Source organism: Nerophis ophidion, linkage group LG17, assembly GCF_033978795.1.
Source record: "Nerophis ophidion isolate RoL-2023_Sa linkage group LG17, RoL_Noph_v1.0, whole genome shotgun sequence".
Lineage (NCBI taxonomy): Eukaryota > Metazoa > Chordata > Actinopteri > Syngnathiformes > Syngnathidae > Nerophis > Nerophis ophidion.
Genome location: NC_084627.1, coordinates 5,506,101 through 5,578,189, shown reverse-complemented (window position 1 = coordinate 5,578,189; position 72,089 = coordinate 5,506,101). Strand labels below are relative to the sequence as shown.

Here is a 72,089-nt window from a genome sequence, read left to right as displayed (position 1 = left end):
ATGGATGTCGAGCGGGTCTAACATGACACAGTGAAAGTTCAATCCACAATGGATACAACACAGTCGCGAGAGTCCAGTCCAAAGAGGATCCAAGACACAGCAGCGAGAGTCCCGTTCACAGCGGAGCCAGCAGGAAACCATCCCAAGCGGAGGCGGACCAGCAGCGCAGAGATGTCCCCAGCCGATACACAGGCGAGCAGTACATGGCCACCGGATCGGACCGGACCCCCTCCACACGGGAGAGTGGGACATAGAAGAAAAAGAAAAGAAACGGCAGATCAACTGGTCTAAAAAGGGAGTCTATTTAAAGGCTAGAGTATACAAATGAGTTTTAAGGTGAGACTTAAATGCTTCTACATCCTGAAGAGAAGGTCAGAAAGCGGCTTAAAAATGGTCTGTAAATCAATCTATGCAAAAATAAATAAAAAAATAACACCACACATGTTAGAGACCGGTGTTTTTATACATTTTTTGAGGCACTTTTTGCGTTGAAAAAATACAGAGGCCCACCACCAGCCAGAAATCATTAAAGAACAAAACTCAGTTGAGAGTAAAGAGTTGTTGTCGCAATTGTTGGATATGACTTAAAAGCAGGGGCGCTCACACTTTTTCTGCAGGCGAGCTACTTTTCAATTGACCAAGTCGAGGAGATCTACCTCATTCCTATTTATAATTTATATTTATTTATTTATGAAAGGGACATTTTTGTTAACAAGTTAATGGTGTTTAATGATAATACAAGCATGTTTAACACACATAGATTCCTTTCTTTCATGAAGACAAGAATATAAGTTGGTGTATTACCTGATTCTGATGACTTGCATTGATTGGAATTAGACAGTGGTGCTGATAACGTCCGCATTTTCAAATGGAGGAAAAAAAAAAGTCCTCCTTTCTGTCCAATACCACATGAAAGTGGTTGGATTTGGCATCTCATTTGTCCAACTTGCATACTGGTTTTTAAACACTTTGTTATGAGAGTAGCATGAATTGATTAACGTGGATCCCGACTTAAACAAGTTGAAAAACTTATTGGGGTGTTACCATTTAGTGGTCAATTGTACGGAATATGTACTGTACTGTGCAATCTACTAATAAAAGTATCAATCAATCAATCAATCAATGTGTGGCCCTTTAATGTCTGGCAGCAGGTGAGTGACGTCAGTGAGTGTGCGGGTGGGCAAGCAAGTGAGAAAGCGGTCGCTGAGGGCGGGGGAGAAATACATTGGCATCAAACTCCGTAGCTTGCTAGCTTGTGCCCGCTAGCTTTCTGAGACTCTTATTTTGTTAGCACAGGCAGGATGAAACAGGTCTTTTATGGTGAAGACAGGAACTGTGCAGTCGGTCTTTAGAGTTTTGACAGTAGGTACGGAGTCTCTAGAAATAAAATGTGTTTCTCTGCGTCCGCCCTGTTAGTGATTTTTTTCTTAAATATGAGCTTGCAGCATCTCACAAGATCCTCGGGTGCCGAGAATGTCAAACAACTGACGAAAGTGAAGTCTTGGTATGATTGATGATTGCTCATTTTTATGTCTATTTTTTAATGCCTGGCTTGAGATCGACTGACACACCCTCCGAGATCGACCAGTCGATCGCGATCGACGTAATGGGCACCCCTGCTTTAAAGCATAACCAAGCATGCATCACTATAGCTCTTGTCTCAAAGTCGGTGTACTGTCACCATCTGTCACATCACACCCTGACTTTTTTGAGGGGTTTTTTTTGCTGTTTTTATGTGTGTAGTGTTTGAGTTCTTGTCTTGTGCTCCTATTTTGGTGGCTTTTCCTCTTTTTGTTGGTATTTTCCTGTAGCATGTCTTCCTTTGAGCGATATTTCCCGCATCTACTTTGTTTTTAGCAATCAAGAATAATTCAGTTGTTTTTATCCTTCTTTGTGGGGACTTTGTTGATTGTCGTGTCATGTTTCGAATGTACTTTGTGGACGCCGTCTTTGCTCCGCAGTAAGTCTTTGCTGTCGTCCAGCATTCTGTTTTTGCTTACTTCGTATCCAGTTCATTTTTGTTTTTTCCATTTTATTTTTATTGACATCCAGCATCAGATACATCTATCCATTGAATCATATTCACATACATCATATAGCTGTTGTCTGCCCTAAATGTCAAAAGTATTTTTTTGTGTATATACGGTATAGCTCGGTTGGTAGAGCGGCCGTGCCAGCAACTTGAGGGTGGCCGGTTCAATTCCCGCTTCCGCCATCCTAGTCACTGCCGTTGTGTCCTTGGGCAAGACACTTTACCCACCTGCTCCCAGTGCCACCCACACTGGTTTAAATGTAGCTCAGATATTGGGTTTCACTATGTAAAGCGCTTTGAGTCACTAGAGAAAAGCGCTATATAAAATATAATTCACGATACCCATCATACCACCCCGACCCCTAAAAAAAAAGAAACATAGAAAAAAAAAACAAGTAGTATCTACAAATACATCAATTATATAAGCAAAAAATAAATACATTGATAATAATAATGAACAGAAATAAAAATAAAATAAATATAAACAGATACATATATGTATATATACACATACACACATATAGGCAGTCATCTTTTTTTTTTTTTAACAGTACACTAATTCAAGAGATTTAAGTCAGGCTTATGGGGCGTGACATAGTTGACACAGTTTTCCCAGTATTAAGTAAATTTCTCCAATTTATAATTAATAAAAGCAGTTATCTTCTCCATTTTATAACAGAATGACCTCGGACTACGTTAAGGTAACGTGTGGAGTCCCCCAGGGTTCGGTCCTTGGCCCTGCACTCTTCAGCATCTACATGCTGCCGCTAGGTGACATCATACGCAAATACGGTGTTAGCTTTCACTGCTATGCTGATGACACCCAACTCTACATGCCCCTAAAGCTGACCAACACGCCGGATTGTAGTCAGCTGGAGGCGTGTCTTAATGAAATTAAACAATGGATGTCCGCTAATTTTTTGCAACACAACACCAAAAAAAACGGAAATGTTGATTATCGGTCCTGCTAGACACCGACCTCTATTTAATAATACAACTTTAACATTTGACAACCAAATAATAAAACAAGGTGACTCGGTAAAAAATCTGGGTATTATCTTCGACCCAACTCTCTCCTTTGAGCCACACATTAAAAGCGTTACTAAAACGGCCTTCTTTCATCTCCGTAATATCGCTAAAATTCGCTCCATTTTGTCCACTAAAGACGCCGAGATCATTATCCATGCGTTTGTTGCGTCTCGTCTCGATTACTGTAACGTATTATTTTCGGGTTTCCCCATGTCTAGCATTAAAAGATTACAGTTGGTACAAAATGCGGCTGCTAGACTTTTGACAAGAACAAGAAAATTTGATCACATTACGCCTGTACTGGCTCACCTGCACTGGCTTCCTGTGCACTTAAGATGTGACTTTAAGGTTTTACTACTTACGTATAAAATACTACACGGTCTAGCTCCATCCTATCTTGCCGATTGTATTGTACCGTATGTCCCGGCAAGAAATCTGCGTTCAAAGGACTCCGGCTTATTAGTGATTCCTAGAGCCCAAAAAAAGTCTGCGGGCTATAGAGCGTTTTCCGTTCGGGCTCCAGTACTCTGGAATGCCCTCCCGGTAACAGTTTGAGATGCTACCTCAGTAGAAGCATTTAAGTCTCACCTTAAAACTCATCTGTATACTCTAGCCTTTAAATAGACCTCCTTTTTAGACCAGTTGATCTGCCGCTTCTTTTCTTTTTTCTCCTATGTCCCCCCCTCCCTTGTGGAGGGGGTCCGGTCCGATGACCATGGATGAAATACTGGCTGTCCAGAGTCGAGACCCGGGATGGACCGCTCGCCTGTGTATCGGTTGGGGACAACTCTACGCTGCTGATCCACCCCCGCTTGAGATGGTTTCCTGTGGACGGGACTCTCGCTGCTGTCTTGGATCCGCTTGAACTGAACTCTCGCGGCTGTGTTGGAGCCACTATGGATTGAACTTTCACAGTATCATGTTAGACCCGCTCGACATCCATTGCTTTCGGCCCCCTAGAGGGGGGGGCGGGGGGGGGGGGGGGGGTGCCCACATCTGAGGTCCTCTCCAAGGTTTCTCATAGTCAGCATTGTCACTGGCGTCCCACTGGATGTGAATTCTCCCTGCCCACTGGGTGTGAGTTTTCCTTGCCCCTTTTGTTGGTTCTTCCGAGGATGTTGTAGTCGTAATGATTTGTGCAGTCCTTTGAGACATTTGTGATTTGGGGCTATATAAATAAACATTGATTGATTGATTGATTGATGTCCATTGTGGTTTCTATCCATTGCTTCAAAGTTGGGCTCTCCAACGTTGAAGTTGTGATGGTCTTTTTACAAGCCACCAGTTCAGTTTTAGTTTCGTTGTGATTAGCCTTCCCTAAGCTTCAATGCTTTTTCTTAGGGGCACTCACCTTTTTTTTATTTTTGGTTTAAGCATTAGATACCTTTTTTACCTGCACCCTGCCTCCCGCTGTTACCGACATCTACAAAGCAATTAGCTACCTGCTGCCACCTACAGATATGGAAGAGTATTACACGGTTACAATATCCATATGAATACCCCATCGGACCCACCGTGCGTAGCGCTCCAGACTATAATTGATAGCTGTGGTCTCACACAAATAATAAATGAACCCACGCATCGCAACGGTAATACGATAGACCTAGTGCTTGTCAGGGGTATCACCGCTTCCAAAGTTACGATACTCCCGTATACTAAAGTATTGTCCGATCATTACCTTATAAAATTCGAGGTTCAGACGCATGTTCGTCAAACTAATAATAATAATAACTGCTATAGCAGCCGCAACATTAATACGGCCACAACGACAGCTCTTGCTGACCTACTGCCCTCGGTAATGGCACCATTCCCAAAGTATGTGGGCTCTATTGATAACCTCACTAACAACTTTAACGATGCCCTGCGCGAAACCATTGATAACATAGCACCGCTAAAGTTAAAAAAGGCTCCAAAAAAGCGCACCCCGTGGTTTACAGAAGAAACTAGAGCTCAGAAATTATTATGCAGAAAGCTGGAACGCAAATGGCGCACGACTAAACTTGAGGTGCACCATCAAGCTTTTAGTGATGGTTTAATAACTTATAAACGCATGCTTACCTTAGCTAAAGCTAATTATTACTCAAATCTCATCCACCGCAATAAAAACGATCCTAAATTTTTGTTTAGTACGGTAGCATCGCTAACCCAACAAGGGACTCCTTCCAGTAGCTCCACCCACTCAGCTGATGACTTTATGCAATTCTTTAGTAAGAAAATTGAAGTCATTAGAAAGGAGATTAAAGACAATGCGTCCCAGCTACAACGGGGTTCTATTAACACTGACACGATTGTATATACGGCGGATACTGCCCTCCAAAATAGTTTCTCTCGTTTTGAGGAAATAACATTAGAGGAATTGTTACAACGTGTAAATGGAATAAAACAAACAACATGTTTACTTGACCCTCTTCCAGGGAAACTGATCAAGGAGCTCTTTGTATTATTAGGTCCATCAGTGCTAAATATTATAAACTTATCACTTTCCTCGGGCACTGTTCCCCTAGCATTCAAAAAAGCGGTTATTCATCCTCTTCTTAAAAGACCTAACCTCGATCCTGACCTCATGGTAAACTACCGACCGGTGTCTCACCTTCCCTTTATTTCAAAAATCCTCGAAAAAATTGTTGCGGAGCAGTTAAATGAACACTTAGCGTCTAACAATCTATGTGAAACCTTTCAATCCGGTTTCAGGGCAAATCACTCCACGGAGACAGCCCTCGCAAAAATGACTAATGATCTATTGCTAACGATGGATTCTGATGCGTCATCTATGTTGCTGCTCCTCGATCTTAGCGCTGCTTTCGATACCGTCGATCATAATATTTTATTAGAACGTATCAAAACACGAATTGGTATGTCAGACTTAGCCCTGTCTTGGTTTAACTCTTATCTTACTGATAGGATGCAGTGTGTCTCCCATAACAATGTGACCTCGGACTACGTTAAGGTAACGTGTGGAGTTCCCCAGGGTTCGGTCCTTGGCCCTGCACTCTTCAGCATCTACATGCTGCCGCTAGGTGACATCATACGCAAATACGGTGTTAGCTTTCACTGTTATGCTGATGACACCCAACTCTACATGCCCCTAAAGCTGACCAACACGCCGGATTGTAGTCAGCTGGAGGCGTGTCTTAATGAAATTAAACAATGGATGTCCGCCAACTTTTTGCAACTCAACGCCAAAAAAACGGAAATGCTGATTATCGGTCCTGCTAGACACCGAACTCTATTTAATAATACAACTCTAACATTTGACAACCAAACAATTAAACAAGGCGACACGGTAAAGAATCTGGGTATTATCTTCGACCCAACTCTCTCCTTTGAGGCACACATTAAAAGCGTTACTAAAACGGCCTTCTTTCATCTCCGTAATATCGCTAAAATTCGCTCCATTCTGTCCACTAAAGACGCTGAGATCATTATCCATGCGTTTGTTACGTCTCGCCTCGACTACTGTAACGTATTATTTTCGGGTCTCCCCATGTCTAGCATTAAAAGATTACAGTTGGTACAAAATGCGGCTGCTAGACTTTTGACAAGAACAAGAAAGTTTGATCATATTACGCCTGTACTGGCTCACCTGCACTGGCTTCCTGTGCACTTAAGATGTGACTTTAAGGTTTTACTACTTACGTATAAAATACTACACGGTCTAGCTCCATCCTATCTTGCCGATTGTATTGTACCATATGTCCCGGCAAGAAATCTGCGTTCAAAGGACTCCGGCTTGTTAGTGATTCCCAAAGCCCAAAAAAAGTCTGCGGGCTATAGAGCGTTTTCCGTTCGGGCTCCAGTACTCTGGAATGCCCTCCCGGTAACAGTTCGAGATGCCGCCTCAGTAGAAGCATTTAAGTCTCACCTTAAAACTCATTTGTATACTGTAGCCTTTAAATAGACTCCCTTTTTAGACCAGTTGATCTGCTGTTTCTTTTCTTTTTCTTCTATGTCCCACTCTCCCCTGTGGAGGGGGTCCGGTCCGATCCGGTGGCCATGTACTGCTTGCCTGTGTATCGGCTGGGGACATCTCTGCGCTGCTGATCCGCCTCGACATCTCTGCGCTGCTGATCCGCCTCCGCTTGGGATGGTTTCCTGCTGGCTCCGCTGTGAACGGGACTCTCGCTGCTGAGTTGGACCCGCTTTGGACTGGACTCTCGCGACTATGTTGGATCCATTGTGGATTGAACTTTCACAGTATCATGTTAGACCCGCTCGACATCCATTGCTTTCCTCCTCTCTAAGGTTCTCATAATCATTATTGTCACAGACGTCCCACTGGATCATTATTGTCACCGATGTCCCACTGGGTGTGAGTTTTCCTTGCCCTTATGTGGGCCTACCGAGGATGTCGTGGTGGTTTGTGCAGCCCTTTGAGACACTAGTGATTTAGGGCTATATAAGTAAACATTGATTGATTGATTGATACTCTGCCGATCTCTAGACCGCACCGACACTCAACAACAACACATCATTTGCAGACTATAATTACTGGTTTGCCCCCCAAATTTTTTTAACCCAAATAGGTGAATTAAATCTCCCACGGCACACCAGACTGTGGTTGAAAAACACTGATCTAGACCACAAGGAAGTGTTTTGTGAATAAAAAAATATGATGAATATAAAAAATGTGGTAGGCCACATAAAATGACGTTTTGGGGGACTTCAAATGGCGTTTTAGGCCTGATAAAATTATGTGGAAGGCCAATTAATATGACCTGGGGGGCCAATTAAAATGTGGGGGGCCACATCTGGCTCCCAGGCCTTGGGTCTAACACCTATGAATTAATGCATGCTTTGTATGTATGGGGCGGTATAGCTCGGTTGGTAGAGCGGCCGTGCCAGCAACTTGAGGGTTCCCGGTTCGATCCCCGCTTCCGCCATCCTAGTCACTGCCGTTGTGTCCTTGGGCAAGACACTTCACCCACCTGCTCCCAGTGCCACCTTCACTGCTTTAAAATGTAACTTAGATATTGGGTTTCACTATGTAAAGCGCTTTGAGTCACTAGAGAAAAGCACTATATAAATATAACTCATTTTATTTTGATTTGATCAAAGTACGCTAAACCTTTCTTACCATTACTTTCCAACCATACTTGCCAAAAAATTAAAGACGTCCGATTGCGGGAGGTGGGGAGCGTGGTTAAGAGGGGAGGAGTATATTTAAAGCTAGAATTTACCAAGTCAAGTATTTCATATACATATATATAAGAAATACTTGATTTTCAGTGATATATATATATATATATATATATATATATATATATAACACACACACACACACACAACACTTATCTACTCATTGTTGAGTTAAGGGCTGAATCGTCCCTCCTTGTTCTATTCTCTGTCACTATTTTTCTAACCATGCTGAACACCCTCTCTGATGATGCATTGCTGTGTGGCACGCACAAAAGTGCTTTCATCAAATATACTAGTCTGGAATCTTCAATCTTCGTCTCCTAGTTGTGTGTGCAGTTGTGCACAACACTCTCCAAAAGCCGTAGATGTTATTGTCACATATGCATGCACAGTAAATGGCAGTATTGTCCTGTTTAAGAGTGTCACAACATTGCTGTTTACGGCAGACGAACTGCTTTACGCCAGACGAAAACGTGACTGCTGTTGTTGTGTGTTGTTACCGCGCTGGGAGGACGTTGATGAAACTGCCTTACAATAAACCCACATAAGAAACCAAGAACTCGCCCTCGATCATTCTACAGTTATAACGTCATTGGGCAGACACGCTGTTTGTATTGTGGGAAAGCGGACGTGAAAACAGGCTGTCCTCACTCAGGTCCGCATGGAGCTGGAGGGGGCGTGGAATTTCGGGAGAAAATTTTTCCCTGGAGGTTTTCGGGAGAGGCGCTGAATTTCGGGAGTCTCCCGGAAAATCAGGGAGGGTTGGCAAGTATGTTTCCAACACAAGTTGACTAAAATGGTTCTTTAGCTTATTAGTGACTTAACTTGAAGTCACCAAGAAGGAATCCTTGCATTCTAAACGGGTTGTGTTGCCAAATGCAAACTCCTGGACAAGAAACCCCTGTTTATCGTCTAAAATGTTATTGTTAGCAATCAGGCTAATGTTGATTTTTCTGTTATCAGGCTGCAGGTTCAGGTTCATCAAGGTCACAACAAGACTCTCGCTTTTTTTTTTTTTTTTTTACCACACTTCTTCCCATTTTATTTGTGTATGCTGTCCAAGCCCCCCCGTTTCCTCATTGGATGGAAGGGAAGAGAGGAGAGACAGTGTGGATGTGACACAACAATGGCAGGAAGTTGCTTCAGATGAGCAGAGATAAGTAAAGAGTGGGGGGAAAACACAACAGTAAAAGTTGCAAGCCAACAAACATCCCTGTTGAAGAGATAAACATGCACGCACAAAGTTAAAACGTTATTAAAAACCGGTTGAGGCAATTCTTGACGGAATTGCGTGTGAATGCTCCAATGGGGACTGAAATCCTTTAAATGATTGTTGAAGCGCACACAATTCCCAAACAGGTTGAACAATTTAAAGTTGGAACTGTTTGAATCAGATGAAAAATGTGGGGGTTGTGGAATTTTAAAGAATGTCCCATTTCAATGGGAATTTCAGGAAAAGCGGGAATTTATTTGGAAAATTGTAAAAAAAAATTGAATGGTCTGAATGAGTTGAAACGGTTGGTGTTGGAAGTTTTCAAATCGGTCGAGATGGGAACAAGTATCAGAGCGTAAGGTCACATGGACCGAGCTCTGGAAAGCCGAACCCCATCGAATAAAGTTCTTGATCCAGGCGGTCTACGATGTGCTGCCAAGTCCATCCAACCTCTTCACCTGGGGAAAGGTGGAGACACCAGGGTGCCCCCTCTGCCAGAGGAGAGGAACCTTGGAGCACATCCTAAGCTGTTGTCCAAAAGCCCTGGGTGAAGGGCGGTACCGCTGGCGACATGACCAGGTCCTGAAGGCCATAGCTGATGCCATCTGCAGGGGAGTCAGTCACAGCAAAAGCCTCCGCCCAGTGAAGAGTACTGCTTTCATCAGAGCTGGGGAGAAGTCAACACCGGCTGCCCGGAACACCTCGTCTGGCCTGTTGGCAACAGCACGCGACTGGGAGCTGTCAGTTGATCTGGGAAAGCAGTTGAAGTTCCCTGACGTGGTTGCTAAAACAACACTAAGGCCAGATATTGTGCTCACCTCAGTGGCCTCCAAGCAGGTAATCCTCTTGGAGCTCACAGTGCCTTGGGAGGACCGTATGGAGGAGGCCAATGAGAGGAAGAGTGCAAAGTACTCTCAGCTTGTGGAGGAGTGTCGGAGCAATGGGTGGCGAGCGATGTGCCGGCCGGTTGAAGTGGGGTGTCGAGGGTTTGTGGGCAAATCTCTCTGCAGGGCCTACAGAATGCTTGGCATCACAGGGGCCAGCCAGCAAAGGGCCATGAAGTTAGTCACAGATGCAGCAGAAGTGGCATCAAGGTGGCTGTGGATCAGGAGGGGAGAGGCGTGGCATGTAGGGCAGTAGCGCTACCTGGACACAGGCTGGGGCCTGATCAACCCTGGCTGGGTCGCCTAGGGGAGGGGGTCTGATTGTTGAAAGACCCGAAACCCCCTGTGATCCTAGGTTACATCACTGAGGATGTGTCCAGTTGCACCATTGGTGTATTAAAAAGGAGAAAAATGCTATATGAATATACTTCACGGAATTCCTGGAAAACCGGGAATTTTTCCAGTTCAACAAACAACTTTGTTTTTTTGTCCCAATTAAGATAAATATTTTGACAGTCGAACGATTGAAATGTGGAAGGAATAGTCGCCAGAAAAAAAGAGTGGAAATAGGGCTTTGGAAAACCAGGAAAACTGGAAAATTTTAGGATTTTTCGCAACTTGGAATAAGGGGAGTTTGAATTTCCAGGATGGTGGAAAGTGTTGAAGGTGAAATGGTTTGAATCGGTTGAAAAATGTGGAAATGGTGGAAGTTTGAAAAAAGTTCCTGGAAAATGGGAATTTTTCCAGTTAAAAAAAAAACTTCATGTTTTGTCCTAATTAAGAGAAATGTTTTGAGGGTGGAACGATTGAAACGAGTTGAAAAATGTGGAAGGAGTAGTCGCCAGAAAAAAAGAGTGGAAATTGGGCTTTGGAAAACCAGGAAATCTGGAAAATCCTGGAATTTTTTGGAACTTGGAATAAGGGGAGTTTGAATTTCCAGGATGGTGGAATGTGTTGAAGGTGAAATGGTTTGAATCGGTTGAAAAATGTGGAAATGGTGGAAGTTTGAAAAACGTTCCTGAGAAACTGGGATTTTTTCCAGTTCAAAAAACAACTTTATTTTTGTCCTAATTAAGGCAAATGTTTTGACGGTGGAACGATTGAAATGTGGAAGGAGTAGTCGACAGAAAAAATAGTGGAAATAGGTCTTTGGAAAACCAGGAAAACTGGAAAATTTGGGGATTTTTCGCAACTTGGAATAAGGGGAGTTTGAATTTCCGGGATGGTGGAAAGTGTTGAAGGTGAATGGTTTGAATCGGTTGAAAAATGTGCAAATGGTGGAAGTCTGAAAAAAGTTCCTGGAAAATGGGAATTTTTCCAGTTAAAAAAAAACTTGTTTCGTCCTAATTATGAGAAATGTTTTGAGGGTGGAACGATTGAAACGAGTTGAAAAATGTGGAAGGAATAGTCGACAGAAAAAAAGAGTGGAAATAGGGCTTTGGAAAACCAAGAAAACTGGAAAATCCTGGAATTTTTTTTAACTTGGAATTAGGGGAGTTTGAATTTCCAGGATGGTGGAATGTGTTGAAGGTGAAATGGTTTGAATCGGTTGAAAAATGTGGAAATGGTGGAAGTTTGAAAAAATATTCCAGGAAAACCGGGAATTTTTCCAGTTCAAAACACAACTTCATTTTTTGTCCTAATTAAGAGAAATATTTTGACGGGGGAACGATTGAAATGTGTTGAAAAATGTGGAAGGAGTAGTAGCCAGAAAAAGAGGGCTTTGGAAAACCAGAACATCTGGAAAACCCTACTTTTTTTTTAAACTTGGAATTAGGGGAGTTTGAATTTCCAGGATGGTGGAAAGTGTTGAAGGTGAAATGGTTTGAATCGGTTGCAAAATGTGGAAATGGTGGAAGTCTGAAAAAATTTCCTGGAAAATGGGAATTTTTCCAGTTTAAAAAAAAACTTCATGTTTTGTCCTAATTAAGAGAAATGTTTTGAGGGTGGAACGATTGAAACGAGTTGAAAAATGTGGAAGGAATAGTTGCCAGAAAAAAAGAGTGGAAATAGGGCTTTGGAAAACCAGGAAATCAAGAAAATCCTGGAATTTTTGGGAACTTGGAATAAGGGGAGTTTGAATTTCCCGGATGGTGGAAAGTGTTGAAGGTGGAATGGTTTGAATCGGTTGAAAAATGTGGAAACGGTGGAAGTTTGAAAAAAGTTCCTGGGAAACTGGGATTTTTTCCAGTTCAAAAAACAACTTCATTTTTTGTCCTAATTAAGAGAAATGTTTTGAAGGTAGAACGATTGAAATGTGGAAGGAGTAGTCGCCCAAAAAAAAAGAGTGGAAATAGGGCTTTGGAAAACCAGGAAATCTGGAAAATTTTAGGATTTTTCGCAACTTGGAATAAGGGGAGTTTGAATTTCCAGGATGGTGGAAAGTGTTGAAGGTGGAATGGTTTGAATCGGTTGAAAAATGTGGAAATGGTGGAAGTTTGAAAAAAGTTCCTGGAAAATGGGATTTTTTCCAGTTAAAAAAAAGACTTCATGTTTTGTCCTAATTAAGAGAAATGTTTTGAGGGTGGAACGATTGAAACGAGTTGAAAAATGTGGAAGGAATAGTCGCCAGAAAAAAAGAGTGGAAATAGGGCTTTGGAAAACCAGGAAATCTGGGAAATCCTGGAATTTTTTGGAACTTGGAATAAGGGGAGTTTGAATTTCCAGGATGGTGGGATGTGTTGAAGAGGGAATGGTTTGAATCGGTTGAAAAATGTTGAAATGGTGGAAGTTTGAAAAAATATTCCAGGAATACCGGGAATTTTTCCAGTTCAAAACACAACTTCATTTTTTGTCCTAATTAAGAGAAATGTTTTGAAGGTGGAACGATTGAAATGTGTTGAAAAACGTGGAAGGAGCAGTCGCCAGAAAAAAAGAGTGGAAATAGGGCTTTGGAAAACCAGAAAATCTGGAAAACCCTACTTTTTTTTACTTGGAATTAGGGGAGTTTGAATTTCCAGGATGGTGGAAAGTGTTGAAGGTGAAATGGTTTGAATCGGTTGAAAAATGTGGAAATGGTGGAAGTTTGAAAAAATATTCCAGGGAAACTGGGAATTTTTCCACTTCAAAACACAACTTCATTTTTTGTCCTAATTAAGAGAAATGTTTTGAAGGTGGAACGATTGAAGTGTGTTGAAAAATGTGGAAGGAGTAGTAGCCAGAAAAAAATAGGGCTTTGGAAAACCAGAAAATCTGGAAAACCCTACATTTTTTTTAAACTCGGAATAAGGGGAGTTTGAATTTCCAGGATGGTGGAAAGTGTTGAAGGTGGAATGGTTTGAATCGGTTGAAAAATGTTGAAATAGTGGAAGTCTGAAAAAAGTTCCTGGAAAATGGGAATTTTTCCAGTTAAAAAAAAAACTTCATGTTTTGTCCTAATTAAGAGAAATGTTTTGAGGGTGGAACGATTGAAACGAGTTGAAAAATGTGGAAGGAATAGTCGACAGAAAAAAAGAGTGGAAATAGGGCTTTGGAAAACCAGGAAATCTAGAAAATCCTGGAATTTTTGGGAACTTGGAATAAGGGGAGTTTGAATTTCCAGGATGGTGGAAAGTGTTGAAGGTGAAATGGTTTGAATCGGTTGAAAAATGTGGAAACGGTGGAAGTTTGAAAAAAAGTTCCTAGGAAACTGGGATTTTTTCCAGTTCAAAAAACAAATTTATTTTTGGTTCTTCCGAGGATGTTGTAGTCGTAATGATTTGTGCAGTCCTTTGAGACATTTGTGATTTGGGGCTATATAAATAAACATTGATTGATTGATTGATTGTCCTAATTAAGGGAAATATTTTGACGGTGGAACGATTGAAATGTGGAAGGAGTAGTCGACAGAAAAAAATAGTGGAAATAGGGCTTTGGAAAACCAGGAAAACTGAAAATTTTGGGATTTTTGAAACTTGGAATAAGGGGAGTTTGATTTTACAGGATGGTGGAAAGTGTTGAAGGTGAATGGTTTGAATCGGTTGAAAAATGTGGAAATGGTGGAAGTTTGAAAAAATATTCCAGGGAAACCGGGAATTTTTCCACTTCAAAACACAACTTCATTTTTTGTCCTAATTAAGGGAAATGTTTTGAAGGCGGAACGATTGAAATGTGTTGAAAAACGTGGAAGGAGCAGTCGGCGCAAGTACTGAGTAACTGATGAGTAACCTGTTCGTTTAATGACGGCAACTAGTAATGCACAAAAACATAAAAATAGCAATGAACAAATTCAGAGCCAGGAATATCTCTTAAGCAACTAAAACATCAATATATATTAAATAATGTATATTTGGTTTTACACTGTATTAAAAAAAAAAATGAAAATGAATTTTACCTTTGCAACCTCATTATACTATTGGCTAAGTTTTATATTCATAAATGTAAGTTTCTCAATACCCGACCTGTTTTTTGTGCCTTTACAAAAGATTTAGAACTCTACATTAAAACACTCTCTACCTCTAACAACCAAAAAGCTGTGAAAACGATGATGCTGTTTTCCAAATTTAAGTTATTTACTGAGATTGAGTGAGCCTACGGCTTTGCACTTTGTTTATTTTGTATACGTATTATACATATACATATACATATATTATATATATATAAATATATTTTGCATTCTATTTTAGTTACTTTGAATTTACAACCCCCTGGAGCTGTTTTGTACGCTTTTTATACTGTTTTGTACTGTTTTTATACTTCCATCCATCCATCCATTTTCTACCGCTTATTCCCTTTCGGGGTCACGGGGGGCGCTGGCGCCTATCTCAGCTACAATCGGGCGGAACTTTGATTATTATTTTCAACTGTTTGTAAATGTTGAAATTTATAAATAAAGGTTAATAAAAAATCAAATTTAGGGTTTGGGGTTCCGGTTTGGTGACCGCAGGATTAGATCTCTGCTTTTTGCAGATGATGTGGTCCTGATGGCTTCATCTGGCCGGGATCTTCAGCTCTCACTGGATCGGTTTGCAGCCGAGTGTGAAGCGACCGGAATGAGAATCAGCACCTCCAAGTCCGAGTCCATGGTTCTCGCGCGGAAAAGGGTGGAATGCCATCTCCGGGTTGGGGAAGAGACCCTGCCCCAAGTGGAAGAGTTCAAGTACCTAGTAGTCTTGTTCACGAGTGAGGGAAGAGTGGATCGTGAGATCGACAGGCGGATCGGTGCGGCGTCTTCAGTAATGCGGACGTTGTACCGATCCGTTGTGGTGAAGAAGGAGCTGAGCCGGAAGGCAAAGCTCTCAATTTATCGGTCGATCTATGTTCCCATCCTCACCTATGGTCATGAGCTTTGGGTCATGACCGAAAGGATAAGATCACGGGTACAAGCGGCCCAAATGAGTTTCCTCCGCCGTGTGGTGGGTCTCTACCTTAGAGATAGGGTGAGAAGCTCTGCCATCCGGGAGGAACTCAAAGTAAAGCCGCTGCTCCTCCACATCGAGGAGCCAGATGAGGTGGTTCGGGCATCTGGTCAGGATGCCACCCGAACGCCTCCCGAGGGAGGTGTTTAGGGCACGTCCAACCGGTAGGAGGCCACGGGGAAGACCCAGGACACGTTGGGAAGACTATGTCTCCCGGCTGGCCTGGGAACGCCTCGGGATCCCCCGGGAAGAGCTGGACGAAGTGGCTGGGGAGAGGGAAGTCTGGGTTTCCCTGCTTAGGCTGTTGCCCCCGCGACCCAACCTCGGATAAGCGGAAGAAGATGGATGGATGGATGGAAAAATAAAATAAAAATGTGCAGTTAATCATGTGACCGCCTGCTCTGTTTGATTGGTAAAACGGAGTCAAACGTCACCAGTGACTAAATTTGATTGGTGAAACGCAGAAATGTGATAGTTCCTACTTTCAAGCTCTGTCTGACAAACCAAAACAAACAACGCGTGCATTAAAAGATCGATAAAAATCAGTAGCGAGTAGCGAGCTGAATGTAGATAAATGAAGCGGAGTAAAAGTAGTGTTTCTTCTCTATAAATATACTCAAGACGGCGTGGCGCAGTGGGAGAGTGGCCGTGCGCAACCCGAGGGTCACTGGTTCAAATCCCACCTAGAACCAACCTCGTCACGTCCGTTGTGTCCTGAGCAAGACACTTCACCCTTGCTCCTGATGGGTGCTGGTTGGCGCCTTGCATGGCAGCTCCCTCCATCAGTGTGTGAATGTGTGTGTGAATGGGTGAATGTGGAAGTAGTGTCAAAGCGCTTTGAGTACCTTGAAGGTAGAAAAGCGCTATACAAGTACAACCCGTTTATTTATTTATTTAAGTAAAAGTAAGTTGCATTAAAACTACTCTAAAAAGTACAATTTAATCCCAAAAGTTACTCGAGTAGATGTAGCACGTTACTACCCGCCTCTGCAGGTGGTGACACCTACTTTAAGACTATAGTGATGCTTTGAATTCATATCCAACAATTGCAACATTATAAATGATAAATGGGTTGTACTTGTATAGCGCTTTTCTACCTTCAAGGTACTCAAAGCGCTTTGACACTACTTCCACATTTACCCATTCACACACACATTCACACACTGATGGAGGGAGCTGCCATGCAAGGCGCCAACCAGCACCCATCAGGAGCAAGGGTGAAGTGTCTTGCTCAGGACACAACGGACGTGACGAGGTTAGTACTAGGTGGGATTTGAACCAGGGACCCTCGGGTTGCGCACGGCCACTCTTCCACTGCGCCACGCCGTCCCTGACATTGACTTTTTACCGTCAATATCAACTACCGAGTTGACATTTTTAATGTTTTCTGCTGGTGGTGTGCCTCTGCATTTTTTTACAATGAACAAAAATGTGCATTGGCGCCAAAAGGTTGGAAAACACTGCCTTACTACACATGACCCCTGCAAGTAGCTCCAGGCCACCAAAAAAAAAAACATCATTCATAACGATCGGCTCTCATTTCCTACCCAAAAAAAGATGAGGTTTTGATGATGATGATGATTGCACACCTGGCACGCCGGCTACCGTTATCCTGAGGAAAACCATTAAAAAGGGGACGCACACACTTCCTGCATTGAAAGAGCATCTGTGTCACCTCTGACCTCCGCCGACACTCCACTTCCTGTTCTCCACGCGTGCTTCCAAATTTACTCTACTAAAAAGCTAAAAAAGAAAGAAAAAATTGAGTACGAATCAGTTTGGGGTGCCAGGAGGAGTTTGGTGTTGATGAACCATTATTTTCTTCCGCTTTGGCTTCCTGTACGTGTGCAATTGCCGGTTGTCCCAATATATTTGGACAATATTTGTGTGGCAGTGACGTGCGGCCAGGGGAGGCAGGGGAGGCAGTGCCTCACCTGCGATCATGCAAAGAAATAAAATATATAATGATAAAATAATTGTAATTGTTAGTTTTTGATTTTCATTTAACTTCACCAATTTGGATTATTTTTTCTTCAAAATCGCTGAATTTTTGCAATCAAGTGAAGTGAAGTGAATTATATTTATGTAGCGCTTTTCTCTAGTGACTCAAAGCGCTTTACATAGTGAAACCCAATATCTATGTTACATTTAAACCAGTGTGGGTGGCACTGGGAGCAGGTGGGTAAAGTGTCTTGCCCAAGGACACAACGGCAGTGACTAGGATGGCGGAAGCGGGAATCGAACCTGCAACCCTCAAGTTGCTGGCACGGCCACTCTACCAACTGACTTCTCTCTCTGCCGTGCCGTCAGAGCGCGTTCTTGTCTGGTGTGTTGCTGAGCGTTCCAAAAAGTCTGAGGTGAGGCAAACAGTTCTCGTGTCTCTCAATAGGGGCGTTCATGATCAGAGACATGCGGTGGCGTAAGTAACATGTTTTGTGTGTCGGTTGAGCCATCAAAACAGCAGAGAAAAAAGTCTGAGGTGAGGCATACAGATCTCGTGCCTCACGATAGGGGCGCTCATGATCAGAGACATGCGGTGGCGTAAGTAACATGTTTTGTGTGTCGGTTGAGCCATCAAAACAGCAGAGAAAAAAGTCTGAGGTGAGGCATACAGATCTCGTGCCTCACGATAGGGGCGCTCATGATCAGAGACATGCGGTGGCGTAAGTAACATGTTTTGTGTGTTGGTTGAGCCATCAAAACGGCAGAGAAAAAAGTCTGAGGTGAGGCATACAGATCTCGTGCCTCACGATAGGGGCGCTCATGATCAGAGGCATGGGGTGGCGTAAGTAACATGTTTTGTGTGTTGGTTGAGCCATCAAAACGGCAGAGAAAAAAGTCTGAGGTGAGGCATACAGATCTCGTGCCTCACGATAGGGGCGGGGCGCTCATGATCCCAGACATACGGTAGCATCAGCGGGTAAATCCCGCAGGGACTTATTTTTTCCGTCTCGTGCACCCCGACTTTCAACATGGATGATTACATTTCCGTACTTAAACAGTTTTCTAAAGTGGACTTTCAAGCGAAGCAGGAGATAATTACTAAAGGAAGACCAACGCCAGAGCTGAGTGGTTTGTTTCAATCAGCAGGATGGAAAGTTACTCGCTCTTTCCAAACGCAGTGGTATACGTGAAAAGACTGGCTTTGTGGATGTTCTGCAAGAAACCGCCTTTTCTGCTTTCCTTGCCTTCTTTTTTCAACCTGTGGAACTGTGTGGACTTTTGTGACCGAAAGAATTTGCAAAGAAGCCTCACCAAACATGAGCGGTCGGCCACTCACATTCAGAGCTACCGTAATTCCTTGAATTGCCGCCGGGTATATAGTATGCGCCTACCTAAAATTACTGCCGGGTCAAACTTGCTTTGCAAAATTATTAGCGCATGCTTAGCATTACCGCCGGCTCAGGATTAACGCCGGGTCAAACTTGTTTCGCAAAATATTATTTTCATTAGGCGCATGTCTAGAATTTCCGCCGGGTCAAACTCGTTTTGCCAAATAATTAGCATATGCCTAGAATTTCCACCGGGTCAAACTCGTCACGTCACGAGTGACACTTCACCTGTCATCATTTTCAAAATGGAGGAGGCTGATTTAAATCATTTGAAATCGCATAAAGGGAAGAAGATTAAGATCTATTCAGTAGCATTTAAGGTCCAAGCTATTGAATATGCTAAAAAGAACAGTAAGCAGCTATGTTTTATTAATATACCGTAGCTGCGTGTGTCAAATATGAGTCATTAAATCAATCAATCAATCAATCAATGTTTACTTATATAGCCCTAAATCACTAGTGTCTCAAAGGGCTGCACAAACCACCACGACATCCTCGGTAGGCCCACATAAGGGCAAGGAAAACTCACACTCAGTGGGACATCGGTGACAATAATGACCCAGTGGGACGTCGGTGACAATGATGACTATGAGAACCTTAGAGAGGAGGAAAGCAATGGATGTCGAGCGGGTCTAGCATGATACTGTGAAAGTTCATTCCACAATGGATCCAACACAGTCGCGAGAGTCCAGTCCAAAGCGGATCCAACACAGCAGCGAGAGTCCCGTTCACAGCGGAGCCAGCAGGAAACCATCCCAAGCGGAGGCGGATCAGCATCGCAGAGATGTCCCCAGCCGATACACAGGCAAGCAGTACATGGCCACCGGATCGGACCGGACCCCCTCCACAAGGGAGAGTGGGACATAGAAGAAAAAGAAAAGAAACGGCAGATCAACTGGTCTAAAAAGGGAGTCTATTTAAAGGCTAGAGTATACAAATGAGTTTTAAATGACTCCCGCCTCCTGGTAGTAGAGGGCGCTAGTGATCCTTCTTGCGACTACTCGGCTTGCAGAAGAAGTGACAACAAGCAGCAAGAGTGAGCAGCGATCGTTTATTTTTTCCGCTCGCTTGCACTTTTAACATGGAGGATTACATATCTAAACTAAAACAATTTTCTAAACTGGACTCGTCATCAATGCGACCTGCTTCCTCGCCAAACAGCAGCTCGCATTTCGTGGAAATGATGAGGGTAGGAGCTCTGCTAATCGCGGCAACTATGTTGAACTATTAAAAAACTTTTAAAACTGAAGGAAGTGAAAGACGATTTATACCAGAAAGTGACGGCTATTTTTATCCAGAAGGACTGGCGCATGGACTTCATTTATAAGTAAAGGTAAGGCGGCGATAACATAATTTTTGTTTTGTTTTTAATGAAATGCACATTTTGTGGGCGACAGTTTGTATGTGTAAAGAATGCAGAAATGAAACATAACCCGTTAACTCAGTGGTTCTCACCCTTTTTTCAGTGATGTACCTCCTGTGAACATTTTTTAATTCAAGTACCCCTTAATCAGAGCAAAGCATTTTTGGTTGAAAAAAAGAGATAAAGAAGTAAAATACAGCACTATGTCATCAGTTTCTGATTTATTAAATTGTATAACAGTGCATCATTTGCTCATTTGTAGTGGTCTTTCTTGAACTATTTGGAAAAATATATATAAAAATAACTAAAAACTTGTTGAAAACAAACAAGTGATTCAATTATGAATAAAGATTTCTACACATAGAAGTAATCATCAACTTAAAGTGCCCTCTTTGGGGATTGTAATAGAGATCCATCTGGATTCATGAACTCAATTCTAAACATTTCTTCACAAAAAAATAAATCTTTAACATCAATATTTATGGCACATGTCCACAAAAAAATCTAGCTGCCAACACTGAATATTGCATTGTTGTATTTTTTTGCACAGTTTATGAACATGCATTTATATTTTGTTGAAGTATTATTCAATAAATATATTTATAAAGGATTTTTGAATTGTTGCTACTTTTAGAATATTTAAAAAAAACCTCACATACCTTCAAGTACGCGTACCCCCATTTGAGAACCACCGCGTTAACTGCTGCCAATCAAATGGCAAATAATCTTTGCAGAGCGCATACTGTGTATTTGTAAAACTGATTCTGTGTTGTGCTGTGTTGGATCCGCATTGGACTGGACTCTCGCGGCTGTGTTGGATCCACTATGGATTGAACTTTCACAGTATCATGTTAGACCCGCTCGACATCTGTTGCTTTCGGTCCCCTAGAGGGGCGGAGGGGTTTCCCCACATATGCGGTCCTCTCCAAGGTTTCTCATAGTCATCATTGTCACCGACGTGGGTGTGAGTTTTCCTTGCCCTTATGTGGGCCCTACCAAGGATGTCGTAGTGGTTTGTGTTGTGGTTTGTGCAGCCCTTTGAGACACTAGTGATTTAGGGCTATATAAATAATCATTGATTGATTCTGATTACGTCAGTGCCTCAGCTATAAACCTCACAGCACGTCACTGTTGTATGGCCTTCCAAGTATGTACCTCAATGTTTCACAAACACACAGAACATTCAATGAATAAATGCCATTAAAGGGGAACATTATCACCAGACCTATGTAAGCGTCAATATATACCTTGATGGTGCAGAAAAAAGACCATATATTTTTTTAACCGATTCCCGAACTCTAAATGGGTGAATTTTGGCGAATTAAACGCCTTTCTGTTTATCGCGCTGGAGGCGATGACGTCAGAATGTGACGTCGCTGATGTAACACACCCACCATTTTCATTTTCAACACATTACAAACACCGGGTCTCAGCTCTGTTATTTTCCGTTTTTTCGACTATTTTTTGGAACCTTGGAGACATCATGCCTCGTCTGTGTGTTGTCGGAGGGTGTAACAACACTAACAGGGAGGGATTCAAGTTGCACCACTGGCAAGAAATCTGCCGCCAGACCCCCATTGAATGTACCAGAGTGTCTCCACATTTTACCGGCAATGCTAAGGCAGACATGGCACAGAGATGTATGGATAACCTGCAGATGCATTTGCAACCATTAAGTCAACGAAATCACAAAGGTGAGTTTTGTTGATGTTGACTTATTTGCTAATCAGACATATTTGGTCGCGGCGTGACTGCCAGTTAATCGATGCTAACATGCTACGCTAATCGACGCTAACATGCTATTTACCGGCGGTGCTAAAGCAGACATGGCACAGAGATGTATGGATAACCTGCAGATGCATTTGTAACGATAAAGTCACAGTAATCACAAAGGTGAGTTTTGTTGATGCTAACATGCTACGCTAATCGATGCTAACATGCTATTTACCGGCGGTGCTAAAGCAGACATGGCACAGAGATGTATGGATAACCTGCAGATGCATTTGCAACTATATTACGTTTCCTTCCACCCACATTTAATGCAAAAAAAACACTTACCAATCGACGGATTTAAGTTGCTCCAGTGTCAAAAGATGCGAAAGTCCTGATCGTTTGGTACGCACTTTTTACCCGCGATGCTAACGCAGCTGTTTGGCCATGCTATGGCTATGAATAGCGTCAATAGCTATTCGCTCAATAGCTTCAGTTTCTTCTTCAATACTTTCATACTCCAACCATCCGTTTCAATACATGCGTAATCTGTTGAATCGCTTAAGCCGCTGAAATCCAAGTCTGAATTTGAGCTAATGTCGCTATATCTTGCTGTGCTATTCGCCATTGTTTGTTTACATTGGCAGCACTGTATGACGTCACAGGGAAATGGATAGTGGCATCGCAAATAGCGAAAATCAAGCACTTTAAAGCTTTTATTCGGGATATTCGGAGAGCGGCAAAATTTTGAAAAAGAATTCAAAAAATACAACATGCCACTGGGAACTGATTTTTATTGTTTTTAACCCTTTTGAAATTGTGATAATGTTCCCCTTTAATGGTTAGTGTGTTGTGTCTCTAACCCCCTAAACTCCTTATGGGCATAGTGGAGGGGGGGTAGAGGTGCAACCCCTCTCCGACTACATTACCAAAAGCTTGTAGATGAGGCTTTAGAGCTCACTGAAGTCCAGACTTTAATCTCCTTCACACATATACCCCCCCCCCCCGGCCATAACAGCAGGTATCGCATGTGCAACACAAGATAGCGCTTTTTAACAGTACAGGCACTCCAAAAGGGAACCACTGATACAAGTGTAACAACAAGTTAGCCCTTGGTATTATCAAAATAACGCGGTGAAATATATAGAATATAAATTATACAAACATGGCCAATGACAGAGCTTGTAATATTATTGTTATGGTGTGATAATGCACGTTGACACATTCTATAAAACCCAAAACCAGTGCAGTTGGCACGTTGTGTAAGTTGTAAATAAAAACAGAATACAATGATTTGCAAATCCTTTTCAACTTATATTCGATTGAATAGACTGCAAAGACAAGATATTTCATCTTTGAACTGAGAAACTTCATTTTGTTTTGCAAATAATCACTAACTTTGAATTAAATAGCAGCAACAAAAAAGGGCCTTTTTACCACTGTGTTACATGGCCTTTCCTTTTAACAACACTCAGTAAATGTTTGGGAACTGAGGAGACACATTTTTTAAGCTTTTCAGGTGGAATTATTTCCCTTTCTTGCTTGATGTACAGCTTAAGTTGTTCAACAGTCTCTGTTGTGGTATTTTAGGCTTCATTTTGCACCACACATTTTCAATGGGAGACAAGTCTGGACTACAGGCAGGCCAGTCTAGTACCGGCACTCTTTTACTACGAAGCCACGCTGTTGTAACACGTGGCATGGCATTGTCTTGCTGAAATAAACAGGGGCGTCCATGATAACGTTGCTTGGAAGACAACATATGTTGCTCCAAAACCTGTATGTACTTTTCAGCATTAATGGTGCCTTCACAGATGTGTAAGTTACCCATGCCTTGGGCACTAATGCACCCCCATACCATCACAGATGCTGGCTTTTCAACTTTGCGCCTGTAACAATCCGGATGGTTCTTTTCCGCTTTGTTCCAGAGGACACGACGTCCACACTTTCCAAAAAACTATTTGAAATGTGGACTCATCAGACGACTTTGCATCAGTCCATCTTAATGAGCTCGGGCCCAGCTGTTGTTGATAAATGGCTCTCGCTTTGCATAGTAGAGTTTTAAGTCGCACTTACAGATGTAACAACAAACTGTAGTTACTGACAGTGGTTTTCTGAAGTGTTTCCTCGGCCCTTGTGGTGATATCCTTTACACACCGATGTCGCTTTTTGATGCAGTACCGCCTGAAGGATCGAAGGTCACGGGCATTGCCGCTTACGTGCAGTGATTTCTCCAGAATTCCTGAACTTTTTAATGATATTACGGACCGTAGATGGTGAAATCCCTACATTCCTTGCAACAGCTGGTTGAGAAATGTTGTTCTTAAACTGTTTGACAACTTGCTCACGCATTTGTTCATAAAGAGGTGACCCTCTCCCCATCCATGTTTATGAATGACTGAGCATTTCATGGAAGCTGCTTTTATACCCAATCATGGCACCCACCTGTTCCCAATTAGCCTGTTCACCTGTGGGATGTTCCAAATAAGTGTTTGATGAGCATTCCTCAACTCTCCCGTCCGAAGGCAAAACCCAGTAACTCAATTTTGGTCAAAACTGAGCTGATAATAATTTCGGAGTTCCTAGGTGATATGCTTTACATTAGTGTACGCGATATTGTAATTTGTTCCGTAAGTAAGCTGTTACGCGCATGGCAGGACCTAGCAACTACCACATAACTGCGTAGATACAACAGAAAAACCTAGTATCTCAAGGGACCAATCGGAGCTTCTTTGTCAGTCGCCTTATTGTTTTTAATGAGACATTTACACAAACGGGGGCCGACAGTCAAACTGATTATGTGATATTGTGGCACGAGGGGATATTTGGAAGATTGGCCCAGGACGTTTAGACCAGTTGATCTGCCGTTTCTTTTCTTTTTCTCCTATGTCCCACTCTCCCTTGTGGAGGGGGTCCGGTCCGATCCAGTGGCCATGTACTGCTCGCCTGTGTATCGGCTGGGGACATCTCTGCGCTGCTGATCCGCCTCCGCTTGGGATGGTTCCCTGCTGGCTCCGCTATGAACGGGACTCTCGCTGCTGTGTTGGATCCGCTTTGGACTGGACTCTTGCGACTGTGTTGGATCCATTATGGATTGAACTTTCACAGTATCATGTTAGACCCGCTCGACATCCATTGCTTTCCTCCTCTCCAAGGTTCTCGTAGTCATCATTGTCACCGACGTCCCACTGGGTGTGAGTTTTCCTTGCCCTTATGCGGGCCTACCGAGGATGTCGTAGTGGTTTGTGCAGCCCTTTGAGACACTAGTGATTTAGGGCTATATAAGTAAACATTGATTGATTGATTGATTGATTAAATGTATTGTTCTTGATTCTTCCCCTTGCATACTCTTTTGGGCAGATAACTGTGGAGGTCAAAATAAAAACTGGACGCTGTACACGGCTCTTGCCCAATGTGCAAACGCAGAATGGGGCCCACCCGAGATTGTGATAAAATATCTGGAGAAAGGGCACACGTTCATGAGAGCAGATTCAATCCATGGCTCAATCGGCAAGAAAATGAAAGCTCAAGAAAACATCTATACGTTTGATGACTTTGTAAATCTTTGTAAGACAGCATCAAGATAGATTGGTTTTCCTTTGTTTTCTCAAAATCAGTTGGAAGTGAGTTACTAGGTTTTGCCTTTGACGGGACAACTTACTCAGGTCTTTTTTGCCACTTGTGCCAGCTTTTTTTTTTTAAACATTTTGCAGCCATCAAATTCCAAATGATGGCCAAAAATAACAAAGTTTACCAGTTCAAACGTTAAATATCTTGTCTTTGCAGTCTATTCAATTGAATATAGGTTGAAAAGGATTTGCAAATCATTGTATTCTCTTTTTATTTACCATTTACACAAAGTGCAAACTTCACTGGATTTTGTTTTGTACATAACAAATAATATGTTATGGATATCGCCTATCCCCAATGTGTACTCATTATTAAAACTGTTACACAGAAAGTGTAAATATATTGTTTATATTGAAATTGATTGATTGATTGATACTTTTATTAGTAGATTGCACAGTACAGTACATATTCCGTACAATTGACCACTAAATGGTAACACCCCAATAAGTTTTTCAACTTGTTTAAGTCGGAGTCCACGTTAATCAATTCATGGTAAATCACGTGTACTCACCCTTTGGAGGGCTTCGCAATTATGAGGAAGAGATTGCTGAGGTCAGTTTCTGTAAGAAAACAATTTGGTAAAAATACATTAGCCACTGTTAAAAGTGTATAACGAGTGTATGCTACTTACTTACCTGCTGATGATGAGGCGACCGGAACAAGATGCAGAGGGAGACTTGGGAGGAGAACCTCTTCACATTGGGATTGAACAAAGCAACATACTTCATGTATATTTTTTTATTTGTTACCATCAGCCATGTTGTACTGAGCTGCCAGGACAAAGTGGTAGCCCTTCTTGTCTGGTTCTGTGGTTATCATCGCAACATTTCTTCTTTGCCGTCACCTATGTGGTAGCTTCTTTTTGGAAATTGCGCTTTATTCTGACATTCTAATGTGTGTTTGAGCATGTTTAACGCATAGAAGAACCGTGTATGCGATCAATAAATTCATTTAGCGACTTAATCCTGCAGTAGCGCAGCTGATCTCCATCATGGAGTCAGCCCGCCTCCATTGAGGCGTCTAAACGGGGCTAAAAGGCCGAGTGAGGCGCACTGGACGGTGCTGTGGGAATTGGGCCTAATTCACATGCAAATTCCCCAGCATGAGCTGAAAGAGCCGGAGCAACAGGTGTCGGAGGAAGTGCGGCGGGCGAGAGAGGGCGGAGGATGAATGCTAACTAACACAGGGTGTCTTATTGGACTTTGGCCCTGTGTGTGCTTGTCCTTTTTTCTCTTAATTAGAGCAATCAAACGGAGTCATTGAACAAACAAGTCTGCAAAATCAAACCACTTGGCTATTTTCATTTCCATCCATCCATCCATTTCCTACCGCTTATTCCCTTTCGGGGTCGCTGGCGCCTATCTCAGCTACAATCGGGCGGAAGGCGGCGTACACCCTGGACAAGTCGCCACCTCATCGCAGGGCCAACACTGATAGACAGAGAACATTCACACCCATTTATTAAATGTAAATATAAAACAGTTGCCTTTTTTTGTTGAACTCATTTACAAACCAAGCAGTGCGATAGAAAAATACTTTAGCATCCCAGCATCTTGTTATTGGATTGCACCAATTAGTGATGATCATTACTACCCTTAGCATCAGGAGCAGCTCAGTGGCGCCATCTACACATGGCAAAAAGCACTACATCCTGAAATAGTGCTGATTGAGACAGTCCAATACCCTCCACTCTTTTTCCCTTCATAAAGTTTGTACAAAAAGTTTATCGATAAATCCTGTTCATGGTTGATCCTGTGATTGTAAGCATTTATTCGACCCCACCCTAAAAGTGCAATGTAAATATAATCGGAGTACGTGTACATTCGTTGGACTGCGTTTGTTTTTTAAACAGTAGAAATAATCCCCCAACAACACATTAAGAGAAACAGGATTGTGCTTGCGTGACAACAATGTGGTTTTCCAGTAACATCCTCAGACTTCATTGCATTTTTTGCTTCATTCCCACACATGGCAAAGCGTCTTTAAAATCTTTGGCTATCGGTAGCGCAAAAATGCTGCCGAGCACAAATACCTTCATGTTTTGATGTCTGCTGGTGAGGGAAGGTAGTGCATGGGAGCATCACCGGCCACAGCATTAGGAGCAGTGTCAAATTACCGCAACAAATGCGCATAGTTCAACATCTCTATTTTGTATGCTCTAATCCAGGGGTCGGGAACCTTTTTGGCTAAGAGAGCCATGAAAGCCAAATATTTCAAAATGTATTTCCGTGAGAGCCATGTAATATTTTTTAACACTAAAAACAACTAAACGTGTGCATTTTTAAGTAAGACCAACATTTTTAGAGTATAATAAGTCTCTTATTATTTTTAATAACATTGTTATTCTGAAGTTAACCAATAATAAATATAATACTTCTTACCATTAACGCGACATCTTGAACAGGTGCGATAGAAAACGGATGGTTGGATTAAAATGCAGGAGAATGTTGTATAATTTGAACGTTATTTTTAACACTGTGATTACCAGCGGAAAAATGTTAGGCAATATCAGCTAAGATTTATCTGAGAGCCAGATGCAGTCATCAAAAGAGCCACAGGTTCCCTAACCCTGCTCTAATCCATATTATGTTTTGCCTTCAATAGTTTAGAACAGGGGTCGGGAACTTTTTTGGCTGAGCCAAATATTTTAAAACATATTTCCGTAAGAGCCATATAATATTTTTTTTTAACACCGAACACAACTAAACACATGCATTTTTAAGTAAGACCAACATTTCTAGAGTATAATAGGTCTCTTATTCTTTGTAATAACATTGTTATTCTGAAGCTAACTGTGGAGGGGGCGTGGCCTTTGGGCCTGCAGCGACAGGTGCGTAGATGGCCCACCTGGGCCTTGTTATCTAATCACCTGTCGCTCTGTTATAAGCAGCAGCCAGGAGGAGAGACTGGGTTGGGGCTGGAAATACTATTGCTGGAAAGCAACTGAGAGACTTATTGAAAAATAAAACAATATTGTAACCCTGAAACAGGCTCTCATGTCGGTGCTTGGGGGTCTGAAGAACCCCCATAAGAGACCTGTTATACTCTAGAAATGTGGGTCTTACTTAAAAATGTACGTGTTTAGTTGTGTTCAGTGTCAAAAAAAAAAAGTATATGGCTCTTACGGAAATATATTTTAAAATATTTGGCTTTTTGGCTCTCTCAGCCAAAAAGGTTCCCGACCCCTGCTCTAGCTGCTGGAGGCTCCCATTATAAACAATGTAAGGATCTGAGGAGCCCTCACAAGGGCGACGTCATCGTCTGCGACTTCCGGTAAAGTCAAGGCTTTTTTATCAGCTACCTAAAGTTGCGAACTTTATCGTCGATGTTCTCTACTAAATCCTTTCAGCGAAAATATGGCAATATCGCGAAATGATCAAGTATGACACATAGAATGGACCCGCTATCCCCGTTTAAATAAGCAGCGTTGGTCGGGTCCGCCTTTGGCCGCTGCCGAGCCCTGGTTTAAGTCAGACCTACATAGAGGTCTTGGTTTCATGTCTCTACGACATTCCCAACAGAAGTTACAAGCAGTTTTGTCTGGGTTTTTTCCTAAGGGGCGCTGGAGCGCAATTTTGACTTTTGGGGTTTGGTTTTTTATTAGATGGCAATTTTTGCCAGTCCTGATGTGTGTGTAAAATTTGGTGAGTTTTGAAGCATGTTAAGGGAGCCAAATTACAGATCAGCGTTTCTGGATGTTGTTGATAAATGGCTTTCGCTTGGCATGGTAGAGCTTTAAATTGCACTTTGAAGCATTTTAAGGGGGTCAAATTATAGTTTAAAGAGGCAAAAATGACATTTTTTAGGAAACTTTGCGTAGGGGTTCTTTGAAGGCGCGTAAAATCCAAACCGGAGCAGTAATCAAAACTTTGTTGGACCGTTTTAATCAAAAGGGTTCAATCTCTCTCCTGTGCGAGTTTGAAGCCAAAACGACAAACGCACTGGGAGGAGTTTCGATTTGAAAAAGGTGACGGGTTTTCACTAAACTTTTATTTTGAAGGGGCAATTTTTAACTTCCTGTTGATTTTTGCCGAAGGATGTCGATTATCTAAATGTAGGTCTAAGTGAGACCTACATAGAAGTTTTTGTTTCATGTCTTTCCGGCATTCCTACCGGAAGTTACAAGCAGTTTTGTCTGTGTTTTCTTCCTGGAAGCAGTTTTATTGAGCGCAATTTTGAGTTTTTTTTTTTTTTTTTTCATTAGATCGCAATTTCTGCCAGTCCTGATGTGTCTGCCAAGTTTGGTGAGTTTTGAAGCATTTTAAGGGGGTGAAATTACAGCTCAAATGGGCAAAAATAGCATTTTTTGCGAAAATTTTGCTTTGAAAGAGTTTTTGCAAAATTTCTGTTGATTTTAGGTATAGGAATCTCTAATGGGGAATCCAGGTCTAAGTCAGTTCTACATAATGGATTTTGTTTCATGTCTCTACGACATTCCTAACGTAAGTTACAAGCAGTCCGTTTTTCTTTCCTTCCTAGGGGGCGCTAGCGCGCAATTTTGATTTTTCTGGTTTGGCTGCCTAATATGTTGGGAAGCCATGCCCGACCGACGTGTGTGTCAAATTTCAGCGAAAATATGGCAATATCGCGAAATGATCAAGTATGACACATAGAATGGACCTGCTATCCCCGTTTAAATCAGAAAATCTCATTTCAGTAGGCCTTTAAGGCAGTATCTTACTAAAATATCTACCTAATGATGTAGCCGGTGATTGTGTAACTCCATGTTTGTCTGCCGAGACAAGATCATAGTCCATCAATAGTAACAGTTGCAGGTCAGTAGTGGAAAAAAAAAGAAGTCATTGTCGCCACCTGCTGTTGTTCAAGGGGAATTACACATTCATAAACCAGCAATGTGCCACTGTCCATGGCGGTAACGGACTGATAATCATGATCTCTGGCGCTCATAAGATGAGCCTGCTCACCTGGCTACAGGTAGGTGTCGTGCACGGCGCTGCTTACGCTCTCCCTGGACACTTGTGCTGGTGAGGGGAGCGGCGAGGGCTCAGCGAGATTCGAGCGAGGACTTTCTGTCTCCTGTGTCAGCAGCTTAGTCTCCCTCCGCTTCTCCTTCTTGTCCCTCGCGTCCTCCGGTGGGGGTTCCTCGACGATGGTGGGCCTCTGCCTCAGATCCTGTCTGCTTGGCGGCTCGGCGGCCATGACGGCCTTGGCGCCGTGCATCCTGGGAGGCGACGTGTAGCGGAGGTCGCCGTGGGAGTCCTTCCAGTGTCGCAGCTGCGCCAAGTGTTCTTTCTCGATGTCTTTCGCTGACACGGACAAGTCCAGGATCTGAATCCCACATAACGTCAATGAAAAGGAAAGAATGACGCGAGCTGGAGTAAAAACACCACCTCACCTCTTGCACCAGGAAGCTCTCCTGCATGTACTCTGCAGGTATGGCCCTAAGACGCTCCATTGTCTCATAGAGGCCTCGGCAGGCCTTGGCCTTCTCTTGGGATCCCAGCATGCGTTTGAGGAGAACCAGGCCCACTCGGAAGAGGATCTTCACTCCTGCCAGGAAGAAAGAGAGAGCTGACAACACGGAAAAAGGAAAGAACGTGTTTTGTTTTAAGCGTCTCGCCTTCACAGAGAAACATGTCCCAGACGCGGAGCACCGACACCCAGGGCAGCGTGCGCGAGAAGGCGCACATGAACCACTCCGTCATGTACAAGATGGGCTCCAGCTTGTGCTGCTTGAGGTGACGGTGGGCCACGGGAGACGCACGCCGCAGCAGAGCGTACAGGATCTCTCCGTCCAGCTGGATGGCTTCCTGCAGGGAGTTTTGATTGATTGATTGATTGATACTTTTAGTAGTAGATTGCACAGTACAGTACATATTCCGTACAATTGACCACTAAATGGTAACACCCGAATAAGTTTTTCAACTTGTTTAAGTCGGGGTCCACGTTAATCAATTCATGGTAGGAGGACAACACAAACCACAATCTGTGAGGTCTGATACATTTTTATTAGAGGTGTCCGATAATATCGGGTTGCAGATATTATCGGACTATAAATGCTTTAAAATGTAATATCGAGGAATAATCTCCCTTTTATTTAGTATTATTATTATTTATTTTATTTTGTTCTCCCTTCCTCTCTCCTTTTAGTCTCTTTCTGTTTTTGGTCTTGTATGGGAGTATGTGAATGAATGAATGAATGAAATAATTTTATTTCGGTCATATAATCAATCAAATCAAATCAATCAACCATTGTGTGTGATCAGTTTTACAGTACATGTTATATGTATACAATAATGCACATTTACACATAAAAGAAAAGAAAAAGAATGACCAAAAAAGGAATAGGCTGAAGCCAAAGCTCATATTTGCCTATCCTATACCTTCACAGAAAATTAGATTGCCTGGAACATCAACATAAAAAAATTAATAAATCAAAAATCAATGGGAGGAAAGTAATTGTGACTATATTTTATAATTTTCAATTATTTCACCTTTCAATGTTTTCTTAAACCTTACCAAAGAATTGCATGTCTTCAGCTCATCACTGAGCTTGTTCCACCATTTAACTCCTAAAACTGTAATACATTTGTATTTTATATTTGTTCTCGCTTTACCCATTTCAAAAATCGATATCCCCCGTAAATTATAGTTTTCTCCTCTTAAATGAAATAGCCTGCGAATACAAGCTGGAAGGCTGTTGTTCTTTACTCGAAACATAATTTCCATTGTTTTTAAAAACACAACGTCGGAAAATTTTAACACATTTGAACTCATAAATAAGGGATTGGTATGTTCATAGTAGCAGGCTTTGTGTATTATTCTAATGACCCTTTTTTGAAGTTTTATGATTGGGTCTATGTTTGTTTTATAAACATTTCCCCAAATTTCAACACAATACGTTAAATATGGAAAAATAAAAGAATAATGCAACATATGCAGGCATGTCTTATTCAGCATGTGTCTTACTTGATAAAGAATAGCAATAGATTTGGATATTTTTCCTTTTATATATTCAATATGCGGTTTCCAACACAGTTTATGATCAATTATTATTCCCAAGAATTTAGTTTCATACACTCTATCAATTTCCACATGATTTAACTTTAATATGTCCTTGCACCACTAAACACCATAAATTTAGTTTTCTTATCATTTAATGATAACTTATTAATATCAAACCATTTTTTTAGTTGAATTATCTCAACCTCCATTATCCTCAACACTTCCTATGTGTGAATGTGTGTGTCTTTGTCGTCTTACTTGTTGTTTGTGCCATGTGTCCCTGGTTGGTTCGACCTGGGTGGGTGGTTTTAGGGGTAAAGGTATGAAGAATTCACTGACTTTAAAATTGTACTGTTTCGACTTGCACCTTTTTTCTGTCTATGTGAAAAAGTCAATAAAAAAAAGTTGAATTAAAAGGTAATATCGGAAATTATCGGTTTCAAATAGTTACATTTATGACTTTTTAAAACGCCGCTGTACGTGTAGGGAGAAGTACAGAGCGCCAATAAACCTTAAAGGCACTGTCTTTGTGTGCCGGCCCAATCACATAATATCTACGGCTTGTCACACCCATAAGTGAATGCAAGGCATACTTGGTCAACAGCCATACAGATCACACTGAGGGTGGCCGTATAAACAACTTTAACACTGTTACAAATATGCGCCGCACTGTGAACCCACACCAAACAAGAATGACAAACACATTTCGGGAGAACATCGGCACCGTAACACAACAGAACAAGATGGTTTCCTGTGGACGGAACTCTCGCGGCTGTGTTGGAGCCACTATGGAGTGAACTTTCACAGTATCATGTTAGACCCGCTCGACATCCATTGCTTTCGGTCCCCTGGGGGGGGGGGGGGCAACCAGCACCCATCAGGAGCAAGGGTGAAGTGTCTTGCTCAGGACACAACGGACATGACGAGGTTGGTACTAGGTGGGATTTGAACCAGGGCCCCCAGGGTTGCGCACGGCCACTCTTCCACTGCGCCACGCCGTCCCATTTATTACTTTTTAAAACGCCGCTGTACGTGTAGGGAGAAGTACAGAGCGCCAATAAACAGTAAAGGCACTGTCTATGTGTGCCGGCCCAATCACATAATATCTACGGCTTGTCACACTCATAAGTGAATGCAAGGCATACTTGGTCAACAGCCATACAGGTCACACTGAGGGTGGCCGTATAAACAACTTTAACACTGTTACAAATATGCGCCGCACTGTGAACCCACACCAAACAAGAATGACAAACACTTTTCGGGAGAACATCGGCACCGTAACACAACAGAACAAGATGGTTTCCTGTGGACGGGACTCTCGCTGCTGTCTTGGATCCGCTTTGAACTGAACTCTAGCGGCTGTGTTGGAGCCACTATGGATTGAACTTTCACAGTATCATGTTAGACCCGCTAGACATCCATTGCTTTCGGTCCCCTAGAGGGGGGTGGTTGCCCACATCTGAGGTCCTCTCCAAGGTTTCTCATAGTCAGCATTGTCACTGGCGTCCCACTGGATGTGAGTTTTCCTTGCCCCTTTGTGGCTTCTTCCGAGGATGTCATAGTCGTAATGGTTTGTACAGTCCTTTGAGACATTTGTGATTTATGGCTATATAAATAAACATTGATTGATTGATTGAACAAATACCCAGAACCCCTTGCAGCACTAACTCTTCCGGAACGCTACAATATACACCCCCAAAAATCACGCCCCTCCAACCCCGCCCACCCCAACCTCCTCATGCTCTCTCAGGGAGAGCATGTCCCAAATTCCAAGCTGCTGTTTTGAGGCATGTTAAAAAAAAATAATGCACTTTGTGACTTCAATAATAAATATGGCAGTGCCATTTTGGCATTTTTTTCCATAACTTAAATTGATTTATTTTGAAAAAAACATTGTTTAATGCATCCAGCGGGGCATCACAACAAAATTAGGCATCATAATGTGTTAATTCCACGACTGTATATATCGGTATCGGTTGATATCGGAGTCCGCAATTCAGAGTTGGACAATATCGGAATATCGGCAAAAAAGCCATAATAGGACATCTTTACTGTAAACGGAAAAAGGGTACATAGATTTTTGTACGACAAAATCCTAGCAACTAAGCTACCAGTTTTCTTTACTGTATATTCTACAGTATTGTTATTTTTAGTGTACAGTTGGATGGAAAACTTGCTTTGAAATCATAAGTCAAGCACATATTCCTCATTATTATTTGTATTTGAACAAAAAAAGTTAGAAATGTATGTTAGTATTATATTTGTTGCATTACTAGATATTACATTTGAAAATTTAAGCAATTGCCTGCAATACGTAGTTCATTGGCGCATATTATTTAAAAGCTTTTGCAGGCCAAATTAAATAATGTGGTGGGCCATTTCTGGCCCCCCAGGGCTTTGAAACTACATCCACAATAGCAAACATACTGTTAAATGACCAAAATACCTCTACAACAGTGTCAATCATTATACTATAACAGGGGTAGGGAACCTAAGGCTCTACAGCCAGATGTGGCTCTTTTGATGACTGCATCTGGCTCTCGGATAAATCTGAGCTGACATTGCTTAACACGACAAGTAATGAATAATTCCACTTGTAATCACAGTGTTAAAAAATAACATTCAAAATATAAAACATTCTCATGCATTTTTAATCCATCCATTCATTTTCTACCGCACCTGTTCAAGAAGTTGTGTTAATGGTAAGAAGTTATTTATTTATTATTGGTTATTGTGGGGCTTGCCCTCCTGGGGGTTCTTCAGACCACCAAGCACCGACATGAGAGCCTGTTTCAGGGTTGTAATATTGTTTTATTTTTCAATAAGTCTCTCAGTTGCTTTCCAGCAATTGTCTTTTTCTTTTTCGCCCTTGCTCGTGCTTTGGCTCCAGCTCCAACCCTGTCTCTCCTCCTGGCTGCTGCTTATAACAGAACGACAGGTGATTAGATGCCACCTCAGTAGAAGCATTTAAGTCTCACCTTAAAACTCATTTGTATACTCTAGCCTTTAAATAGACTCCCTTTTTAGACCAGTTGATCTGCCGTTTCTTTTCTTTTTCTCCTATGTCCCACTCTCCCTTGTGGAAGGGGTCCGGTCCGATCCAGGGGCTATGTACTGCTCGCCTGTGTATCGGCTGGGGACATCTCTGCGCTGCTGATCCGCCTCCGCTTGGGATGGTTTCCTGCTGGCTCCGCTGTGAACGGGACTCTCGCTGCTGTGTTGGATCCTCTTTGGACTGGACTCTCGCGACTGTGTCGGATCCATTATGGATTGAACTTTCACAGTATTATGTTAGACCCGCTCGACATCCATTGTTTTCCTCCTCTCCAAGGTTCTCATAGTCATCATTGTCACCGATGTCCCACTGGGTGTGAGTTTTCCTTGCCCTTATGTGGGCCTACCGAGGATGTCGTAGTGGTTTGTGCAGCCCTTTGAGACACTAGTGATTTAGGGCTATATAAGTAAACATTGATTGATTGATTGATAAGGGGCCATCTACGCACCTGTCACTGATTTTGAGGCCGATCCTGGAAACACCCCGCTTCGCTGCAGGTCCGCAGGCCACCCCCCCCGCCACACACACAGTTAGCTTCAGAATAACAATATTATTACAAAGAATAAGAGACTTATTATACTGTAGAAATGTTGGTCTTATTTAAAAATGCACGCGTTTGTGTTCAGTGTTAAAAAAACTTATTATTTGGCTCTTATGTAAATACATTTTAAAATATTTGGCTTGTTGGCTCTCTCAGCCAAAAAGGTTCCCGACCCCTGTAATATATCATTAGACGGTGTACCTAATGATGTAAATAAAAGACCTAAGTTGTGTGAATTCTCATTCTTTATCCATTTAAATGGCTTCAGAACAGCTGAGAGTGTATCTTACCAGCCCCGCGCTGTAGTACCCAGGAAGGTATTTCTCACAGATTTGTACAAGAACCCAGAAAGCATCCTATTGGAGACAACGTGGTCATGTGAGCAAAGTGTTAACTTGAATGGCTTGCATGTGAGATCACTGACTTCACCATCAGCTGTGTTTACCTCCGCAGGCATGTGCATGAGGAGCACGGCGGCCACAGGGGCCTGAGCCTGACAGTAGCCCTCCTCGGGACGGTGCAGCGTGTACGCCTTGAGCACACGGAACAAGTCCTGCTGCCTGCATTTTTTTTTTCCCCCAAAAGAGACTCAGATAAAATGCATCACGGACTAGATACTTTGCCATGCAGCCGGCCAATCAGGGCTCACCCGTGTCCTCCTCGAGCTGAGAACATTTCATGGAAGGGAAACTGTCGATGGAGGTCTCTCTCGATGATGTCCACCCATTTGGGGTCCCCTGGTTGGCTGTCCAGTTCCTGAAGGCACCATTGCGTTATAATTTGTAGCCTGATACGTGACATGTACAGCACAGGACAAAAATTGAATGGGTTTTCTTTATTTTCATGAGTATTTCCCTTGCAGATTGTCCCTGAAGGCATCACAACTATGAATGAACACATGTGGACTTACGTACTTAACAAAAAAAAGGTGAAATAACTGAAAACATGTTTTATATTCTAGTTTCTTCAAAATAGCCACCCTTTGCGCTGATTACTGCTTTGCACACTCTTGGCATTCTCTCGATGAGCTTCAAGAGGTTATGGTTTTCACTTCACAGGTGTCATAGTTTTCATGCCTTCAGTGAAAATAATAATAATAACAAAGAAAATCCATTGAAATGAGAAAATGTGTCCAAACTTTTAACCTGTACTGTATATAAAGGTTATTCACACAAATTACAGGTTTTGTATAGAGATGTTCGATATTATCGGCCGAAAAATGCTTTAAAATATCGGTATCGGTTGCAAAAAGTAAAATTAATGACTTTTTAAAACGCCGCTGTAGGGAGTAGTACAGAGCAGTTGCGTCTTCTAGTCAGCAGCCCCTCCCCTCTCCCCTCTCCCCCAACACAGGAGTTGACGATTGCAGCATGAGAGGTTTACTGGCGACGCTTGATGACCTCATCAAACCACCGCGAGCGCAGCAAAACAACAAGAGTGTGTTGTTGCCGGTGCTGTAGCCGTGGCTAACAAGCGAAATCGCTCGGTGACTGACTAACGACACAATGTCTATGATTTGGGATTATTTTAAAGTGTGTCTGACGGATAAAAAACTGGCAATTTGCAATGACTGCAAAAAGTTGGTCATGCGGGGAGGAACCAAGACGTCTTCCTTTAAAATTTGATCTTCCACCTCTTCATAATAAGGAGACACACGATGAATGCAAGCGGAACATGGATGAAAAGCAAACACTTAAAGCAGCTTGCAGTGAACGGAGCTGCCCTGTCTCGACGCAGCATTTACGAAGCTCAGGCCGAGTGCTAGGCCACTTCAAGCACTCACCACTAACTTGCAGCACATTTATGTTACTCATACAAATACGTTAGAGCAGGGCGGATTGAGCCCAGTTTATAATTTCCTGTTATACAGTACACCACGCAGTCTACTAAAGGAGGACTATGTTATTGTTTACTTTATTACTCTCGTATACTCTGGCTATATTGTTTTTGTAGAAAATAAATAAATAAATAATGCACTTAGTGAAATTCAAAGTATAGTATTTCCCATAGTTGTAGTGGGTATCAGGGTTATCTCAGGGAGAGCATGTCCCAATTTCCTTGCTGCTGTTTTGAGTCATATTTATTCAATAATAAATATGGCAGTGCCATGTTGGCATTTTTTTTCCCATAACTTGAGTTGAAGTTGTTCTCTTATTTTGGGAAAAACTTGTTACTTTGTTTAATGCATCCAGCAGGGCATCACAACAAAATTAGGCATAATAATGTGTAATTTCACCACTGTATATATTGGTTGATATCGGAATTGGTAATTAAGAATTGGACAATATCGGAATATCGGCAAAAAAGCCATTATCGAACATCTCTAGTTTTATATGAATATTTTGTATAAATAAAAATACAATAAAATAAAACATTAAATTTGTAGCAGATCTCCATTTCTTAAAACAAAAACTTCTGTTAACTTCATCCCATCCATCCATTTCTACCGCTTATTCCCTTTTGGGGTCGCGGGGGGCGCTGGCGCCTATCTCAGCTACAATCGGGCGGAAGGCGGGGTACACCCTGGACAAGTCGCCACCTCATCGCAGGGCCAACACAGACAACATTCACACTCACATTCACACACTAGGGCCCATTTAGTGTTGCCAATCAACCTATCCCCAGGTGCATGTCTTTGGAAGTGGGAGGAAGCCGGAGTACCCGGAGGGAACCCACGCATTCATGGGGAGAACATGCAAACTCCACACAGAAAGATCCCGAGCCTGGATTTGAACCCAGGACTGCAGGAACTTCGTATTGTGAGTTAGATGCACGGGTGTGACGTTCATATTTTGTAAATATTCAGTGTTTTATCGTTCATAGAAACATGTAAAATTTCATTCCGGTTTTAAAGCAGCCTGTCCGCTTATTCCCTTTCAGGGTCGCGGGGGGCGCTGGCGCCTATCTCAGCTACAATCGGGCGGAAGGCGGGGTACACCCTGGACAAGTCGCCACCTCATCGCAGGGCCAACACAGATAGACAGACAACATTCACACACTAGGGCCAATTTAGTGTTGCCAATCAACCTATCCCCAGGTGCATGTCTTTGGAAGTGGGAGGAAGCCGGAGTACCCGGAGGGAACCCACGCATTCACGGGGAGAACATGCAAACTCCACATAGAAAGATCCCGAGCCTGGATTTGAACCCAGGACTGCAGGAACTTCGTATTGTGAGGCAGATGCACGGGTGAGACGTTCATATTTTGTAAATATTCAGTGTTTTATCGTTCTTAGAAACATGTAAAATTTCATTCCGTTTTAAAGCAGCCTGTCCGCTTATTCCCTTTCGGGGTCGCTGGCGCCTATCTCAGCTACAATCGGGCGGAAGGCGGGGTACACCCTGGACAAGTCGCCACCTCATCGCAGGGCCAACACAGATAGACACAACATTCACACACTAGGGCCAATTTAGTGTTGCCAATCAACCTATCCCCAGGTGCATGTTTTTGGAAGTGGGAGGAAGCCGGAGTACCCGGAGGGAACCCACGCATTCACGGGGAGAACATGCAAACTCCACACAGAAAGATCCCGAGCCTGGATTTGAACCCAGGACTGCAGGACCTTCGTATTGTGAGGCAGACGGACTAACCCCTCTGCCACCGTGAAGCCCTTTCTGTTAACTTCATTATTTTATATTTCAGCAGATGTCATATAAATGTGATTTTTTTTTTTTTTTAAATGTTGATTGATTTCAATATGCATTTGATTCTAAATTAATTCTTTGTAAATTCTGTTCTGCGTAAAATTAAGAAAAAGTGATTCTGACCCAGAACTTGCCCCGGTTTTGCTCCCCTTTCACTTTGCCTCCTGTCAGGTAAAGCCAGGCCCGACCACGCAGCGAGGGAGGGATGCCCTTTTGACAGCGCTCTTTCACCTGATGACACAAGCAAATAAAACACAATAAGAACAAACCTTGCACAACTTCAAAAAGTCTCCCAAGTTGGTGAACTTCGAAAAAAAAAAAAAACAGGTTTCAATTTAAGATTGTGGACCTTCTTGTGTTTCTTGGCCATCCACTTGTCCCAGTTGTTGAGCATGTCCAGCCATTTGGCCTCCCGCTGCCTGAGCACGTCAGTGGGGATTTCTTCAGCACTTTGGAGAGAAATTGTTATTTATTCTCAAACTGTGGTACTTGGGTTCCATCTTGTGGTATGCCAACTATTCCTATATTCAAACTAGGGTTGTACGGTATAAAAACGGTACTATACTCAGTTTGAAAAGTATCGGTTCCTCACTTATTTTTTTTTTTTTACAGGAATGACATTGCTGGTTTTACGAGCAGAGGAGCATGTTCGGCAGCGCACAATCACGGAGTACTTACAAGCAGACCCAGTGTGTAGACAGAAAAGGAAGAATGGACGCATTTTGGATTAAAAAGTAAAGATAAAGGTGAATTTATAAAACTGAAACATCCTCAGGAAGAGGTGCTTTAAGACACTAGTTTGCAGCTAACATCCATCCGCAGTCGGCAGTGTTTTAGCTACTTCCAAATCACTAATCCTTGTCTCCATGGCAACAAATAAAGTGAGTTTTTTACACTGGAAGACGAGGAATAGTTAAACATGCTTCACACCGTAGGAGGATACAATAGTTCACCGGCGCCACATTGTAAACAAATACTAAGGGTTGATCTACACATGACATCCACTGTAATGATACCAAGTACAGGAGCGTATCTAGTCAACACTACTATGATTACATCAATGTTTTTCATCTTAACAAAAGCTTTTTTCTTTTAAATTTATATTTTATTCATAAACTCAGGAAATATGTCCTTGGACACACGAGAACTTAAATTAAAATCAATGTATTACCCTGTAACAACTTGGTATCAGATCGATACCTGATTTCTTAAAGTATCCAAACAACAGAACAGTAAGTGATTACATTTTAACACAAATGTAGATAGAACATGTTAAAAACGAAAATAAGCAGATATTAACAGTCAATATAGTGGCTCTAACATAATGGAGAGAGTCCAGTCCATAGTGGATCTAACATAATAGTGAGAGTCCAGTCCATAGTGGATCTAACAAAATAGTGAGAGTCCAATCCATAGTGGATCTAACATAATAGTGTGAGTCTAGTCTATAGTGGATCTAACATAATAGTGAGAGTCCAGTCCATAGTGGATCTAACATAATAGTGTGAGAGTCCAGTCCATAGTGGATCTAACATAATAGTGTGAGAGTCCAGTCCATAGTGGATCAAACATAATAGTGTAAGAGTCCAGTCCATAGTGGATCTAACATAATAGTGAGAGTCCAATCCATAGTGGAGCTAACATAATAGTGAGAGTCCAGTCCATAGTGGATCAAGCATAATAGTGTAAGAGTGCAGTCCATAGTGGATCTAACATAATAGTGAGAGTCTAGTCCGTAGTGGATCTAACATAATAGTGTAAGAGTCCAGTCCATAGTGTATCCAACATAATAGTGAGAGTCCAATCCATAGTGGATCTAACATAATAGTGAGAGTCCAGTCCATAGTGGATCTAACATAATAGTGTGAGAGTCCAGTCCATAGTGGATCTAAAATAATAGTGTGAGAGTCCAGTCCATAGTGGATCAAACATAATAGTGTGAGAGTCCAGTCCATAGTGGATCTAACATAATAGTGTGAGAGTCCAGTCCATAGTGGATCTAACATAGTGTGAGAGTCCAGTCCATAGTGGATCTAACATAATAGTGTGAGAGTCCAGTCCATAGTGGATCTAACATAATAGTGTGAGAGTCCAGTCCATAGTGGATCTAACATAATAGTGTGAGAGTCCAGTCCATAGTGGATCAAACATAATAGTGTAAGAGTCCAGTCCATAGTGGATCTAACATAATAGTGTGAGAGTCCAGTCCATAGTGGATCTAACATAATAGTGAGAGTCCAGTCCATAGTGGATCTAACATAATAGTGTGAGAGTCCAGTCCATAGTGGATCTAACATAATAGTGTGAGAGTCCAGTCCATAGTGGATCAAACATAATAGTGTAAGAGTCCAGTCCATAGTGGATCTAACATAATAGTGAGAGTCCAATCCATAGTGGATCTAACATAATAGTGAGAGTCCAGTCCATAGTGGATCAAGCATAATAGTGTAACAGTCCAGTCCATAGTGGATCTAACATAATAGTGAGAGTCCAGTCCATAGTGGATCTAACATAATAGTGAGAGTCCAATCCATAGTGGATCTAACATAATAGTGAGAGTCCAGTCCATAGTGGATCTAACATAATAGTGAGAGTCCAATCCATAGTGGATCTAACATAATAGTGAGAGTCCAGTCCATAGTGGATCAAGCATAATAGTGTGAGAGTCCAGTTCATAGTGGATCTAACATAATAGTATGAGTCCAGTCCATAGTGGATCTAACATAATAGTGAGAGTCCAATCCATAGTGGATCTAACATAATAGTGAGAGTCCAGTCCATAGTGGATCTAACATAATAGTGAGAGTCTAGTCCGTAGTGGATCTAACATAATAGTGTGAGAGTCCAGTCCATAGTGGATCTAACATAATAGTGTGAGAGTCCAGTCCATAGTGGATCAAGCATAATAGTGTGAGAGTCCAGTTCATAGTGGATCTAACATAATAGTATGAGTCCAGTCCATAGTGGATCTAACATAATAGTGAGAGTCCAATCCATAGTGGATCTAACATAATAGTGAGAGTCCAGTCCATAGTGGATCTAACATAATAGTGAGAGTCTAGTCCGTAGTGGATCTAACATAATAGTGTGAGAGTCCAGTCCATAGTGGATCTAACATAATAGTGAGAGTCCAATCCTTAGTGGATCTAACATAATAGTAAGAGTCCAGTCCGTAGTGGATCTAACATAATAGTGTGAGAGTCCAGTCCATAGTGGATCTAACATAATAGTGAGAGTCCAGTCCATAGTGGATCTAACATAATAGTGAGAGTCCAGTCCATAGTGGATCTAACATAATAGTGAGAGTCCAGTCCATAGTGGATCTAACATAATAGTGTGAGTCCAGTCCATAGTGGATCTAACATAATAGTGAGAGTCCAGTCAAAAGTGATCATTATTGCGCATGAACACACTTACGAGAGTCCTGGGTACTGCTGGGCTCCACCTGTAAAGCCGTACTTGTCCACCTCCTTCTCCCCGGATGTGCCATTCGCCTCCAGCGGCACAACATCACTACTAGTACCTCCACCACCACCACCACCACCACCACCACCTCCCGTCAGCTTGTCCGTGCTGCCCCGAATATCAGCTCCATTTCCCGGCTGGCTTCTTGCCATCGAGCCAACATGGAGGATCAACTTAACAACTTCCCTGACCTGCTAGCTCAACTAACACTCGCATAGCCTCCATTAGGCTCACTCTTAAACTATCCACGGTTGCATTAAAGCCATCATTACAACATATTTATGGAACATAAAGAGCAAACTCGGACGCTAAAGTGCTAACGCAAGCTAAGCTAAGCTAACGCACTAGCACACCTGTCAACTGACGAGCTAAATCTCTGCTGCGGTCAGCAGGAAGTAGAAGTCTTTACTGCCCTCTAGCGCTGGTGCTAAAACAGTTTTTAGTTGGTAGTTCCGAAAAATTGTCTTTTTTTTGGTAAAATAAATATTGTAGGTTCCGTGCATGAACTAATGTTAAAGCATGACGTCATGCTTATATGTACTTGCTCGTTGTGGTGAAGTTTAAAAAGAATCCACTTAACCCAGATGGCGTGACTGCCCCTGGTGGTCGGTACGTGTAGTACAAAAACATGTAGACAGGGCGACTTTGCAGAATGAACCATGCATTTTTCAAACAAGTAATTTAAATGTGCAATACTCTCTTAAAAAATATAATTAAGAAAAAATACAAATTGTAGATTCCTAAAGTAGCCTTAAGCTTGAAGCTCCTCTACTATCACATTCACTCCGCTTGCTGCGGCAACAACAAAACAAAAAACTCCAGACGTTCTTCTTCGTTTGTATGGTTTACTTGTGATCTAAATAATTCAAAACATAATGACAAAATAAAGAGAATTGGTTGCAGTACGAGTTAGAAAAAGTATGAATGAGAATAAGTATGAATGAGGTCAAAAAACTGTGTGGCTCGATTCCACCGCACCTGACTGCCATTACCCATAACACCTTGCGTCCAAAAACCTTCTTACCACACAGATCCTTCCGCCATATATGCACTTAAAACAGTTACGTCATTCAATAAATACATTTTCTTATCATGCAAATAAAGTAAATAGTCCCCTTTTGGCTGAATAAACATAAATCACCTTTCATAAAATGTAAATGACCATAAACAGTATTTAGGCTCCTACACAAATATTACCTTCAATAGTTGGCATGGTCAAAGGTATTATTTTTTTTAATCAATTTGCTTGTTAGTATATACAGCAGATCTGAGCAAATTAAGATCCACTATGGACTGGATTCTCACTATTATATTTGATCCACTATGGACTGGACTCTCACTATTATGTTAGATCCACTATGGACTGGACTCTCACACTATTATGTTAGATCCACTATGGACTGGACTCTCACACTATTATGTTAGATCCACTATGGACTGGACTCTCACTATTATGTTTGATCCACTATGGACTGGACTCTCACACTATTATGTTAGATCCACTATGGACTGGACTCTCACTATTATGTTAGATCCACTATGGACTGAACTCTCAAACTATTATGTTAGATCCACTATGGACTGGACTCTCACACTGTTATGCCAAATCCACTATGGACTGGGCTCTCTTACTATTATGTTAGATCCACTATGGACTGGACTCTCACACTATTATGTTAGATCTACTATGGACTGGACTCTCACACTATTATGTTAGATCCACTATGGACTGGACTCTCACACTATTATGTTGGATCCACTATGGACTGGGCTCTCTCACTATTATGTTAGATCCACTATGGACTGGACTTTCACACTGTTATGCCAAATCCACTATGGACTGGGCTCTCTTACTATTAGGTTAGATCCACTATGGACTGGACTCTCACACTATTATGTTAGATCCACTATGGACTGGACTCTCACACTATTATGTTAGATCCACTATGGACTGGACTCTCACTATTATGTTAGATCCACTATGGACTGGACTCTCACTATTATGTTAGATCCACTATGGACTGGACTCTCACACTATTATGTTAGATCCACTATGGACTGGACTCTCACACTATTATATTAGATCCACTATGGACTGGACTCTCACTATTATGTTAGATCCACTATGGACTGGACTCTCACCCTATTATGTTAGATCCACTATGGACTGGACTCACACACTATTATGGTAGATCCACTATGGACTGGACTCTCACACTATTATATTAGATCCACTATGGACTGGACTCTCACTATTATGTTAGATCCACTATGGACTGGACTCTCACTATTATGTTAGATCCACTATGGACTGGACTCTCTCACTATTATGTTAGATCCACTGTGGACTGGACTCTCACACTATTATGTTAGATCCACTATGGACTGGACTCTCACACTATTATGTTAGATCCACTATGGACTGGACTCTCACACTATTATGTTAGATCCACTATGGACTGGACTCTCACTATTATGTTAGATCCACTACGGACTGGACTCTCTCACTATTATGTTAGATCCACTATGGACTGGACTCTCACACTATTATGTTAGATCCACTATGGACTGGACTCTCACACTATTATGTTGTGGCTTGTGCAGCCCTTTGAGACACTCATAATTTAAACATTGATTGATTGATATGCGATACTCTCTTAAAATAATAAAAAACAATTACCTTTAAAAGTTGTCATGGTCAGAGGTCTTATTTTTAGCAACATGCTTATTAGTGTATTGACAAGCATTACAATCAGATTAATCACATTTTGGATTTGGAATGCATGTCCTTTATTTGCACAAAACTTGGTAACAGTTTTATCCACGGTGCAGTTAAGGCAGACCTGGGCAAATTAGGCTTTTCAATCTGGCCTCGCCGGACATTCCCAAATAACTTTTTTAGATCTTTAAGATGGAAAGTGTAGCTGCCATTGTCATGTTTTCTAATGACCGCAAGTCTTCAACTATAGAAAGCATTTCAATGGTTGGAATCTGCACTTTTGCAAGATATACTAGTTACTATGGTAATCTAATTAGTTACTATGGTAACCTAAGTCACAGCAGCTCAGACGAGGCACCAAGCAGTGTGGGTGGGGAGCGTTTCCACAGAGTGTCAGCCTGAAATGCGGGTGTCAGGGACAGAGGTGGAAGGGGATTTTTACAACAAAGTTCTAAAGCTTAGTGATATATCAGATTGTTGGTGTTTTTTTGTTTTTTTTATCCTTCGCGTTTATATTTCGCAGTTTTTGTTGCGTTTCGCTTGATTGTAAAATATGTCGATCGAGAGGGGGGTGTGACGTTCCATCCCCATCCATCCATTTCCTACCGCTTATTCCCTTTTGGGGTCGCGGGGGGCGCTGGCGCTTATCTCAGCTACAGTCGGGCGGAAGGCGGGGTACACCCTGGACAAGTCGCCACCTCATCGCAGGGCCAACACAGATAGACAGATGGTTACTAAAACGGCCTTCTTTCATCTCCGTAATATCGCTAAAATTCGCTCCATTCTGTCCACTAAAGACGCCGAGATCATTATCCATGCGTTTGTTACGTCTCGTCTCGACTACTGTAACGTATTATTTTCGGGTCTCCCCATGTCTAGCATTAAAAGATTACAGTTGGTACAAAATGCGGCTGCTAGACTTTTGACAAGAACAAGAAAGTTTGATCACATTACGCCTGTACTGGCTCACCTGCACTGGCTTCCTGTGCACTTAAGATGTGACTTTAAGGTTTTACTACTTACGTATAAAATACTTCACGGTCTACCTCCATCCTATCTTGCCGATTGTATTGTACCATATGTCCCGGCAAGAAATCTGCGTTCAAAAAACTCCGGCTTATTAGTGATTCCTAGAGCCCAAAAAAAGTCTGCGGGCTATAGAGCGTTTTCCGTTCGGGCTCCAGTACTCTGGAATGCCCTCCCGGTAAAAGTTCGAGATGCTACCTCAGTAGAAGCATTTAAGTCTCACCTTAAAACTCATCTGTATACTCTAGCCTTTAAATAGACCTCCTTTTTCGACCAGTTGATCTGCCGCTTCTTTTCTTTCTCCTATGTCCCCCCCTCCCTTGTGGAGGGGGCCCGGTCCGATGACCATGGATGAAGTACTGGCTGTCCAGAGTCGAGACCCAGGATGGACCGCTCGTCGGGACCCAGGATGGACCGCTCGCTTGTATCGGTTGGGGACATCTCTACGCTGCTGATCCGCCTCCGCTTGAGATGGTTTCCTGTGGACGGGACTCTCGCTGCTGTCTTGGATCCGCTTGAACTGAACTCTCGCGGCTGTGTTGGAGCCACTATGGATTGAACGTTCACAGTATCATGTTAGACCCGCTCGACATCCATTGCTTTCGGTCCCCTAGAGGGGGGGGGTTGCCCACATCTGCGGTCCTCTCCAAGGTTTCTCATAGTCAGCATTGTCACTGGCGTCCCACTGGATGTGAATTCTCCCTGCCCACTGGGTGTGAGTTTTCCTTGCCCTTTTGTGGGTTCTTCCGAGGATGTTGTTGTCGTAATGATTTGTGCAGTCCTTTGAGACATTTGTGATTTGGGGCTATATAAATAAACATTGATTGATTGATAGACAGACAACATTCACACTCACATTCACACACTAGGGCCAATTTAGTGTTGCCAATCAACCTATCCCCAGGTGCATGTCTTTGGAAGCGGGAGGAAGCCGGAGTACCCGGAGGGAACCCACGCAGTCACGGGGAGAACATGCAAAATCCACACAGAAAGATCCCGAGCCCGGGATTTGAACCCAGGACTGCAGGAACTTCGTATTGTGAGGCAGACGCACGGGTGTGACGTTCATATTTTGTAAATATTCAGCGTTTTATCGTTCATAGAAACATGTAAAATTTCATCCCGGTTTTTAAAGCGGCCTGTCCGAATGTTTTTATCACTCAATCCGACATTATTTTGAGGTTTTGTATTAGTATTCGTAAAAATATATATATATTTTTTTCTCTAAATTTGCCCCCCCGAGTCAAAATAATTACCCAGGCCTGAGCTAAGGTGTATTTGAGAGTGAAATTTGCCATCAAGCACACCAGTCAGGAGCCTCCTCGCTCATTTTTAACTGACGGATGCATTGATCTGATCATCGGCCATAAAGCGGTTAAGGTGAAGTGAATTAAAGTGAATTATATTTATATAGCGCTTTTCTCTAGTGACTCAAAGCGCTTTACATAGTGAAACCCAATATCTAAGTTACATTTAAACCAGTGTAGGAGCAGGTGGGTAAAGTGTCTTGCTCAAGGACACAACGGCAGTGACTAGGATGGCGGAAGCGGGAATCGAACCTGCAACCCTCAAGTTGCTGGCACGGCTGCTCTACCAACCGAGCTATGCCGCCCCGCGTAAGGTAAATTAAATTGCATGAAAATCTAATTGCGTACATGATTCATGCAATTGTTTTTGTGATCAATCACACGTTAACTCGTTCATTGACAAGGTCGGGCTGCGACACTGCGGTGCTCTTGCTAAAGATGGAACATTTGGCGGAAATGCCGGACAGTTCTGCAGACTTCATGGCTGGCTCGCATCGTGGTCACTCCGTGATCACGTACGACCGCCAGACACTTCTGGATATGGACATATTGGGCCGTTTTGGACTGATAGACGCGGGCGTGCTAAACATGCTAACTAGCATGGGGATTCGTCGGCGGCTACATCCAGCGGCCTGTGAAGCAGCGGAGTCTAGTAGCAGCGGGGGCCGTCTACGGAGCAGACGCCAGCGGTGTGATCGGAAACGCGGATGTCGAGCGGGGCTAAAAACAAAGCAGAAGGCTAATCCCCACAGAACACCACTTTCCTCCATCCCGAAGACGGATTTAGATGGAAAATGCGAGACTACTGGTCTGGGTAAGGAGTCTGTTAAATTAGAACAAGTTTTTTCTGCTTTGAGTGTTTCAGAGTTGGACATGTGTTTTACTGAGGTGGCTAACTATGATGCGTGCAGTTTATCAAAGCAACAAACAAACAATCGGAAAATCCCCGTTACTGAGGTGGCTAACAATGATGCGTGCAGTTTATCAAAGCAACAAACAAACAATCGGAACATTCCCGTCGTATCAATTCCTAGATATGGTCGTAATTATACTGAATGCACTGGGCATAATAAACACAACATTATTAATATTGCTACTACGTATAATTTGATCAAAAATTCCCTAAAACAGCCCACTACCTATAATATAGGTTTTTTAAACATAAGATCATTGTCTCCCAAAACGTTGTTAGTTAATGATATCATCAGAGACAACAATCTTAACGTCATCGGTCTCAGTGAAACCTGGCTTAAACCAAACGACTTTTTTGCGCTAAATGAGGCATGTCCTCCTAACTTTACACATGCGCATATTGCCCGTCCGCTTAAAAGGGGTGGGGGGGTCGCACTAATATACAACGAAAACTTTAACCTTAGTCCTAACATAAATAATAAATATAAATCGTTTGAGGTGCTTACTATGAGGTCTGTCACACCGCTGCCTCTACACCTGGCTGTTATCTACCGCCCCCCAGGGCCCTGTTCGGACTTTATCAATGAATTCTCAGAGTTCGTTGCTGATCTAGTGACACACGCCGATAATATAATCATAATGGGGGACTTTAATATCCATATGAATACCCCATCGGACCCACCGTGCGTAGCGCTCCAGACTATAATTGATAGCTGTGGTCTCACACAAATAATAAATGAACCCACGCATCGCAACGGTAATACGATAGACCTAGTGCTTGTCAGGGGTATCACCGCTTCCAAAGTTACGATACTCCCGTATACTAAAGTATTGTCCGATCATTACCTTATAAAATTCGAGGTTCAGACGCATGTTCGTCAAACTAATAATAATAATAACTGCTATAGCAGCCGCAACATTAATACGGCCACAACGACAACTCTTGCTGACCTACTGCCCTCGGTAATGGCACCATTCCCAAAGTATGTGGGCTCTATTGATAACCTCACTAACAACTTTAACGACGCCCTGCGCGAAACCATTGATAACATAGCACCGCTAAAGTTAAAAAAGGCTCCAAAAAAGCGCACCCCGTGGTTTACAGAAGAAACTAGAGCTCAGAAATTATTATGCAGAAAGCTGGAACGCAAATGGCGCACGACTAAACTTGAGGTGCACCATCAAGCATGGAGTGATGGTTTAATAACTTATAAACGCATGCTTACCTTAGCTAAAGCTAATTATTACTCAAATCTCATCCACCGTAATAAAAACGATCCTAAATTTTTGTTTAGTACGGTAGCATCGCTTACCCAACAAGGGACTCCTTCCAGTAGCTCCACCCACTCAGCTGATGACTTTATGCAATTCTTTAGTAAGAAAATTGAAGTCATTAGAAAGGAGATTAAAGACAATGCGTCCCAGCTACAACGGGGTTCTATTAACACTGACACGATTGTATATACGGCGGATACTGCCCTCCAAAATAGTTTCTCTCGTTTTGAGGAAATAACATTAGAGGAATTGTTACAACGTGTAAATGGAATAAAACAAACAACATGTTTACTTGACCCTCTTCCTGGGAAACTGATCAAGGAGCTCTTTGTATTATTAGGTCCATCAGTGCTAAATATTATAAACTTATCACTTTCCTCGGGCACTGTTCCCCTAGCATTCAAAAAAGCGGTTATTCATCCTCTTCTTAAAAGACCTAACCTCGATCCTGACCTCATGGTAAACTACCGACCGGTGTCTCACCTTCCCTTTATTTCAAAAATCCTCGAAAAAATTGTTGCGGAGCAGTTAAATGAACACTTAGCGTCTAACAATCTATGTGAAACCTTTCAATCCGGTTTCAGGGCAAATCACTCGACGGAGACAGCCCTCGCAAAAATGACTAATGATCTATTGCTAACGATGGATTCTGATGCGTCATCTATGTTGCTGCTCCTCGATCTTAGCGCTGCTTTCGATACCGTCGATCATAATATTTTATTAGAACGTATCAAAACACGAATTGGTATGTCAGACTTAGCCCTGTCTTGGTTTAACTCTTATCTTACTGATAGGATGCAGTGTGTCTCCCATAACAATGTGACCTCGGACTACGTTAAGGTAACGTGTGGAGTTCCCCAGGGTTCGGTCCTTGGCCCTGCACTCTTCAGCATCTACATGCTGCCGCTAGGTGACATCATACGCAAATACGGTGTTAGCTTTCACTGTTATGCTGATGACACCCAACTCTACATGCCCCTAAAGCTGACCAACACGCCGGATTGTAGTCAGCTGGAGGCGTGTCTTAATGAAATTAAACAATGGATGTCCGCTAACTTTTTGCAACTCAATGCCAAAAAAACGGAAATGCTGATTATCGGTCCTGCTAGACACCGAACTCTATTTAATAATACAACTCTAACATTTGACAACCAAACAATTAAACAAGGCGACACGGTAAAGAATCTGGGTATTATCTTCGACCCAACTCTCTCCTTTGAGGCACACATTAAAAGCGTTACTAAAACGGCCTTCTTTCATCTCCGTAATATCGCTAAAATTCGCTCCATTCTGTCCACTAAGGACGCTGAGATCATTATCCATGCGTTTGTTACGTCTCGCCTCGACTACTGTAACGTATTATTTTCGGGTCTCCCCATGTCTAGCATTAAAAGATTACAGTTGGTACAAAATGCGGCTGCTAGACTTTTGACAAGAACAAGAAAGTTTGATCACATTACGCCTGTACTGGCTCACCTGCACTGGCTTCCTGTGCACTTAAGATGTGACTTTAAGGTTTTACTACTTCCGTATAAAATACTACACGGTCTAGCTCCATCCTATCTTGCCGATTGTATTGTACCATATGTCCCGGCAAGAAATCTGCGTTCAAAGGACTCCGGCTTGTTAGTGATTCCCAAAGCCCAAAAAAAGTCTGCGGGCTATAGAGCGTTTTCCGTTCGGGCTCCAGTACTCTGGAATGCCCTCCCGGTAACAGTTCGAGATGCCACCTCAGTAGAAGCATTTAAGTCTCACCTTAAAACTCATTTGTATACTGTAGCCTTTAAATAGACTCCCTTTTTAGACCAGTTGATCTGCTGTTTCTTTTCTTTTTCTTCTATGTCCCACTCTCCCCTGTGGAGGGGGTCCGGTCCGATCCGGTGGCCATGTACTGCTTGCCTGTGTATCGGCTGGGGACATCTCTGCGCTGCTGATCCGCCTCGACATCTCTGCGCTGCTGATCCGCCTCCGCTTGGGATGGTTTCCTGCTGGCTCCGCTGTGAACGGGACTCTCGCTGCTGAGTTGGAACCGCTTTGGACTGGACTCTCGCGACTGTGTTGGATCCATTGTGGATTGAACTTTCACAGTATCATGTTAGACCCGCTCGACATCCATTGCTTTCCTCCTCTCTAAGGTTCTCATAATCATTATTGTCACAGACGTCCCACTGGATCATTATTGTCACCAATGTCCCACTGGGTGTGAGTTTTCCTTGCCCTTATGTGGGCCTACCGAGGATGTCGTGGTGGTTTGTGCAGCCCTTTGAGACACTAGTGATTTAGGGCTATATAAGTAAACATTGATTGATTTTGACAGCCCGAGTTAAAATACATTTTCCAGCTTCAAAAAAATTAAAATGGAAGCTGCAAGCAGCAATGGACGGGATTGACTTTTGCTGGTGTTTCCTGCCTTTACCTAGACATTACCTACCTTCCCTGCATCCTGGGGTCACACTGGTGCCTCCTCCTTTCACCCAGTCAACATATCTTTACCTGCACTTTACCTACCTTCTCTGCATTGTGTGGTCACGCTGGTGCTTCCTGCTTTTAGACGGCAGTAGCGCAGCAGCATCAGCGCAGCAGTTCTTTGAAAGCTCGTAAAATGGAAACCGGAGGGGTTAGAAAAACTCTTCGCACAACTTTTAATCAGAAGGGTTCAATCTCTTACCTGTGCGAGTTTGAAGCAGACACAACAAACACGCTCAGAGGAGATCATGTTTGAAAAAAGGTGACAGGTTTTTACAAAACTTTTGTTTTGAAGGATTAATTGCCAACTTCCTGTTGATTTTTGCTGAAGGATGTTAATGAAGTGTAGGTCTAAGTGAGACCTACATAGAGGTTTTTGTTTCATGTCTCTATGACATTCCTACCGGAAGTTACAGGCAGTTTTGTCTGTGTTTTCTTCCTAGGAGCAGTTTTGTCTGTTTTACTCCTAGGGGGCGGTAGAGCGCAATTTTGAGGTTTTTTTTTTATTAGATCGCAATTTTCGCCAGTCCTGATGTGTGTGTCCAGTTTGGTGAGTTTTGAAGCATTTTAAGGGGGTCAAATTACAGCTCAAAGAGTCAAAAATTTAAAATTTTTACAAAACAATTGTTTTGAAGGGTTTTTTGCCAACTTCCTGTTGATTTTTGCTGAAGGAGGTCAGTGTATGAAATCTTGGTCTAAGTCAGACCTACATAGAGGTTTTTGTTTCATGTCTCTACGACATTCCTAACGGAAGTTACACGCGGTTTTGTCCGTGTTTCTTCCTAGTGGGCGCTGGAGCGCAATTTTGAGTTTTCATTTTTTGATCAGATGGCAATTTTCGCCAGTCCTGATGTGTGTGTCCAGTTTGGTGAGTTTTGAAGCATGTTAAGGGGGTCAAATTACAGCTCAAAAAGGCAAAAATTACATTTTTGGGGAAAATTATGTTTAGAAGGGTTTTTTGCCAACTTCCTGTTGATTTTTGCTGAAGGATGTCAGTGTATGAAATCTAGGTCTAAGTCAGACCTACATAGAGGTTTGTGTTTCATGTCTCTACGACATTCCTAACGGAAGTTACAAGCGGTTTTGTCTGTGTTTCTTCCTAGTGGGCGCTAGAGCGCAATTTTGAGTTTTCGTTTTTTGATAAAATCGCAATTTTCGCCAGTCCTGATGTGTGTGTTAAATTTGGTGAGTTTTGAAACAAGTTAAGGGGGTCAAATTACAGCTCAAAGAGGCAAAAATGACATTTTTTAGGAAACTTTTGTTTTGAAGGCATTTTTGCCAATTTCCTGTTGATTTTTGCTGAAGGAGGTCAGTGTATGAAATCTAGGTCTAAGTCAGACCTACATAGAGGTTTTTGTTTCATGTCTCTACGACATTAATACCGGAAGTTACAAGCAGTTTTGTCTGTGTTTTTTCCTTGTGGGCGCTAAAGCGCAATTTTGAGTTTTCGTTTTTTGATAAAATCGCAATTTTCGCCAGTCCTGATGTGTGTGTTAAATTTGGTGAGTTTTGAAACAAGTTAAGGGGGTCAAATTACAGCTCAAAGAGGCAAAAATGACATTTTTTAGTAAACTTTTGTTTTGAAGGGGTTTTTGCCAACTTTCTGTTGATTTTTGCTGAAGGATGTCAGTGTATGAAATCTAGGTCTAAGTCAGACCTACATAGAGGTTTTAGTTTCACGTCTCTACGGCATTCCTAGCGGAAGTTACAAGCAGTTTTGTCTGTGTTTCTTCCTAGTGGGCGCTAGAGCGCAATTTTGAGTTTTCATTTTTTGATTAGATGGCAATTTTCACCAGTCCTGTGTGTTAAATTTGGTGAGTTTTGAAACAAGTTAAGGAGGTCAAATTACAGCTCAAAGAGGCAAAAATGACATTTTTTAGGAAACTTTTGTTTTGATGGGGTTTTTGCCAACTTCCTGTTGATTTTTGCTGAAGGATGTCAGTGTATGAAATCTAGATCAAAGTCAGACCTACATAGAGGTTTTTGTTTCATGTCTCTACGACATTAATACCGGAAGTTACAAGCAGTTTTGTCTGTGTTTCTCCCCAGTGGGCGCTAGAGCGCAATTTTGAGTTTTCGTTTTTTGATAAAATCGCAATTTTCGCCAGTCCTGATGTGTGTGTTAAATTTGGTGAGTTTTGAAACAAGTTAAGGGGGTCAAATTACAGCTCAAAGAGGCAAAAATGACATTTTTTAGGAAACTTTTGTTTTGAAGGGGTTTTTGCCAACTTCCTGTTGATTTTTGCTGAAGGATGTCAGTGTATGAAATCTTGGTCTAAGTCAGACCTACATAGAGGTTTTTGTTTCATGTCTCTACGACATTCCTAACGGAAGTTACAAGCGGTTTTGTCCGTGTTTCTTCCTAGTGGGCGCTAGAGCGCAATTTTGAGTTTTCATTTTTTGATCAGATGGCAATTTTCGCCAGTCCTGATGTGTGTGTTAAATTTGGTGAGTTTTGAAGCATGTTGAGGGGGTCAAATTACAGCTCAAAAAGGCAAAAATGACATTTTTTAGGAAACTTTTGTTTTGAAGGGGTTTTTGCCAACTTCCTGTTGATTTTTGCTGAAGGACGTAAGTGTATGAAATCTAGGTCTAAGTCAGACCTACATAGAGGTTTTTGTTTCATGTCTATACGACATTCCTAACGGAAGTTACAAGCAGTTTTGTCTGTGTTTCTTCCTAGTGGGCGCTAGAGCGCAATTTTGAGTTTTCGTTTTTTGATCAAATCGGAATTTTCGCCAGTCCTGATGTGTGTGTTAAATTTGGTGAGTTTTGAAACAAGTTAAGGAGGTCAAATTACAGCTCAGAGGCAAAAATGACATTTTTTAGGAAACTTTTGTTTTGAAGGGGTTTTTGCCAACTTCCTGTTGATTTTTGCTGAAGGATGTCCGTATATAAAATCTAGGTCTAAGTCAGACCTACATAGATGTTTTAGTTTCATGTCCCTACGACATTCCTCACATAAGTTACAAGCAGTTGTGTCTGTGTTTCTTCCTAGTGGGCGCTAGGGCGCGATTTTGAGTTTTCATTTTTTGATTAGATGGCAATTTTCGCCAGTCCTGTGTGTTAAATTTGGTGAGTTTTGAAACAAGTTAAGGAGGTCAAATTACAGCTTAAAGAGGAAAAATGACATTTTTTAGGAAACTTTTGTTTTGAAGGGTTTTTTGCCAACTTCCTGTTGATTTTTGCTGAAGGAGGTCAGAGAATGAAATCTAGGTCTAAGTCAGACCTACATAGAGGTTTTTATTTCATGTATCTACGACATTCCTAGCGGAAGTTACAAGCAGTTTTGTCTGTATTTATTCCTAGTGGGCGCTAGAGCGCAATTTTTAGTTTTCGTTTTTTGATTTGATGGCAATTTTCGCCAGTTCTGTGTGTTAAATTTGGTGAGTTTTGAAGCATATTAAGGGGGTCATATTAGGCGGCGGCATAACAATAATAAAACCTTAAAAATACAATAGGGTCCTCTGTCCCAAAGGGACATTCGGTCCCTAATAAATAAAATCCACCAAAGATTTTTGTATAAATATGGTATCTTTATTTAAATATCAAACATTATTTCGAAAAGGTATTTACATAAATTAGACTTGCATTGTTACACCGTGACGAGAGACATGGACGTTTGATTCGTACGTTGGAAAAAAAAAAAAAAAAAAGACAATCATACCTTGAAAGATGGCAGAAGCACCTTTGCTCTGAGGGAGAAGTCTTTTTGTTTTCTTGAATCAATAACTGGACAGGACGAAGGACAATGACAGTGAAGGCCTCTTAGGACGGGTCGAGCAATGTGTTTTAAGGCTGAAAACCGTGCTCCCCTTCAGTCACACACCTTCAAGAAATGAGACGCAGACAATGCAAGAAGAACAGCACCAACAAATCTAGAAATAACTTACTTCTTCCTCTATATTTCCCAACATACAACAGTTACAATATTTGTCTCCACCAACACAAAGTTATGTTTACAGCAGGGCTCCTAACATGCATTCTATATGGCTTTCCTTCTTTGGCTTTAGGATATAAATGGGAAAAAATAACAACTAACACCTTCCTCAGCAAAGGAAATGTACAGTACTTCTGCTTCATGTTGTTATTTACAACAACAAGGCGTACGGAGAGAAAGTGAGTCTTTGGTGCGCCCGCTTTGAAAACTAGAAGACATTTTGACCGTCACCATTTGTGCCTTTAAGAGCAGCCTGCCCGTCAACGGAACATTAGAACCGATTTTGGACTAAATGCCGGCACGCGTTTTACAATCACGGTGAACATGATGGTTGGTGTAAATGACATCATGTAGTGATGAAACAAAGCGGGACACACAAACGTAAAAAATACACACCTACATAATAGTTGCTCGAGATAATGGTACTACTGTATTTCCTCAAAGAGTGGCCTCTCTTCTAATAGATCGACCTCCCCCGAGGGTACACAATTGATACATTTTGTACACGAAACATGCTAAAATGATTTAAATACATTTTCAGAATATGCAGCAAGACGAAGACAAAAAGTACCGTATTTTTCGGACTATTGTACCATATGTCCCGGCAAGAAATCTGCGTTCAAAGGACTCCGGCTTATTAGTGATTCCCAAAGCCCAAAAAAAGTCTGCGGGCTATAGAGCGTTTTCCGCTCGGGCTCCAGTACTCTGGAATGCCCTCCCGGTAACAGTTCGAGATGCTACCTCAGTAGAAGCATTTAAGTCTCACCTTAAAACTCATTTGTATCTCTAGCCTTTAAATAGACTCCCTTTTTAGACCAGTTGATCTGCCGTTTCTTTTCTTTTTCTTCTATGTCCCACTCTCCTTTGTGGAGGGGGTCCGGTCCGATCCGGTGGCCATGTACTGCTTGCCTGTGTATCGGCTGGGGACATCTCTGCGCTGCTGATCCGCCTCCGCTTGGGATGGTTTCCTGCTGGCTCCGCTGTGAACGGGACTCTCGCTGCTGTGTTGGATCCGCTTTGGACTGGACTCTCGCGACTGTGTTGGATCCATTATGGATTGAACTTTCACAGTATCATGTTAGACCCGCTCGACATCCATTGCTTTCCTCCTCTCCAAGGTTCTCATAGTCATCATTGTCACCGACGTCCCACTGGGTGTGAGTTTTCCTTGCCCTTATGTGGGCCTACCGAGGATGTCGTAGTGGTTTGTGCAGCCCTTTGAGACACTAGTGATTTAGGGCTATATAAGTAAACATTGACTTATGTGTGAAATTATTAACACATTACCGTAAAATATCAATGTGGAGGGATGGAGTCGGCGAACGAGCAGTGGGGCAGGGCACGCTGGAGCCCGGCCCAAGATGGCGGCGAAGAGGCGGAGAACGCGGCCGAGCGGACGCCGCAGTCAAGCGCAGGTGCGTGAATCACAATTAACATTTCTCCTCACGCTCCATAAAAGTGAAGTGAAATATATTTACATAGCGCTTTTTCTCTAATGACTCAAAGCACTTTACATAGTGAAACCCAGTATCTAATTTTTTACATTTAAACCAGTGTGGGTGGCACTGGGAGCAGGTGGGTAAAGGGTCTTGCCCAAGGACACAACGGCAGTGACTAGGATGGCGGAAGCGGGGATCGAACCTGCAACACTCAAGTTGCTGGCACGGCCGCTCTACCAACAGAGCTATACCGCCCGCATATATAAAAGGGGAGAAGGAGGTGGAAAGCCCGCAGGAGTGCACGAGGAGCGACAACAACAGAGAGCGAGACGACTACGACGAGGGCGGCTGAAAAGCAACCGAGGAGCGAGCAGCAGAGAAGGAACTGAAAAGCGACCAGACCTGAAGACAAGCTGTATTGAAAAATAAAGCGAGTCAAACCTGCTCGAAAGAAATGTCCTTCCTTGATGGTCCGTGGAACCCGCACGACGACAGCAAGCGACTGTCACAATCAAATAATATTATTTATCTTATTCGCGGTAGAGACGAAGAAAATGCCAGCAATTGTCACACACGTCAACCAATAAGAATTTGGAGGTGGAAAGCCCGCAGCAGTGCACGAGGAGCAACAACAACAGAGAGCAAGACGACTACGACGAGGGCGGCTGAAAAGCAACCGAGGAGCGAGCAGCAGAGAAGGAGCTGAAAAGCGACCAGACCTGAAGACAAGCTGTATTGACAAATAAAGCGAGTCAAACCTGCTCGAAAGAAATGTCCTTCCTTGATGGTCCGTGGAACCCGCACGACGACAGCAAGCGACTGTCACAATCAAATAATATTATTTATCTCATTCGCGGAAGAGACGAAGGAAATGCCAGCAGTCGTCACACACACGTCAACCAATAAGAATTTGGAGGTGGAAAGCCCGCAGCAGTGCACGAGGAGCAACAACAACAGAGAGCCAGACGACGACGACAAGGGCGGCTGAAAAGCAACCGAGGAGCGAGCAGCAGAGAAGGAGCTGAAAAGCGACCAGACCTGAAGACAAGCTGTATTGAAAAATAAAGCGAGTCAAACCTGCTCGAAAGAAATGTCCTTCCATGATGGTCCGTGGAACCCGCACGACGACAGCAAGCGACTGTCACAATCAAATAATATTATTTATCTAATTCGCGGAAGAGACGAAGAAAATGCCAGCAATCGTCACACACACGTCAACCAATAAGAATTTGGAGGTGGAAAGCCCGCAGCAGTGCACGAGGAGCAACAACAACAGAGATTAAGACGACTACGACGAGGGCGGCTGAAAAGCAACCGAGGAGCAAGCAGCAGAGAAGGAGCTGAAAAGCGACCAGACCTGAAGACAAGCTGTATTGAAAAATAAAGCGAGTCAAACCTGCTCGAAAGAAATGTCCTTCCTTGATGGTCCGTGGAACCCGCACGACGACAGCAAGCGACTGTCACAATCAAATAATATTATTTATCTCATTCGCGGAAGAGACGAAGAAAATGCCAGCAATCGTCACACACACGTCAACCAATAAGAATTCGGCGAGGGAGGGTCATGGCAGAAGTGCATTGTGGGTCATGGGATACTAACTGCCATAGCTATTAAAATGAATCATTTCATTGTCGGCGGTAACTTATAAAAACTGAGAAGGGCTGAACAAAAATGGCACCGAAAAGGAAATCATGTACTGCAGATTACAAGCTGGACGTAGTGAAATATGCAGCAGAAAACGACGAGAGGAAGCGGCGCATACCTTTGGAGTTGGCAGAGTTGTTTAGAAGCGACATCGAGGAAGATTTCATGGGATTTATCAATTAGGAGTGACAGATTGTTTGGTGAACATATAGCATGTTCTATATGTTATAGTTATTTGAATGACTCTTACCATAATATGTTAGGTTAACATAGCAGGCACCTTCTCAGTTGTTTATTTATGCCTCATATAACGTACACTTATTCAGCCTGTTGTTCACTATTCTTTCAAATGTTAATTCTTGGTGTTGGATTTTATCAAATAAATTTCCCCCAAAAATGCGACTTATACTCCAGTGCGACTTATATACCGTATTTCCTTGAATTACCGCCGGGTATATAGTATGCGCCTGCCTAGAATTACTGCCGGGTCAAACTCGTTTCGCAAAATAATTAGCGCATGCTTAGCCGGCTCGGGATTAACGCCGGGTCGAACTCGTTTTGCAAAATATTATTTTTATTTGCGCATGTCTAGAATTTCCGCCGGGTCAAACTCGTTTCGCAAAATAATTAGCATATGCCTAGAATTTCCACAGGGTCAAACTCGTCACGTCACGAGTGACACTTCACCTGTCATCATTTTCAAAATGGAGGAGGCTGATTTCTATAATTTGAAATCACATAAAGGAAAGAAGATTAAGAGCTATTCAGTAGGATTTAAGGTCCAAGCTATTGAATTTGCTAAAAACAACAGTAAGCAGCTATGTTTTATTAATATACCGTAGCTGCGTGTGTCAAATATGAGTCATTAAATGACTCCCGCCTACCGGTGGTAGAGGGCGCTAGTGATCCTTCTTGCGACTACTCGGCTGCAGAAGAAGTGACAACAAACAGCAGGAGTTAATTTTTTCCTCTCGCTTGCACTTTTAACATGGAGGATTACATATCTAAAATAAAACAGTTTTCTAAAGTGGACTTTTAATCGAAGCAGGAGGTAATAAAGGAAGATCTCCATCGAGACAGAGAGACTTTTAAAACTGAAGAAAGATAAGGGAGACTTCTATAAACAAGTTATCGATACTTTTGATCAGAAGGAGCTGCGCATGGACTTCATTTATAAGTAAAGGTAAGACCATAATAATTTTTTTTTTAATTAAATGTGCTTTTTATGATGGTATCCTTACATCACACTCAAATTTATAAGCGCAGGCCTAAATTTACCACATGCCTTTGGTGAGAAGAGGTTTTAAAATAATTAGCGCATGCTTGCCTTTACCGCATGCCTTTGCTTAACGACTGAATGACGAGAGGATTTAAAACAATTAGCGCCCCGGCGGCAATTCAAGGAAATACGGTATGTTTTTTTCCTTCTTTATTATGCATTTTGCACGGGTACAAGCGGCCGAAATGAGTTTCCTCCGCCGTGTGGCGGGGCTCTCCCTTAGAGATAGGGTGAGAAGCTCTGCCATCCGGGAGGAACTCAAAGTAAAGCCGCTGCTCCTTCACATGGAGAGGAGCCAGATGAGGTGGTTCGGGCATCTGGTCAGGATGCCACCCGAACGCCTCCCTAGGGAGGTGTTTAGGGCACGTCCAACCGGTAGGAGGCCACGGGGAAGACCCAGGACACGTTGGGAAGACTATGTCTCCCGGCTGGTCTGGGAACGCCTCGGGATCCCCCGGGAAGAGCTGGACGAAGTGGCTGGGGAGAGGGAAGTCTGGGTTTCCCTGCTTAGGCTGCTGCCCCCGCGACCCGAAGATGGATGGATTATGCATTTTCGGCCGGAGCGACTTATAATCCGAAAAATACGGTAACAAAAATGGCCTATTTTGGGACAAATCCACACCTTTTTCTCACCAACACAATTAAATGCGACCTGAAACATCAGTGAAGTGAATTATATTCATATAGCGCTTTTTCTCTATTGACCCAATATCTAAATTACATTTAAACCAGTGTGGGTGGCACTGGGAGCAGGTGGGTAAAGTGTCTTGCCCAAGGACACGACAACAGGGACTAGGATCAAACCGGCAACCCTCAAGTTGCTGGCACGGCCGCTGTTCCAACCGAGCAATTGTGAAGTGAATTGAATTATATTTATATAGCGCTTTTCTCTAGTGACTCAAAGCACTTTTACATAGTGAAAGCCAATATCTAAGTTCCATTTAAAGCAATCGAAAGTCCCAGAATAAAAGCCACATTTTTATGGTACGTCCTGCAGGGCCACCATGAGAGGAAATACAGCACTTCATCTAAGAACACACTTCACTTGTAAAAAAATATACATCTCTTTAAATTCACACTTGACCCATATATATATATATATATATCGGAGCAATCGTAAGCATGACCAGATGCTAGCGTTAGCTTTGTGAACATCAAACACGACACTAATCACACACAAACACACACTGGCCGTTTCAATTTGCCGTATCCCCCTACTCAGGGTCCCCAGGGCGCACACGCATGGAAGGGTGCAAAACTGAGACACGCCCACTCTCTCCTCCCACGCTGTTTTTTTTCTCGGTAAATGTTGATCTCGGCGAAGTAGAAACGTGAGATGGGACCGTTCTTTAACACAAAGAAAGGACAACAACTATTTACATGAATCCCTCGTGCAAGCAGCGCAAGTGAGAAAACTTTTGCATCTTTGTGTTTCTCTTCAGTTCTGAGCTAAGTTAGCGCTCCCAACATTCCATCCATCCATTCATCCATCATCTTCCGCTTATCCGAGGTCGGGTCGCGGGGGCAGCAGCCTAAGCAGGGAAGCCCAGACTTCCCTATCTCCAGCCACTTCGTCTAGCTCTTCCCGGGGGATCCCGAGGCGTTCCCAGGCCAGCCGGGAGACATAGTCTTTCCAACGTGTCCTGGGTCTTCCCCGTGGCCTCCTACCAGCTGGACGTGCCCTAAACACCTCCCTAGAGAGGCGTTCGGGTGGCATCCTGACCAGATGCCCGAACCACCTCATCTGGCTCCTCTCCATGTGGAGGAGCAGCGGCTTTACTTTGAGTTCCTCCCGGATGGCAGAGCTTCTCACCCTATCTCTAAGGGAGAGACCCGCCACCCGGCGGAGGAAACCCATTTCGGCCGCTTGTACCCGTGATCTTATCCTTTCGGTCATGACCCAAAGCTCATGACCATAGGTGAGGATGGGAACGTAGATCGACCGGTAAATTGAGAGCTTTGCCTTCCGGCTCAGCTCCTTCTTCACCACAACGGATCGATACAACGTCCGCATTACTGAAGACGCCGCACCGATCCGCCTGTCGATCTCACGATCCACTCTTCCCTCACTCGTGAACAAGACTCCTAGGTACTTGAACTCCTCCACTTGGGGCAGGGTCTCCTCCCCAACCCGGAGATGGCACTCCACCCTTTTCCGGGCGAGAACCATGGACTCGGACTTGGAGGTGCTGATTCTCATTCCGCTCCCAACATTCACATCCCTCAATGTCCCTGACATCGGCTACCATGGCTTACTCCTCTCGCCGGGTCACTTTTTTTTGTTCTAACACTGACCAACGACAAACCGACTGGACGCTGGGCTTCCTCCTGCGTCACCTATCATCGAAGCGTGCAACCACCGAAACACGACACGAGGGGAAAAAAAAATATACATGGCTGGACGTCAAGACAGACACGGACGGACGGACGGACGGACGGATGAGTCATCTCCACACACACCCTAGTCAGCATATTCCGCCACAATGGACAGCAGCACGGTGATATCGTCTGGCTTTCCTCCTGTAGAGGAAATAAGATGATACGTTTTACATCTTAAAAACATGTTTGGAGTATGAAAAGTGTGTGATCATAGAGGGCCCCCTGAGCCACACGCTTACCTCTTACGTTCAGGCCGTTGTCACATGCAAACTGTGCGAAAGGGGACATGTAGTTGGGATCGTAGGCCAGGTTGTGCGCTTGCTTTGCTATACTCTGCGCCGTCTGCAGGATGCTGTCGTAGTTTGTGGCCTGAAAAGGAGGGGGGGGAAAAAAAGCACTGAAAGTTTGTATTTATAGTTCATTATAGTAGGACTGGGCGATGTATCGATATATCAATCAATCAATCAATGTTTACTTATATAGCCCTAAATCACTAGTGTCTCAAAGGGCTGCACAAACCACCACGACATCCTCGGTAGGCCCCACATAAGGGCAAGGAAAACTCACACCCAGTGGGACGTCGGTGACAATGACGACTATGAGAACATGATACTGTGATACTGATGATACTGATGACTATGAGAACATATGAGAACATGATACTGTGAAAGATCAATCCATAATGGATCCAACACAGTCGCGAGAGTCCAGTCCAAAGCGGATCCAACACAGCAGCGAGAGTCCCGTTCACAGCGGAGCCAGTAGGAAACCATCCCAAGCGGAGGCTGATCAGCAGCGCAGAGATGTCCCCGGCCGATACACAGGCGAGCAGTACATGGCCACCGGATCGGACCGGACTCCCTCCACAAAGGAGAGTGGGACATAGAAGAAAAAGAAGAGAAACGGCAGATCAACTGGTCTAAAAAGGGAGTCTATTTAAAGGCTAGAGTATACAAATGAGTTTTAAGGTGAGACTTAAATGCTTCTACTGAGGTGGCATCTCGAACTGTTACCGATATATCGCGGGATTGTCTAGATCAGTGGTTCTCAAATGGGGGTACGGGAGATTTTTTTTAAATACCGTATTTCCTTGAATTAAATAAATAAATGGGTTGTACTTGTATGGCGCTTTTCTACCTTCAAGGTACTCAAAGCGCTTTGACACTACTTCCACATTTACCCATTCAAACACACATTCACACACTGATGGAGGGAGCTACCATGCAAGGCGCCAACCAGCACCCATCAGGAGCAAGGGTGAAGTGTCTTGCTCAGGACACAACGGACATGATGAGGTTGGTACTAGGTGGGATTTGAACCAGGGCCCCCCGGGTTGCGCACGGCCACTCTCCCACTGCGCCACGTCGTCCCATTTATGACTTTTTAAAACGCCGCTGTACGTGTAGGGAGAAGTACAAAGCGCCAATAAACAGTAAAGGCACTGTGTTTGTGTGCCGGCCCAATCACATATTATCTACCGCTTGTCACACCCATAAGTGAATGCAAGGCATACTTGGTCAACAGCCATACAGGTCACACTGAGGGTGCCGTATAAACAACTTTAACACTGTTACAAATATGCGCCGCACTGTGAACCCACAGCAAACAAGAATGACAACACACATTTCGGAGAACATCGGCACCGTAACACAACAGAACAAGATGGTTTCCTGTGGACGGGACTCTCGCTGCTGTCTTGGATCCGCTTTGAACTGAACTCTCGCGGCTGTGTTGGAGCCACTATGGATTGAACTTTCACAGTATCATGTTAGACCCGCTCGACATCCATTGCTTTCGGTCCCCTAGAGGGGGGGGGGGGGGGGGGGGGGGGGGTTGCCCACATCTGAGGTCCTCTCCAAGGTTTCTCATAGTCAGCATTGTCACTGGCGTCCCACTGGATGTGAGTTTTCTTGCCCTTTTGTGGGTTCTTCCGAGGATGTCGTAGTCGTAATGGTTTGTACACACTGATGGAGGAGCTGCCATGCAAGGCACCAACCAGCCACCATCAGGAGCAAGGGTGAATTGGCACCGGGGCGCTGATTCATTTAAAACAGGGGCGCTCACACTTTTTCTGCAGGCCAGCTACTTTTCAATTGACCAAGTCGAGGAGATCTACCTCATTCCTATTTATAATTTATATTTATTTATTTATGAAAGAGACATTTTTGTTAACAAGTTAATGGTGTTTAATGATAATACAAGCATGTTTAACACACATAGATTCCTTTCTTTCATGAAGACAAGAATATAAGTTGGTGTATTACCTGATTCTGATGACTTGCATTGATTGGAATTAGACAGTGGTGCTGATAACGTCCGCATTTTCAAATGGAGGAAAAAAAAAAAAGTCCTCCTTTCTGTCCAATACCACATGAAAGTGGTTGGATTTGGCATCTCATTTGTCCAACTTGCATACTGGTTTTTAAACACTTTGTTATGAGAGTAGCATATGTGTGTGGCCCTTTAATGTCTGCAGCAGGTGAGTGACGTCAGTGAGAGTGCGGGTGGGCAAGCAAGTGAGAAAGCGGTCGCTGAGGGCGGGGGAGAAATACATTGGCATCAAACTCCGTAGCTTGCTAGCTTTCTGAGACTCTTATTTTGTTAGCACAGGCAGGATGAAACAGGTCTTTTATGGTGAAGACAGGAACTGTGCAGTCGGTCTTTAGAGTTTTGACAGTAGGTACGGAGTCTCTAGAAATAAAATGTGTTTCTCTGCGTCCGCCCTGTTAGTGATTTTTTTTCTTAAATATGAGCTCGCAGCAGCCAGCGTCATCTCACAAGATCCTCGGGTGCCGAGAATGTCAAACAACTGACGAAAGTGAAGTCTTGGTATGATTGATGATTGCTCATTTTTATGTCTATTTTTTAATGCCTGGCTTGAGATCGACTGACACACCCTCCGAGATCGACCAGTCGATCGCGATCGACGTACTGCCCACCCCTGCGCTTACCAAAGGCATCCGGTAAAAGTAAGCATGCGCTAATTATAATAATAATAATAATAATGGATTAGATTTCTATCGCGCTTTTCTATTGTTGGATACTCAAAGCGCTAACAGAGAAGTGGGAACCCATCATTCATTCACACCTGGTGGTGGTAAGCTACTTCAGTAGCCACAGCTGCCCTGGAGTAGACTGACGGAAGCGTGGCTGCCAGTTTGCGCCTACGGCCCCTCCGACCACCACCGATCATTCATTCATCATTCATTCACCGGTGTGAGCGGCACCGGGGGCAAAGGGTGAAGTGTCCTGCCCAAGGACACAACGGCAGCGATGTGGATGTCAATAGGTGGGAAGCGAACCTGCAACCCTCAGGTTTCTGGCACGGCCGCTCTACCCACTACGCCATGCCGCCCCATTATTATTATTATTATTATTATTACGGACCTTTGAGCCCTCAGGCGGTACTGCGTCAAAAACCGACATCAGTGTGTAAAGGATATCACCACATGGGCTCAAGAACACTTCAGAAAACCACTGTCAGTAACTACAGTTGGTCGCGACATCTGTAAGTGCAAGTTAAAACTCTACTGCGGAAGCTTAGGTCCTTTAATGTGTGCAGCAAGCTGTTGGGAGATATTTTATCACTCTGTTGTAGCCGGTGCCAGCAAAAGGGACACAAACCGGATTGACAAACTAATTCGGAAAGTTGGAGGCGTTTGTGTTAGTGAGGTACAGGAGGACGCTGGACAAACTGCTCGCATTTAATTATTTAATTTTCATTATTTTAAAACCTCTACTCCTCCACTTACCAAAGGCATGCAGTAAAAATTTGAGTGTGATGTAAGGATACCATCATGAAAAGCACATTTAATTAAAAAAAATGTTATTATGGTCACCTTTATAATACATACATACATTTGTAGAGACTATTAGGCTCTGGCCTTTCTATTTATGCTTTAAGCGCTTCCTCGTCACGTGACCGCCACAGTCAAATCAGCTGTAGTTGTACGCCGGTAGCAGGAAGTGACTGGTATGCTCTTGCTCTATTTACTCTTTGGGAACTCGGTGCTCTCTCCCTCGTCACGCCGCCAACTCCAGCGTGCTCTGCTTGTCTGTCGGACCGTCAGCTCCACAGGTATATTACTAAAACATAGCTTACTGTTCTTTTGAGCATACCGGTATTCAATAGCTTGGAGTTTAAATCCTACTGAATAGCTCTTAATCTTCTTCCCTTTATGCGATTTCAAATTACCGGGATTGAAATCAGCCTCCTCCATTTTGAAAATGATGACAGGGGAAATGTCACTTGTGACGTCAAGAGTTCGGTAACACTAAGCATGCGCTAATTATTTCGCAAAGCGAGTTTGACCCGGCAGTAATTCAAAACAGGCGCATACTATATGCCCGGCGGCAATTCAAGGAAATACGGTATTCTAAAAATAGCAAAAATCCTTTATAAATATATTTATTGATTAATACTTCAACAAAATATAAATGCATGTTCATAAACTGTGAAAAAAATACAACAATGCAATATTCAGTGTTGCAGCTGGATTTTTTGTGAACATGTTCCATAAATATTGATGTTAAAGATTTCTTTTTTTGTGAAGAAATGTTTAGAATTAAGTTCATGAATCCAGATGGATCTCTATTACAATCCCCAAAGAGGGCACTTTAAGTTGATAACAGTAGAAATCTTTATTTATAATTAAATCACTTGTTTATTTTTCAACAAGTTTTTAGTTATTTGTATATCTTTTTTTCCAAATAGTTCAAAAAAGACCACTACAAATGAGCAATATTTTGCACTGTTATACAATTTAATAAATCCGAAACTGATGACATAGTGCTGTATTTTACTTCTTTATCTCTTTTTTTTTTTCAACCAAAAGGGCTTTGTTCTGCTTAGGGGGTACTTGAATTAAAAAAATGTTCACGGTGGCAGAGGGGTTAGTGCGTCTGCCTCACAATACGAAGTTCCTGCAGTCCTGGGTTCAAATCCAGGCTCGGGAACTTTCTGTGTGGAGTTTGCATGTTCTCCCCGTGAGTGCGTGGGTTCCCTCCGAGTACTCCGGCTTCCTCCCACCTCCAAAGACATGCACCTGGGGATAGGTTGATTGGCAACACTAAATTGGCCCTAGTGTGTGAATGTGAGTGTGAATGTTGTCTGTCTATCTGTGTTGGCCCTGCGATGAGGTGGCGACTTGTCCAGGGTGTACCCCGCCTTCCGCCCGATTGTAGCTGAGATAGGCGCCAGCGCCCCCCGCGACCCCGAAAGGGAATAAGCGGTAGAAAATGGATGGATGGATGATTGATTGATTTCTCTAGTGACTCAAAGCGCTTTACATAGTGAAACCCAATATCTAAGTTACATTTAAACCAGTGTGGGTGGCACTGGGAGCAGGTGGGTAAAGTGTCTTGCCCAAGGACACAACGGCATTGACTAGGATGGCGGAAGCGGGAATCGAACCTGCAACCCTCAAGTTGCTGGCACGGCCACTCTACCAACCGAGCTAAACTGCCCCATGTCTCATTGTATTTACAAGCCGCAAAGTATGTGAAACTGCCGTGGCTATTTTGTAGAAACTGGAATATAAAACATGTTTTCAGTTATTTACATGAGTTCATTCATAGTTTTGATGTGACAATCTACAATATAAATAGTCATGAAAATAAAGAAACCGCATTGAATGAGGAGAAGGTGTGTCCAAACTGTTGGATTGTACTGTTTGTGTTCTCTTCAAACCACTAATGGTAACACAAGCTAGCCAATAGTCTTCTTCCATCCATCCATTTCCTACCGCTTATTCCCTTTTGGGGTTGCGGGGGGCGCTGGCGCCTATCTCAGCTACAGTCGGGCGGAAGGCGGGGTACACCCTGGACAAGTCGCCACCTCATCGCAGGGCCAACACAGATAGACAGACAACATTCACACTCACATTCACACACTAGGGCCAATTTAGTCACGGGGAGAACATGCAAACTCCACACAGAAAGATCCCGAGCCTGGATTTGAACCCAGGACTGCAGGACCTTCGTATTGTGAGGCAGACGCACTAACCCCTCTGCCACCGTGAAGCCCCAATAGTCTTCTTATTAGATTTTTTTTTATTTGAAATATATAACTGTGAGCAAGTTGCAAACATCTCCTTAGTGGAAAGTTGCGCTAAATTAGAAGCGATGTAAAAAAAAAAAAAAAAAAAGTCTCACCTTAAGCTTTTTGAGCTCCTGAAGGATCATATAGTCTGGCATGTTGTCAAAGAGGCCGTCGGTGGCCGTCAGGATGATGTCGCCGAGCTGCACGTCAAAGGAGGAGCTGTCAGCTGCTTCTGGCCTAGAATGGGGGTGGGGGGGGATAAGATGACGAACGGTGAGATCAGACGGAGATGAAACCGGATCTCACGGCGTTATTACTGCTGGTTTCCACTGTCTGATATTGAGGGCGTTAACTGGGACTTGCTGGCGTCAGAGATGCAGAGTTATGAAGCCTGAAACCCTTGAAGACCTTCTTCTGGGGTTTATTTTTAACACGTTAATGGAAGCAAACAAGTCTTGCAAAAAAAAACTTACCGTATTTTTCGGAGCAGAGGGCGCACCGGATTAAAAGGCGTCAGGTTTTTTTTCATTCAAAAGGCGCATATTAAAGGGTTTCTCTAAATGTAATAGATTTCCTTGTGGTCTACATAACATGTGATGGTGGTTCTTTGGTCAAATTGTTGCATGGATGATGTTTTACACATCATCTCGCCTCGATTACTCTAACGTATTATTTTCGGGTCTCCCCATGTCTAGCATTAAAAGATTACAGTTGGTACAAAATGCGGCTGCTAGACTTTTGACAAGAACAAGAAAGTTTGATCACATTACGCCTGTACTGGCTCACCTGCACTGGCTTCCTGTGCACTTAAGATGTGACTTTAAGGTTTTACTACTTACGTATAAAATACTACACGGTCTAGCTCCATCCTATCTTGCCGATTGTATTGTACCGTATGTCCCGGCAAGAAATCTGCGTTCAAAGGACTCCGGCTTATTAGTGATTCCCAAAGCCCAAAAAAAGTCTGCGGGCTATGGAGCTTTTTCATTTCAGGCTCCAGTACTCTGGAATGCCCTCCCGGTAACAGTTCGAGATGCCACCTCAGTAGAAGCATTTAAGTCTCACCTTAAAACTCATTTGTATACTCTAGCCTTTAAATAGACTCCCTTTTTAGACCAGTTGATCTGCCGTTTCTTTTCTTTTTCTTCTATGTCCCACTCTCCCTTGTGGAGGGGGTCCGGTCCGATCCGGTGGCCATGTACTGCTTGCCTGTGTATCGGCTGGGGACATCTCTGCGCTGCTGATCCGCCTCCGCTTGGGATGGTTTCCTGCTGGCTCCGCTGTGAACGGGACTCTCGCTGCTGTGTTGGATCCGCTTTGGACTGGACTCTCGCGACTGTGTTGGATCCATTATGGATTGAACTTTCACAGTATCATGTTAGACCCGCTCGACATCCATTGCTTTCCTCCTCTCCAAGGTTCTCATAGTCATCATTGTCACCGACGTCCCACTGGGTGTGAGTTTTCCTTGCCCTTATGTGGGCCTACCGAGGATGTCGTAGTGGTTTGTGCAGCCCTTTGAGACAATAGTGATTTAGGGCTATATAAGTAAACATTGATTGATTTATCTTCAAGTCGCTTTCTGAGCGTCTAAGCGGTTTAGCTCAGTTGGTAGAGTGGCCGTGCCGGCAACTTGAGGGTTGTAGGTTCAATTCCCGCTTCTGCCAACCTAGTCACTGCCGTTGTGTCCTTGGGCAAGACACTTTACCCACCTGCTCCCAGTGCCACCCACACTGGTTTGATTGTAACTTAGATATTGGGTTTCACTATGTAAAGTGCTTTGAGTCACTAGAGAAAAATCGCTATATAAATATAATTCACTTCGCTTCACTTATTTATGTGGTTCACCTTCGACGGCGTCTTCTCTCCGTCATTTTTGTTGTAGCGGTGTAGCGTGCAAGGACGGGAGTGGAAGTAGTGTCCCAAGATGGAGCGAACTGTTTTAAATCCTTTTAAGGCCCAAGCTGTTCGTTTACTTGCTTTTTTTTATTTCTCTCTGCTATTTGGACTTATTGGACCCTAATTAGAATAAAAACTATGAATCATATTTTGATATATTGTTCTTAGTCCATAAGTACACACACGTGTACTTCATGTTTAGTGACATGCTAATTCTTATTTTTACACTTTTTTCCCCCAAATTCCATTGTATGTTATACTTTTCTGAAACCACCAGATGACAGTCTAAGTGTCCACGTAAGTGGCCATAAGGCCCCAATTCAGCAGTGTACACATTTTTGGAAATAAGAGCGAAAAGGTGCTGTCCACGGATGTTGCCACTAGGCCTTTCGAGGTAATTATATCCAATAACGGAGCAGCACCTCCT

At 42.9% G+C, this 72,089-nt stretch overlaps 2 protein-coding genes across 3 annotated transcripts in view; both read right to left on the bottom strand.

Annotated features, from left to right (window-relative positions):
- Positions 1-27,108: 27,108 nt before the first annotated feature.
- Positions 27,109-44,043, bottom strand: LOC133535846 (TBC1 domain family member 10A-like). The gene is made up of 9 exons (XM_061875826.1): positions 43,289-44,043; positions 40,221-40,320; positions 39,995-40,102; positions 36,877-36,983; positions 36,673-36,787; positions 36,518-36,583; positions 31,247-31,436; positions 31,022-31,176; positions 27,109-30,954 (listed from the first exon to the last, which is right to left on the bottom strand). Exons 1-9 carry the CDS (start codon positions 43,486-43,488, stop codon positions 30,595-30,597), a joined length of 1,401 nt encoding a protein of 466 aa, XP_061731810.1. The 5' UTR covers positions 43,489-44,043; the 3' UTR covers positions 27,109-30,594.
- Positions 44,044-56,679: 12,636 nt separating this feature from the next.
- Positions 56,680-72,089, bottom strand: part of LOC133535839 (protein phosphatase PTC7 homolog) — a 34,587-nt gene continuing 19,177 nt past the window's right edge. The window contains exons 4-7 of one of the 2 annotated variants that reach the window (XM_061875813.1): positions 69,877-70,000; positions 63,963-64,092; positions 63,805-63,864; positions 56,680-56,870 (exon numbers count right to left, since the gene is read on the bottom strand). In XM_061875813.1, the coding sequence (XP_061731797.1) occupies positions 63,806-63,864; positions 63,963-64,092; positions 69,877-70,000 (313 nt within the window). In that variant the 3' untranslated portion in view covers positions 56,680-56,870; position 63,805. Of the gene's footprint in view, positions 63,865-63,962; positions 64,093-69,876; positions 70,001-72,089 lie in introns of both variants that reach the window. The other variant, XM_061875812.1, reaches the window with a different exon arrangement.

What these genes read in the sequence shown, in the direction of transcription:
- LOC133535846 (XM_061875826.1), bottom strand. Translation starts at nt 43,488, where the DNA reads ATGGCAAGAAGCCAGCCGGGAAATGGAGCTGATATTCGGGGCAGCACG. An exon ending in TCAGCTCGAGGAGGACACGG is followed by an intron (nt 36,788 to 36,876) that starts GTGAGCCCTGAT and finishes AAAAAAATGCAG; the next exon opens with GCAGCAGGACTTGTTCCGTG. An exon ending in GGTACTACAGCGCGGGGCTG is followed by an intron (nt 31,437 to 36,517) that starts GTAAGATACACT and finishes AACTCCCTGCAG; the next exon opens with GAAGCCATCCAGCTGGACGG.